This window comes from Neomonachus schauinslandi, chromosome 5 (assembly GCF_002201575.2).
Source record: "Neomonachus schauinslandi chromosome 5, ASM220157v2, whole genome shotgun sequence".
In the NCBI taxonomy this organism is placed as follows: domain Eukaryota; kingdom Metazoa; phylum Chordata; class Mammalia; order Carnivora; family Phocidae; genus Neomonachus; species Neomonachus schauinslandi.
This window is the reverse complement of record NC_058407.1, coordinates 138,465,906-138,531,905: the sequence shown is the minus strand read 5'-3', so window position 1 is coordinate 138,531,905 and position 66,000 is coordinate 138,465,906. Positions and strand designations below refer to the sequence as shown.

Here is a 66,000-nt window from a genome sequence, read left to right as displayed (position 1 = left end):
ATATGATACTCAGGTCTTTGGTCAGTGACTTCGGAGGCCCTCACCCCACTCTGCGGGTGGGAGGTCACTTCTGGATGAGAGAGATGCAAGGGACCCAGAAATACCAGGATGACCTCCGGGTTGAGCCCGTGGCCAAGTGTCCTGTAGAAGGAAGGGGCCCAGTCAGTGCTTGCCTGGACACCTTCCCCTCCTCTGCCCCTGGTGATCACTCTGGGTTCTTTTGCAAATCCAGAAACCAAAAAAGAAAGGAAGAAAGGCCAGGATGACTTGAGCCACCACTACGAGTTCACATACTGTAAAATGAGTCATAAAAATCAGGATACTCCTTAGATCTGAAGGATATCTTGGTCTGCAGTTTTTGTGTTTATGTTGACCGGGGGAGTACTGGTCCTGAGCTCTGAGCAAAGCCTTCATTGGGCACAGTGTTCCTGGCAGGTGGCTCGTCAGAATCAGGATTTGTATATGCGTAGGGGAGAAAAAAACATTTCCCACTACCCTCTTAGGTTCAGCACCGGGGCCCTTGCAGATTAAACTGACAAAAGATAAACAGGAGGAAAGGGTTATTACTTACCTGTTTGTGAGGCTTCATAGAGAAGCAATTGGACCTGGCAGCTTAATACGCTTTTAACAAAGAGCAGTAAATCGTGCAGAAGTGGCAAGATGAAAGAAAAGGGGTTTCTGTTTCCAGGGTGGTAAACTGGGATGGTAAACGAATGAGGGGAAAATAAGGTCAGGTCGGTTGCTTAGTGAGGTCTGTCCCGCGGACACAGTGCTGGCGTCCTGGTGAGGGAGTGCTCCCAGGTATGGGGGAGGGGAGGGCGTGCCTTCACAAAGGAAGCTTACCCTCCCTCCCCCGCCCTGCGTTCAGCACTTTTCAACGGAATAACCCTTTGCTTCAGGCTTGGAGGCGGTGGGCACAGCGCAGAGCTCCCACCCTCCCTCACGCGGCCCAGAGGTCAGAGGTCAGTGAGCAGGTGTGAGAGACAGAGTCAGACCTGACGGAGGGTAGTGACTTGAACACCTTTGCTGTTTTCCGACACTTCCGGACTCCGCATCTTCTCACTCGCTCAAGCGTAGGCGTCTTTGTGTTTGGAGTCTACCGCTGCTTTCTTCTTCTGTTGCAGGCAAAGCGGAGAGAATCCCCTGCTGAGGGCAGCCACCGGCCCAGCGAGCAGGATGGCAAGCAGGTACAGCAGGGGGGCAGCCCGGGCTGCTGGGGCTCACACGCCTTCCCTCTGACCCAGAGCCATCCGGCCGTTGTCTGTTTGGGGCGTCATTATGTTTCCACTTACCTTTTCTTAAACTGGCCTGTTCCACGGTCTTTTGTTTCAATGTTAAAAAAATACTGGTGTTGCACTCTGGAAACAACAAAACCAAAACCCCGCGGGGAGCAAGGGGTGCCCTTCATGGCCTGTCTCCATGTGTCCTGGGGCTGCCCGAACAGAGCCCGCCCACGGGGCTGCTTCAGCCACAGACCCGGACGCCCTCGCGGTCCGGAAGTCGTCCGACTGGCCCCTCTGTCTCGCCTGGTGCTCTCCCCTGCATCTGGGTCTGTCTGCAATTTCCCCTTTTCATGAGGACACGGTCCCCCACCAGCACTGGCCAGTGCTGCTCTCTGCACTCAGAGCACCGGTCACCACCTGTGCCTTGAAGGCCTGGGGGTGCCATGTGACAGCCAACGTGCCCCCTCTGGGCGAGCACGTTGCCTCCTGTCCGCGGGTTTCTGCTATGGTCTTTATTCCTAATTTCTACACGGGCAACGCACCCGGTCCCCCTCTGCCCTGCTTTCCCCGGCGCCCACCTGAGGCCACCCCCAGAGGACTCTCCAGAGTGTCCGAAACAAGTTGTGTAGGTTCTTGTCTCCTCTAAGGAGCTTTGAAATCAGAAAGGGAGTTGAAAGTAAAACTGCAGCTTAGTTATTTTGTGATGTTTCAAAGAGATTAAAATGGTAAGATGTTCATTAAGAACCTGAAGCTTGACATGTTGGCAACAACATAGCAGGTGCACGGGGGACTCATGCACCTGTCAGGCCCAGACACCCCAGGGGCGGCTTTGTCGGTGTGTGGGCCACCCCGGGGACGTCGCTCTGGCCCGCCACCGCCCAGTGCGTCCTCATGTACACCAGCAGCCAGGAGTGATCTGCCTGGCTCATCTTCAGTCCCCTGCCTGCCTGCGCCCAGAGACGTCCTCCGTCCCGTCCCAAAGCCAGCCTGGGGATCCCCAGGTCAGCAGAGTGGCTCCCAGCATTTCCCTGGGACCCCCAGTTTGAAAGGCCACATGGCTGGAGGCCAGCCTGGTGGCCCTCTGGAGACCCCTTCCTTGCTTCTGGGCACCTCTCTACCCGCCGGCTCCAGGCCCTCCCTCCCTGTAGCCTCAGGGAGATGCCAGCGAGGGTGTCCTCAGGTTTCAGGATAAAGTGTCACCTGATGTCTTAGAGGGACACGTCTCCCTGCACTACGGCTTTTTGGGTGGATGAAGCCACAGCAGGTGCCTCAGGCCAGGGGCTCCCAGCCTGGCTCAGCGTGTGGGGCAGACTGTGGGGTGCCTGCACCACCTTCCTGCCGCAGCTGGGGGACCCACGCAGCCTGGAGGAGGGACGGCGTTGGGGGATGGAGCAGGTGGCCTGCGGTGTGGAGGCTCACCTCTGAGCCTGAGCCCAGGGAGCGCCGGGGGACCTTGCTCTCCAGACTTGTGCGGTTCGGGTTCACGTAGAACGGTGGCGGTCTGTCGCAGCGTCCCTGATGCTCGTGGCTGATGTCTGCACCAGGGGCCCCTCTTGAGCACAGCCAGCAGTCCAGGAGGAAACACTGACTCAGAGAAACTATCCTGTGTGAGATGTCTCTCCTCTCATGAAACATGTATTCTTTTATTACCATTGTTACTGTAGAAAATTTCACTTAAGCCGACAAACTAGTAAAGCCCTCCCCTCCTCGGATGGTCTTGTAGCCCCTGCACAAAGCTAACTTCTGTCTCGTTTTGAAGCAAAAACCAAACGCCACACATTTCCCTCCAGTGTGGCTTCTGGTCCCCGACTGCACGGTGACTGGAGCGCGCCTCAGGCACTGCGCGCGGAGCCCCGAGCCCTGGCTTGCAGCCCGTCCTGTGGGTCATTAGTGTGCCGTCCACACTGCCGGCCGCCCTCCAGGAGCGTGCTGGTTCTGATCTGTTAGTTACCAAATAAAGATCATGGGCGTTGCCCCATGCTTTTTACCTTTCTCAGGTAACGAGATCATTTTTCTGTTCTCAGAAGCCGTGTTGATTCTCTGCTGATGCCTTTTGGTGGATTTTTTGTTTACCGCCATGTGTCTGCTCTTGAAAACCATTTCTGCAGAAAAGCTCACTAAATAGGACCCTTTCTAGATGCATTTGTGCCTGTCCCTGGGTGAGCAGCAGCTAGTGACTCTGTCTGTCCTGGTTATCATAACCAACTAGGCATTTATTTATTTATTTATTTATTTTTTAAGATTTTATTTGACAGAGAAAGAGAGAGCACAAGTAAGCAGAGAGGCAGGCAGAGGGAGAGGGAGAAGCAGGCTCCCTGCTGAGCAGGGAGCCCGACGCGGGGCTCGATCCCAGGACCCTGGGATCATGACCTGAGCTGAAGGCAGCTGCTCAACCGACTCAGCCACCCAGGCGCCCCCCAACTAGGCATTTAAAGCTCCTCTGGAATGTTTGGAAGAGTCCAACTTCTTTATATTTTGCTTAGCGGAAAGAAGTTAGCCAACTGTCCCATCCGTGTCCCCCCCCCCAGCCGTGGCCTCCGTCACCGAGCTGTCACGTTGCTGTTCTCCGCGCGCATCTGCTCATCTTGTCTGTGTATCTTTGTGCAGAACCACCTGTCAGTGTCCGCAGTGGCTCACCCACTCGCCCACAGCGTGGGTTCCAGCGTGGCGTCCAGCCTGGCGTCCAGCGCCGGCTCCGGCAGCTCCTCCCCGACCGCCCTGCCCACCCTCCCGGCCCGCGCCCACCCGCTCGAGCCCCCCGGCAGTGCTGCCGAGCCCCCCCCAGGTAGGTCTAAAACTTCCCCCTCGTCTCCCGACTTCTCCTCGCACCTAAGTTGTATCTATTTCAGGACACGGGGCACAATGCTCCTTGTAGGAAAGCCACCTGTGATCTGGGAACCCCACCCCCACCCTCGGCAGCAGCCACCTGGCCCTAAGATGAGAGTGGAGGGGCGTGGGGATGAGGGCAGCCAGAGGCCGTGCCTCACTGAGGGGCCCTTAACTGCTGGGAGTCCTCGAGGGTTTGGGGACTGATGACCCACGTGATTGCAGCCTGGCCGGAGGGGGGGGGGGGTTTTGCTGAAAGCACCGGGGGGGGGGGGGGGGGTGGGGCGGGGGGGGGGGGCCTTGCTGGGCCGTGCAGGCCCCCAGCCCATGTCTGGGTGGTCCCACGTGTGGCCGCAGCTGCGGAGGGCTTGCGTTGCCGGGCTGACCTGAGCCCGAATCTCTGTCCTGGTAGAGGGAGACTTGGCAAGGGCTCTGTTTGTGGCTCTTTCGGTGTTGTCGGTCCCAGGGTGGGCCGGGACGGTGTAGCCATGGGCAGGACAGGGAAGCCGCTCCAATGAGAGGCCCGGCCAGTCAGCTCCAGCGCGGTCCGTCCTTGCGCCCGGGGCCCTGGAGCACACCCCTTCTTTTCTGCCTTCTTTCCTGGCGACTGGTGGGGGGGATCGGGAAGGCCCCTGTGTACCTGTGTCAGGGCGCCGGGTGGCCAGCCCCGAGATGGTTTGTTCCTACCCAGAGATAAACGTCCGTGGCTGATGGCCAAGGAGTGTGTGCACGTTGTTTTCCACCCCCTGCAACTCGTGCACCCCGGTCACACCGCCAGCCTCGGGGCCCGTAGCTGAGACGCAGGTGCAGATGGCGCTGGCCCAGGTCAGGGAGGAGAGGGTGTCTTTCCAGCGGCCCTGTAGATGGCAAGTCCTGGACTTCAAAGGGGCTGAGAGCCACTGTGGTCCCTCCTGCTGACGTGAGGGACGCCTGGCAGGCATGTGCAATCCTGCCCCAGTGTCACGGCCGACTCCTGGGACATTCTCCATGTTCCCACCGCAGCCTGGCCTTCCCAGAGCCCCTGTGCTCATTCTGAAGAGGTTCTTCAAAGGTCACTCTTCTAGAAGCCTGGGGACCTTCTGTGGCCGGGTGTGTCTTCCCGCACAGCCTTGGTGTTCCCGCTTGGTCTCTGCTGTGGAGCTGTTTCCTCTGCCGGAAGAACCCTCTAGAATCGAGCTGGCCCCGCCCCCACGCGCCCCCCCACCCCCCCGGAAGGGACGCTGCAGGGAGAGAGGGCACCCTTGATGCAGCCACCCCCTCCCCCTACTGGTTTTTTCTGAGCCCTTTCTTTCCTTGCCGGGCACAAACTTGTGACCCCTGCTTCCGTGCTCTGGGCTTTTGTGGAAATCCTGTCCACGTGGGCGTGAAGACGGCCTGCCGCTCCCCCGGCTCTGCCTTAGACCAGGGGCGTTTGTTCAAGTCTTACCTCCTTCATGGGTAGATTCTGTGTGTGTGTTCTTTGAAGCACCAACACACACATGAGCATTGGAGCTGGACTTGGAATTGGGGTTGAGCGAGGTGTCCCTCTTGAACCACAGACGTCTCTGGTTGTATGTGGACTCGATGTGGCCAGTGGGCTCGAGAACTCAGCCCTGACTCGCACCCGGAGGCCAGCCGTGCCAGTGTTCACACATCCGGCCAAAAGGCGCCGCGGGAAGGCAGCCCCGAGCCGTCTGGCCACTGAGCAGGTCCCCTCCACACTCGGGGGCTGAGTGGTTGGTAATTCAGGAAGCGCGGTCCATATGGTGTGTCTCTCAGCAGCTGCCCTGGAGAATGTTAGAGTCCAGCGCTTGGCTGCCCTGCTCGTGTGGTTAAAGCACACGGGGCAGGTGTGTTTCCACCTGGACAGGAGCCGGAAAGCCATTGGTATGAACGGCATGTCTGATTTTATTGTTTTGGGTTTTATGCAGAGTTTTTAAAAATTAAGCTTATTTTCCCCAGTTTAAAGATAGTAATAGTAAAATTGGAGCATCCTAGAAAAGTCATTAGGCAAGACACTCCCTGCCCTAATTGGCTGAGGCCATACTCAGCTTTGTTCCCCGAGGAAGGGATAGAGCTGGGTGCACCTGTGCTTTGAAAGCGGCCTCGAGGCAGGTGTGGCAGCTCCAGATCAGATCCGTATATTTTCAGTGTCCCCAGCTGTCATCCTTCCAGTAGGGGGTCCTCAGCCTGTTTGCGTGTGTCACTGAGCATTTTACAGGCCCTTCTTTACCTAAACGTTCTGTGAACCAGTTACCCAGAGTGAAGAGGTTAATGTCTTCTCGGGATCAACCTTGCTTGTTTACAGATAGTACATTTTTGTTGCTGTTAAAATCATGAGCTGCCGCCATCGGTGGGACCCTCCTGTTCTCTCCCGAGATCACGTGTTGTCATACCCCAGTAATACGGGCCCAGTTAGGACTGCCCAGGGCCGCCCTCTGGCCCTAGGAGGGCCCTAGCCAGCCACCTTTCTGCTGCTACTTAGGGGGGTGGGAAAGAGCCCGCCCTACCTCCTGAGGCTGGCCGATGTAGACCGGCTGATTTCTCCTCACATAGGATAGTGTGGCTCGGGTTCTGTCCTTACCAGTGCACTGCTTACAGAGGAGTAAACTCTAAAATAAATAGACTAATTGTGTAGTTAATGGATTTAGTTGAATAATTTCAGGGTCATTTGATAGATTTCGTTTCCTTTGCCTTACACTTCATGTGAGCAGGTTTCAGATTAAAATAGTGACCATCTGAAATAGTCGTCTGCGGAGCTCATTGCCGGGAGTGGCTGGGAGTAAAGGGCGGGAGAGCCTTCATCCCGCCACCAGACGGACTATGGAGGGGCCGGAGGGCCTGGCTGTGGGGCTGCGGGCTCGCAGTGACCTCGAGGGCAGGGGCAGGGCCAGGGCGTGTTCATTCTGACCCCGGCCTGGCCCCGGGCCACAGCGTGCTCCCTGGTGAGCGCGCTCCCTGGTGTGCGCGTTTACACCTGAGCTGGTCCGCCCCGAGCGAAGACCTTTTCCCTGAACCAAAGCGGCCCTGACGAGCGAAGCCCCCGCGTGCACCTGGGCTTTGGGCACGCTGCCTCGAGGCCGGAGGGGCAGGTGCCTGTGTCAGGAGGTGCGCGCCCCGCCCGGGGCCCACACACAGGGCGGCGAGGGATTGGGGGCTCGGAGGACTCGGGCTGCCTGGGCTCCCCCACGCGCACCTGCCCGCGGCCCCGGGACAAGTGCGGCGGGGGCGGGGCCGGGCCGGGCCGGGCCGGGTCGGGTAGAAGGGTTGCGTCAGCGGGGGCGGGGCTGGCGCGGGGCGAGTCGGAGGGTCTAGACGTTCGGGGACGGGGCCGGCACGGCGTGGGTGGTGTCGGTCTCAGGGTTACGTCACTCGGGGCGGGGCTGGCGCGGGGCCGATCGAAAGGTTGCGTCACTCGGGGGCGGGGCTGGCACGGGTGGGCGGGCGGGTCTAATTTACGTCATCGGGGGCGGGGCCGACGCGGGGCGGGCGGGGCGCGGGCTGCGTTTGAATCGGCGGCGGCGCGGTGGACGGTGAGTCAGCATCGTCAGCCCCTCGCCGTCTGGGTGTGGGTCGTCGTTATGCGGAACTGGCTGTGCACCCCGGGCGAGGTGAGAGCCAACCCCCTCTCGACGCGCCTCCCTGCCAGGAGCGCAAACCCCCCTCCCCGGTTGCGCTTCCTCCCCAGGTGCGCCATGCCCCCAGGTGAGGTGCATCTCTCACCTCCCTGCTCCTTCCACCTCCCCGGTGTGCCTCCTCCCCGGGTGCACCACCCCCCTGCACCAACGCCCCCTCCACCAGGTAAAGAGTGTCTCCTCTCCCCCCCGACCTTCCTCCTCCCCAGGTGCACTTCTCATCTCCAGGTGCTGCTCATACCCGTTGTAGTTGCCTGTGTGCCGGGCCAGGTGTGACAGCCAGGGGTCAGTACCAGGTTCCTTGGAGGCTGTGCAGGGATGTGAATGCAAACATACCCTTTTTGGGAACCTGCTCTGCAGAGGCGCGCGCTGGTTCCCTGCGTGGGCGCGATCCGCGGGGCTTCTCCAGGGGGAGAGGTGCATCTTTTGCTCCCCGGCGAGGACGGGGTTCCTGCCTTGTCCTGCCGGGGATCGTCGCCTGCACTGTTGGAAATTCAGGCTGGTGGGTGAGTGGGTTTGCTGGCTGCTTCTCCATCCTGTATTAGGGGAGGACCGTCTGCTGGGCGGGCATCCGGCCCTGGCGGGGGAGCATCCCGGGTATCAGGGCTGCCCTGTGCTGGTCTTTAATTCTGTGCACTGTGCGCATTGTCCCTGTGTGTCCTTTGACCCCAAAGGACTGCGTCGCCTCTTGAATGTGCTGTGTCACGTCAGGATCTGGGGATTGCCAGGGCAATTACTCAGCAGTTCTCCACTAATTTCTCATGAACATCTGGGCGGTTCCTGGTAGTTGGGCAAGACAAGGGTTCTGGGTCAGATGGCACAGCTTTCGTAATTTGGCTCTAGATTTTGAGTGTTCAAGTCTTCTTAAAAGTCCGTTCTTTCTTTGAGAGAATATCCCGGAGCACCTGGGTTTGACTCAGAAAGCAGTGAGGTGGAGGAGGCAAGGCTTTTCCCTTGAGACGAGCAGCCAGTGTGCCCCTGCGCGCTGGCTGTGCTGTCATGGGCGGGCCGGCCCCTCTGTGTCCCCTCTGTGTCCCCTCTGTGCCTGAGGCTGGGGGAGGGGGGCATCTCTGCTGAGTCATGGGGTGAGGGTGGGGGACCGTGAAAAGATAAATCTTTTCCAGGTGAGGAAAGGTTCCTGTTTCAGTTTCTTTTTCTCCATCTGTCAGTTTATTTGTGCTTTTGTTATTCCGAAAGTGTTTCTATGACTGTCGGTTTAAAGCATACCATGCCTGACCTGGTGCTGAAGGTTAAGTCCGCATCGTCAGGCCTGGCTCACCTGCATGTGCAGGACAGAGGCTTGAGACCCTAGGCCAGCACAGGAAGGGTGGGTTTGGGCCTCCATCCTTGTGGCCACAGCGCAGAGCCTGGAGAGGTGGGGGCAGGGCAGATGGTGGGGGGCAGTGCTTGCTTTCAGCAGGTGAGTCTGCACGGGGTCCAGGTGCCCTCAAAGTCTGGGCTGACGTGCAAAACGAGGGTTTGTGAGGCTGAGCAGAAGCTCTCACAGGACAAGGGGCACTGATGGAACGCCTGCCAGGCTGCAGCCTACAGCAGTGTTGTGTGACAGGAAGAGCCGCAGTGGGGGCTGGGTCTGGCCCGAGTGTCCACCAGCACGCCCAGGGGCACGGTCTTTCTGGGAGGAAGGACTGTTGACGTGCCGGGATTGGCATCATAGGCCACTTGAGGGACAGTGCTGGTGGGGCATGAGGGGCAGTCTGCTGAGATAGCTGGAGCTTGGGGCCCTCACTGGTGCAAGTTCAGGGAGGATAGAGGGCCTGAGGTCTCCTGATGGGCTCCTACTGAGTGCGTGGGCCCTGGTGCACCAGCGAGGGAGGCTCTTGTGTCCCCAGAGTTTGAGAAGCTGCTGATGCCGCAGTGGGGCCTCTTCCTGGTGGGAGGCGGCAAAGTGCACTGGGGGACGTTGGCATCTGAGGGTTAGGGCTGTCGAAGCTGGGTGTGTCTGGGCATGGAGCAGGCACTGGAGGGGCTACCAGGCCCTCCAGGCTCCTCAGGGTAGGAGGTCAAGGTTGAGGGGGATGCTGCCTTTTCAGTGGGTACAGAGGCATGGGTACAAGGCTGACAAAGCTGGAGGGCAAGGCTTGGCAGTAGTTTGGAGTGAGGTGGAGACAGGATGTCAAGAAGGGGTGGGGGTTGGTCAGCGAGGGGTGGGCTTGGATGAGAGGCGTCAGGGTCTGCAGTGTCTGCCCCAGGAGCAGGTGCACCCTTCGGGCAGTTCACAGTTCTGTCCGGGGGCGGGGGTCCCAGGAGTTCTGGGCCTTTGGTCTACTCGGGAGATGCCTGTTCCAAGCACCAGAGCCCCGAGAGGGTAGTTGGGCAGGTGTCTGTTCATGGCTCCCATTATTGCTGGTTGAATTATGTGTCCTCAAAAGGTAGGTCTCAGTTCTGATTTTTTTTTTTTTTTTAAGATTTTATTTATTTATTTGACAGAGAGAGAGCGAGAGCAGGAACACAAGCAGGGGGAATGGGAGAGGGAGAAACAGGCTTCTTGCCGAGCAGGGCGCCTGATGTGGGACTCGATCCCAGGACCCTGGGATCATGACCTGAGCCGAAGGCAGACGCTTAACGACTGAGCCACCCAGGCGCCCTCAGTTCTGATTTCTTGTCTGAGAACGTGATTTTATTTGGAAACAGTTTTTGCAGACGCAAATAAGGTAAAATGAGGTCATTCGGATGCGTCCTAACCCAGTGTGATGTGTGTTTTTATAAGAAGAAGGTAGTTTGGCCCACATGCGGAGGGATGGCCGTGTGACAGCCGAGGCAAAGGCTGAGGTGATGTGTCTACCTGCCCAAGATGGCCAGGGGTTGCCAACAACACCAGCAGGCCAGAGCCTCCCCTGGAGCCACTGGGGGGAGCCGGCCCTACGGGCCTTGGTCTGGACTGACTTCTAGGTCCCAACAGCGAGAATGGATTTGTGGGGCGCTGTTGGAAGCCGCCTCCTGTCGTGCTTGGTTTTGGCGGCCCCAGGATGCAAATGCCTCTGTGCTGCTGGGTGTTAGGAAGGAGCTCGCTGGCAAGCAGGTGGAGGGTCCAGAGAAGCCTGGTTTGAGGGAGCCCACAGGAGGCAGGGGCTGCACAGGCCCCAGGCGGGCGGTGTCTCCCTGAGGGATTCATCTGTCCGTTGTCCCGCGACTCTCGGTTGCAGGGGCTGCTGGGGGTTGTGGTGCCGCGGCGGGCTCCCTGGCTGTCTTGGTTTGGGGCCTTTTCCCTGTGCCCCACAGAGGACCGAGGCCCCATGTCCATGCTCAGCTCTCCTTGCCTTCTCTGCTCTTCACGGGGTGGGGCGGGGGGGCTGCTGGCCCGGCTGCCACCTGGCAGGCTCACCTCCTTCCTGGATGGGACCTGTGGGACCCCCTAAAACCTTTGTTGGAAGGGTGTTTCCTTTAGAGCGGGCAGGCCCAAGGCCAGGGCGAAGGGTGGGGCAGCAGGCTGACCTTGGTAGAATTCTCCTGGGGGCTGGGATCCAAAGCGGGGTGGCGGTGGGGGGCTGTGCCTGCATAGTGCCCCCGCTCTGTGCTCCTGGCCACGTCTGTGAGCGGGCGCAGTGGCACTGACGGAGTGCACAGGTCTCGCCAGGCGGTGCAGCCCCCTGGGCTCCCAGCCCCGGCCAGCACGTCTCCTCTTCACCTGCCACGGACGCCAGAGCCGGTGGCCCGAGGACGGCGGATGTGTGCCTGCGCTCTGGGGACTTAGGCAGCATTGGGCCGCCTCCAGGACGCTGCGGTCCCCACTGGGGCCGGACCTCAAGTCTGCTCTGCACGTGTCCCGCAGCCGGTAGTTTGGAAGTCTGTCTCCCCCCGACTCTCCACCCTGTGTTTTCCCAGTAATTACGGTAAATGCTTTTCATTTGAGGAGGTAGTAGCTTTTCTGCAGCCTCCGGCAGGTTCGGCCTTCGCTTCTGGATTCGAATGCAGTCGTTTGCAGTGGTCGCGGTCCTCCTGCTGCTTCCCAGCACATCCCTGGCACAGCAGCGTGTCCGACACGGCCAGGAGTCTGGGCCCAGCCGAGGGCGGGACGTGGTCAGAAAGGACCAGTGGTTCTGACTTGCTGTCATTTGTCAGACACAGTTCAGGGGACTTTGACGCTAGTCCGCTGGGGGTAGGGCAGAGGCAGAAGGCTCCGGAAGCCGGGCTCACGGATCCAGAACGAGCAGGCCCAACTAGGGCCTCCACAGTGCATCCCCTGGGCTTTGGAACGGCGGTCTGTCCTGGGGGCCTGGGGACGGGGGATGCTCTGTGGCCTCCAGAGATGGTACCTGATGCATCTGATCGGGCAGCAGCGGGGGGGAGCAAGGCTCAGCCACACGGGAAAGGCCCACCTGCTCCTGGGAGGGTGCGTGGTGGGGGCAGGGCGGCGTGCAGCTGACCTCCTTGTGCTGCGCCATCAGCGCCGCAGGGTCTTCTGCAGACCCTGGGCCAGGAGACAGCAGCAGCTCAGGCCCCAGCTGGTGTCCTGGGAGTCACACGGAGGGCCGGGTCCTCTGGCTGCTCCTTCCAGAGTTGACCGCTGTGCAGCTGCTGAATTGAGAAGATTTGGGGGCTGGTGGGCCTGAGCTGGGTCCCCAGGGTCTGCTGTCAGGGTGGGGGTGAAGGGAGGGAGGCCCTACTTGCAGGAGAGGGAAAGTTTTGGGAGGTGGGGGGCCCCACGTTATTCGATGCCTCTGATCCTTTAGCAGATGGGCCTAGAGCGTACCAGGGCCCCAGAGACCGTGCTAGCGCCATGGTCTGGGGGAGGAGAAGGCGGGTCTCCCCAGTGGGGGCCAGGCTGCAGTGTGGCCCCGTGCTGAGATGACGTCTGGTTCACCAGGTTCTGCTCTGGAGCTTCATCTCTGTGATGTCGGCCTCACAGCTCTAGACAGAGAGCTGGAAGAGCATGACAGTGGCGACCTGGGCCCGACAGGTAGGAGGGCGCACCACGGGCTCTTCCCAGGGCCAGCCTTTCTCCTCAGAGCCCTGCGGCGGTTCTCGGTTGGGCAGGTTCTCAGCCCCTGGCCCCTCGGGGTACCTCCGTCTCAGCAACATGGTCTCCGCAGAGAGACCCGGGCGCGGCCGCCGTGTCCCTACATGGTGGTCATGCTGCCCCCGCCCCGCCCGCTAACTTGGCCTCCCCCGCTCTCTGCAGGTCCGAGGTCACTGGGGGGCTCAGCACCCGTCAGCATCCCGGGCTGCCTGCCCCGCTCCCCATCCCTGCACTCGTCCTCATCGCTGTCCACCTCCCCGCTCAGCTCGCTCTCCCAGTCCCTGTCGGGGCCACTCGTCTCCTCAGCCATGACGCCCCCCCAGCAGCCGCCGGCCCTCAGATCGGAGCCTGGAGCGCTGGGCTCCTCAGCCGCGTCCTATAGCTCCTTAGGTGAGCGGGTGCTGGTGGGGACATGCCCACCCTGCCTGATGTCTGTGGGGGGAGGGGGGTGGTGGGGTGTGCTGCCCTCCCACATTGCACTGCCCTATCTCAGGGGCGGCCACCGCCTGAGGGGTCCCTTGTCCAGTCCGCTGAGGGTGCCTCAGGGCGCAAACACGGGATGGCCCCAGCTGTCACCCGTGCGTGGTGGTGGGCCTCAGGCCCTGGGACCTGTGATGTCATTAGAGACCCGGCGCCAAGCACACCGACCGGCGCAACAGTAACAGCAAAAGTCCTTGTATTTTTTGTTGGGAGACGTTACCTCGTGTAACTCGTCGTATTTTAAAAGAGTATTTTAAGTATCACGTTACTCTCTCGTGCACACCCCTACCGTAGGCGACCCCCGCAGCTGCAGGGCCTGCAGACCGAGGCAAGGCGGGGCTCGGGGGCCAGGGATGGCGCAGGGACAGCCCTGACTTCATGTCCTCTTCTGCTTCCAGACACCTGAGCAGCTGGAAAGGGTGCCAGGGGCAGGGGTCACTGTCAGGGGGGCCCAGAGGTGGGGTATTAGCGCCACGGCTGTGACCTCTCCTGTCCCCTCTGCGTTCAGGCTTGAACGGCGTCCCCGGGAGCATCTGGGACTTTGTTTCCGGCAGCTTTTCTCCCAGCCCGTCCCCCATCCTGAACACCGGCCCTGCCCCGTCCTCAAGTGCGAGTCCGAACAGCACGGAGCTGGCCCGCGTCAGGCGGCAGCTGGACGAGGCCAAGAGGAAGATCAGGCAGTGGGAGGAGTCCTGGCAGCAGGTGCAGCAGGTGAGCACGGGTGGGGGCGGGGCAGGCGCGCCCGCGAGGGGGGCACCCCGTGCCGCTGCTGCAGCCCGCCACTGCCCCCGGTTTCAGGCCTGTGACGCGTGGCGGCGGGAGGCGAAGGAGGCGAAGGAGCGGGCCCTGGCCGCAGACAGTGCGCGGGACCTGGCGCTGCAGAAGAAGGAGGAGGTGGAGGCCCAGTTCCGGCGGCTCCGGGAAGAGCTGGAGGGCCGGGGGCTGCAGCGCTGTGCTGACCTGGGTGCCGTCCCTCTCCCCAAGCTGCACTCCCTGCAAAGTCAGCTGCGCCTGGACTTGGAAGCCGTGGATGGGGTGAGTCCTGGTTCCAGCTCTGGACGGCCCCCCGGTCTTCCTCACCAGACCCCATCCGTCCCCACTGCCAGCTCTGCCCTCCGAAGACAGGGTGTGCGCCCCTCCCGCCCTGCGGGGTCGGAGCCGGAGCTGCACCTCACAGAGGTCGCCCCCCGGGGTCCCTGGGTAGATGTCTGCCTGCCTCCACCCTTCACCTTTGCTGCCCTCGGCTGTAAATCCCTTCCACACCAGGGCCTGTTTGAGACCTTGGAGCATCTGGAAGGTTCCACGGCCCTCACACGCTCTTCTCCTCCAGTGGCCGCTGAGGCATAGTCCCCCAGGCTTTGGCTGCTCTTGTGGCTGGAGGCCCGAGTCCCGAGTCAGGGTCCCCACCAGCCCAGACCCTCAAGCCTGCTGGCCACAGCGTGTCGGTTGGGGGCCTCTATGAGGGCCTAGCCCTTTGAGGTGGCCACCTGCTTGGCCGCCCCTTCCCACGCCGGTGTGGCAGCTCGGCTCCTGGCGTCTCGTGAGGGCTCTCCTGCCCCCACCTTCATTCTGGGGGCGTCCCTCGGCCCTGACTCTGCAGCCGGGGCCACATTCCCCGATGACCCATGACGGCCCCATCCGTGGCTTTCCCGGGGCCTCGGTTCTGCTGGAGGCCGCCCGACCCCACCACCACCCGTGTCTCGCCCTGCAGGTGATCTTCCAGCTGCGAGCGAAGCAGTGCGCTGTGTGCCGGGAGCGGGCCCGCGGCGCCGTCCTCCAGCCTTGCCAGCACCGTGTGCTCTGTGAGCCGTGCGCCGCGGGCGCGCCCCCTTGCCCCTACTGCGAGGGCCAGCCCCTCCCATGGTGACTGCTCCGGTGCCCCCACCCCGGGCTCCGGCCTGCTTCTCTCGAACCTCACGGGCGCACCTCCAGAGCCCACCCGGCCGGCCCCACGGGCTCGGGAATGACGCACTGTGACCCCGCCAAGCACTTTGTAAACCGGGGGCGTTAGACATTCTGAGTTGGTATAAGCTGCTTTCTAGGTTCGTGTTTTTTTAATATGCGATAATGCGAAGCTTTGTATGTGAACTGTGAACTTCCACCATTTCCTATCAGTTTATTAATTCATGGTATGGTAAAAGTCTTAGATTTCTTATCCTGAAATTAGTACTTATGAAATGAGCGTTTATCTAGTAGTGAGAAATGCCTAGGATTTTTTATAGTTTTCAAATTAAGTGCAAATAGTATTTATAGCAGTGATACCGAAAGACACATTTAGAGGTTTTCAATTTTGTGAAAGGGACTCCTAATTGCGTACACACGCACATTAATTGGAGTTTTATATTCCAGGACCATGCAGTGGCGCTGAGCCCGATCGTGCTCTGTGACCTGCGGCCGCTTTTCTAAGTGCCTGAGCCTCGCACGAGGGGCGGAGGGCGCCCTTCCCTTGAGTTTGTATGTTCCTCTGAGGGGAAGTGCGGCCCAGGGCCCCGATGGCGGAGGCTCTCACATTAACTTCACAAAGCCGTGCCTGAGCCTCTGTAGCCTCGCGAGCTTGCTGGGAGGGTGTCCTGAGGCCAGAGGCTTGCCCACGGCCGCTCCCTGCAGCTGGATGGACGCCAGCTTGCAGGGGTGAGGCTTCCAGGCTGCAGGGTAGCCTGGCGATTACCAGAGCCACCCTGGTGACCCCGGGCTTGCAGAGAGCGCCTGGCCGTGGCAGAAACGCTCCTGAGAACAGGTGTGGTTTTGGTGAGGACTTGAATCTTCTCTGGCCTGCATTGGGTCATTTTTCCTAGAAATCTGGGGAGAAGCAAAGGATGTCTGTAGTTGACCCAGACTTTGTTCTCCGTGCGGCAGCCGTAGCTGGCCCTCTGGCCTGGAAGTCTCGGCCCACCCGTGGCTTTGCCAAAGACGTTTAATAGCATTTTGTAAAGTGCAAAGTGGCTCGGTAAAAATTTTTATCAGTAACCAAATATTTACTATAGTAAGAGGTTGAAAACCTTTTTTAACGTAAGACACACCGATAGCTGTTTAAAGGTGGATCCATGACGTTCTGCAGCTAGTCCATTACTAAAGGTGACTATTGAGTTGGTTTTAGTGAATCTACTTTGTTTTTAATGATAGTGATGATTAGCTCTTAGAAATGACATATTTTGTGCTACTGTTACCACCGTTTAAAATTATTTTTATTAATATTTATGCACTTGTTTCCCATTTCAGGCCTATGGTCTTCTTTGGGAAACAGGACAATGTTTATTACCAATAAGTAGCCTAGGCGTTTTCAAATTATAAACAATTAAGGACAGTTAAGCTTGAGGTCTATGTATAAGCTACTCTGGTCGGTTCTTGTTGTGCAGTGAGAGACTGGAGCTGTGGCGCCATGGGGACGACCTCCCCTCCCCCCGCACCGGTACGTGCGCTGAGGCCAAGTGTGCTGCGAGGACCCCCAAGAATCTCGCAAGTGGAACTCTTAGGGCCCCCAGGGGACTGCTCGTTGGGTCCTCCCCACCTGTGTCTTGGTGGCCTAGGCCCTCCGAGGGAGCCTTCCCTGCCCCGCAGGCATCCCGGGGCCTCGCCGTCCTCGGTTCGGCTGTCGTTCTGCCTCTTGGCTCTCGTGGTCTCGGTCCAGCCTCCGCTGTTTGTGTAACTGGGGTCGCAGGAGACCTCGGCTCAGTGTGGATGCTTCATGTGGATTAATTTATGGAAGCCTCGATCTAGGTTTGTTCTGAGTATTTAGATGAGAATGTTACTGGAATGGAACTTTCTTAACCCAGAAGGTAGTATTTATAATGCGTAATCATTTACTTGTAATGAATTGTTTCAAGTTAACACTTGTTTAAATTTTTTTACACTACAGCATTTATGCAATGGTTTACAGAATTCATGGAATTATTTTTATCAGTACAGGAATTAAAACTTTGCATCTTTATTTTGTCACCTCTTTGAGTTGAACCTGAGAGCCCATGGGGCCCTGAGGCAGAGGAAGTGGCCCCCACCTGCCTCCCCTTCCTGCCAGTCTCGGGTCACAAGGCGTTCCCACGCAGTCCTGGGTCGCCTCGGAGTGGCTCCGATGTCCCGTCTGGGGGTGTCTTGGGGCCCACGTGCTCGGAGCTGGAAGTCTCTGCCAGAACAGTGAGCCGCCAGGGTCAGCACAGGGCCTGGCCTGCAGGCAGCAGGTCCCCAGGTGGGCTGGGGCCCCGCACGGGGCACGACTCACCCGCAGGCCTGGTGTAGGGGATGCCGTGCTGGGTCAGCATGCTCTTCAGTCTCCTGAGCTCCTTCGCCAGCTCTTTATGTGCCTGCAACACAAGAGTTCCGAGGGCAGGGCGTGCGGCCCCGCTTGGGGCCAGGCACCCTTCCCTGTCCCTACCTCACGGCAGCTCTCTATGGTCTGGAAGGCCGGGTCCTTGGCACCTCCTTCCAGCACCGATTCACTTTGTTCTGGGGTCTTCAGGTAGCCGGCATCCTCAAAAAGCGCCCTGAGCCACTTGTCATAGCCCTGGCAACGGAGGAAGAGGGAAGAGCCAGCTCGTGGCTGCGCCACGCCCGGGCAACGGGGTGCCCGCCCTGTACCTCACCGCCTACCTCACCTGGGCGGTGATGAGCTCATCAGCCAGGTCCTGCTCCAGCTGGTCCCACCGCTGCTGCAGGGCAGGGGGCAGGGCCGGGTACACTACAATCCAACAGACGCCCACTTAGCCGAGCTCTCCTGCCCCCCACCTGCACCCCGGGCTGGCCCCAGGGTCCTACCCAACAAGGAGTGTGGGTGGCAGACAAGAGGCGTCTCGAACGTCAGCGCATAGACACAGGTGCTCGGCTCAGACACGTGCGCCAGACGGCTGCTTTTCCCACAGGTAAGCTCCACCTGTGGGGAAAGCCTTGGTGGGCAGGTTGGGGGAAGCTGGGTCCCCGCATCCTCGGGCCCTTCCCGCACGGTCCCACCTTGCTCTGCCGGCTCCGGGAGCGGCAGGAGTCGCCGTCCCTCATCCACATGCCCCTGAAGGTGTTGTTGGAGATTTCCCACTCGTTCCAGATGCTGAGGGAGAACAGCACGTGAGGCGGGATGGGGGGGCACCAGCCCAGGGGCCCGGGACCACCCGCCTGCACACCCCTGGCTCACCCCAGGATCCCACTATAGGCGTTCCAGCGGAAGGTCTGCTCATGCTGCGTCACGTTGCGAAACGGGCAGAACTCGTACTTGTACCTGGGGGCACAGATGCGTCGGGGGGGTCCTGGCCCCCACCCCCCACCAACACCTTCCCTCACTCACGTGGACTCCACCAGGCTGAAGCACTTGCCAGAAAGCCTGAAGAGGTGCGCAGGCCCTGGAAAAGAGCACAAGAGGCCAAGTCGAGCGTGGAGTGCAGGTGCGCGAACAGCCCACAGGACTAGACCTTCCAGGGAAAGGCAGGTCGGTTTAAACTTGAGATGGGAGCACAGGAGCCTGCCTGATGTAAGGAAAACAGAAGAACCAGAAACCGGCTGAACCAACCTTACAGGAGTTCTGGAGCACAGAGGGTGACCACAACCAAATAAGTACCAAGCCACCTTCAAGCTGGTGGGACCAGTCCTGGGGTGTCTGTACTTGCCACCACCCCCCACGTGGTCATGAGGAGCAGGCCAGCTTGTCTGCAACTTCCCAACAGGCTGGGGCTGACCAAGGACTGGTCTCCGCTTTACCTAACTTGGATCTCAAGCAGGAAAGGTGGGCATGGCTCACGAAAGCTGCAGGGGGCACAGAGCCGTGCAGGAGTTTGGGGCAGGAGCTGATGGGGGGACACCGATGACAGAACAGTGGGGGGAGATGGGAAAGGCAGGCCTTCAAGAGCAGCCACATAAACGGCTGACGAGGGGCCCCAGCACAGAGCCCTGTTTTCGACAAATTCTCACAAGGCAGCAGGAAAACATGGCCTTAACCAAGGGAAAGGTGACAAAACCATCCCAGGAGCAGCCCAGAGGCCGGACTTAGGAAAGATTTTGAAACAGTCTTAAATATGTTCCAAGAACTAAAGGAATACAGACAAAAACATATTACAGGAAGAAACCAGAAGAGAAATGCTGGAGCTGAAAAATACAAGCCAAGTAAAGAAGTTGCAGGAAGGGTCAACAGCATCTGAGCAGATGGAAGAACCAGTAAACAGCCACGGAGCTGTGGGCACCACATGGGAGCCCCGGCAGAAACTTCCCAACTAGACAGAAGACGTGAATTTACAAATCCAGGACGCTCACTGAACTGCAAGCAGGCGAGGCTCTGACCCTCACCGAGACACACGAGAAGATCGTGAGAAATCCGAAGACCGTCACACGTAGGCAACGTCCCTGAGCTCATCGGCGGGGCCCCGCGCAGATGGCGTGCGGGCCAGAGGGCAGCTCAATTGTTCTGCATCCAAAACAACCCTCCCCACGGAGGCGGAGCTGAGGGGTTCCTGATGGCTGTGGGGTGCCCGTCCAGACGGAGCAAGTTTGTATGCTTCTCCAGTAAACATGAATCCACGGCCAACCTGCACAGCCGGGAGGGTCAATCTATAGACTCCAGAAGACAGATGCACGACACAGCATCACAAGCCTTTGCTGATGGCACCCAGTCCAAGGGGGTTGCCAGTGGGATCGGTGACCGGGCTGGGGGAGGGGCAGAGCTGACAGGAGCGTTTGTATGGGATATGACAGTTGAAAAAATTCATAATAGAATTTAGTCATTTCCAATGTTACTAACCCCCGTGGTTTCCACAGAGAAAATAGATGTGGGATATACACAAGCGGAAATGAGACTGAAATCAAGCGTGTCGCCTGGAAGAAAACGTCAACGGGGTAACGCAGGAGAGGAGGGACAGAGAAGTCACAAAGCTGAGCCACTTTGGTTCCACAGGGTCTGTCCTTTCAAGTACATTCTGAGGGTATGCACCGGCCTGGACCCCACCGCAAACAGACCAGACCCTAAGCCGGAAGTCGTAGGAGACCAAGGATGCTCCATCCGAGTTCCTACTAACCTGAGATGGGTTATACCCACGTGCTTTCCTTCCCGATCACAGCAGGAGCATGTGTGGGGGATGCACAAATGTGGGAGTTAGCATCTTAACCACTGTGTCAAACAGGAAATCACAAGGGAAATGAGAAAACACTCTGGGACGGACCAGTGACCACAGGGTTCCAGAGCTCACAGGCACGGTGCCAGCAATGCTGAGGGGCTCGGACACGGGCGACAAACCAGACCCTGAGTCTTTACACCTTCCAGAACTAGACAGAGCACGCTGAACCCAGGGCTAGCTCAAGGGAAAAATCATAAAAGGTTGGAGCAGAGGCAAAAGAAAAATCAGTAAACCCAATAGCGGTCCTTTACAAAGATCAACAAAATCGATGAGTCTTTAGCTAGACGGACAGAGAACCCCACACACTGAAATTCCTAAAATCAGGTATGAAAGGGGGGACACTGCCAACTCTGCAGGAACAAGACAGGAGAATAAGATGAGAAACATACTCCAACAAATTGACAATCTTTGTGAAATGGACGCATTCCTAGAAACCCAACTGATCAGTCGTCCTCACATGTTCCCAGAGCCTCCGTGGCCAGCACCACCCTGGGACCAGAGTCACGAAGATCCATCATGAACACGAACGCAGAAAATCCTCAACGAAAACACCAGCAGATGCACTTCAACAGCACATTAAAGGGATCCTACACCATCACCAAGTGGGGTTCATTCCCGGAATACGAGGACGGTTCAACATCCAACAATACAATCCGTTAACAAAAGGAAGAGGGGAACCCCACGGCCACCTGGCTGTTGCAGAAAGCAGCACCTGACAGAATTCAACCCCCCTTCATGACAAACACTCCACAAACGAAGAAAAGCAGGAAAGCAGCAGCACAACGGAGGCCACCGAGGCCGACCCCACAGCGCGCCCTGTGGGCAGTGCAGGGCGGCGCGAGACCTGACCTACTCCTCCTCAGATCCAGAAGGAGATGAGGACGCGCTCCGCACTGCGCTCCCTGTTCCAGCACCGCACTGCAAGTTCTAGCTGGAGCAATTAGGCACAAGAGAGAGAAAGGCATCCAAATTGGAAAGGAAGAAACACAACTCTGTTGCCAGGATCGCGTGTGGAGAAAGCAACGCAGAGTCCACAAAAGTCTGTTCCCAATGTTGCAGGTCACGACACTGACAAACACCAGGTGTGTTTCCCTACACTAACAATCCAGAAAGGAAATTCAACAATTCCATACACAAGAGTATTGAAAAGAAAAACAGTGGGAGTAAGCCAAAAACGCAAAATACTTGTACAAACTACAGAATGCAGCTGACTAAAAGATATGAATAAATGAAGTAAATAGAAGCCCTGTGTTCACAGATAGGAAAACTTAATCTTAAAATGTGAATACTACCCTAAATGACCTAATTCAGTCTGTATCAAAATCCCAGTAACATTTGTTTGCAGAAATAGGAAAACCCATCCTAAAATTAAAATGGAATCTCAACCCCAAACAGCCAAAACTATCTTTAAAAGAACAAAGTTAGTTGAGGGGCGCCTGGGTGGCTCAGTCGTTAAGCGTCTGTCTTCGGCTCAGGTCGTGGTCCCAGGGTCCTGGGATCGAGCCCCGCATCCAGCTCCCTGCTCAGCGGGAAGCCTGCTTCTCCCTCTCCCACTCCCCCTGCTTGTGTTCCCTCTCTCGGTGTCTTTCTCAAATAAATAAAATCTTAAGGAAAAAAAAAAAAAGGAACAGTTGAAAAACTCAATCCCTGATTTCAAAACATGCTTCAAAGCCACAGACTGAAACAGTGTGGTGCTGGCGTGCACACAGGTGGGGTGACGGAGCCCAGAGCCCACAGACGGTCCTGAACATCCGTTCTTATGATCTGATATCAAGACCATTCAGTGGGGGAAAGGGCCATTTTCTCAATAAATGGTGCCGGGAAACAATAACCAGACGTAGAGGAAGGAACCGGAACCTTACTTTACACCATATACAAAAATAACTCAAAATGAATTTGAGGCTAAGCCTAAAAAGCTTAGTAGAAAAACAGGAGAAAATCCTTAGGACACAGGCTTTGGCAATGACTTCTTGGCTATGACCGCAAAGGCAAAGCAAGTGAACCAAACTGTATAGAGTGAGGAACATGACCTTGCAGGAAAAATCCCTCTTACGGATTTAAGAGCATGAACTTTCATGAGTTAGTGGTAACAGCCCTTGAGAGTTCTGACATCCTCATCTGTGTAGAGAGAAGCAAAGGACAATGTGAACCGTATCAGAGGGCACCGTGGCTGACAACAGGCCGACCCTCCTGCAGGGCGCTTCGGAGCCCACCCCAGTGTCATGGACCAGAGCGACAGGCCTGATGGGGGATGACCCAGCAGCTGCGAAGTCGGGGCAACACAAGAAGGCAGTGGGCCCTGAGGATGAGCCCTCAGGGGTTTCCTTCTCAGGGCCACCCCCAGGAAGGACAGCAGCCCCAAAGCTCAGAACAGACGAAGAGTAACTGCTGAAAAGCATTTACAGTCAGTGTTTTTGGATCAGCCCTTCAATTCTTTAAACTCGAAGAAAAAACATGTACTTGACACAATTCAGCAGGTGCCACGCTGCCAGGCCCCTGGACACGGGTGCAACCCTACAGTGCCCTCCTCATGGGGGTGGATACACTTCCTTGGTTCACTGTTTTTTGCTGCCATTACTGAGCACAAAACTGACAAGGGAAGTCATGGAAATGTTTGCAATTAGGTAACTATAGAAAAGAAAACCCTCATTTTCAAACTCCAAAACTGCAGGTGGTGTCTGAGAACCAGTCGAGCACACACGTGGCTTTTGAAAAAAAACAGCACTGGTTTACAAGTCAAGTTGGGGGGCTCCTGGCCACCTCAGTGGGAGGAGCTTGCAACTCTTGATCTCGGGGTCCTGAGTTCGAGCCCCATGCTGGGTGTGTAGCAGTTATTTTAAAAACTAAATAAAAATTAATATTTTTACTTTCGGAAACTACAAGTTAGATGAGGCGTTTGGTTGTATCTGGGAGAAGGCAGCTGGCTTACTGTTGTGTGTGTGGTCTTGCTTAGAAGACATTTAATGTCTCCAATATTTTCTCATGGTTTCCTGCTAGAAAAGACCGAGACAGCCTCCTCCACCCCCTTGGGGCTCTCCCTGCCCCACATCGGGGTGGTTCTCCCTGCTTTGCTAGGACATCAGAGCCCTGGGCAAACAACTGATCATTCTCAGTCTTCCATTCTCAGTCTTAAAGACACAAAACCAAGATCAAAGCTCACGTTCTGGAAAACATGGGAAATCTGCACATGAACTCTGGGTTCTGAGTCCCATGGAATCCCGTGTGACCTGCCGCCCGCTGGCATCAGTCCTGAGCTCGCCGGTGCCGAGGGTCCGAAGGTCCGAGCACTCTCTTCTGCTGACCTGTGTTGCTTTCAGCTCTTCTAAGTCCACGATTAACTTACATTCCCTTTTAAATTTATTTGACACAGAGAGAGAGACAGCGAAAAGAGGGAACACAAGCGGGGGGAGTAGGAGAGGGAGAAGCAGGCTTCCCGCCGAGCAGGGAGCCCGACGTGGGGCTCGATCCCAGGACCCCGAGATCATGACCTGAGCCGAAGCAGATGCTTAACCAACTGAGCCACCCAGGTGCCCCTACATTCCCTTTTAGAATTATGACTTAATTGCTGAAAAAGATTACTTTTGTCATAATGATGGGAAATTTTTTCACAGAACTTTTTTTTTTTTTAAGAATTTATTTGACAGAGAGAGACACAGCGAGAGAGGGAACACAAGCAGGGGGAGGGGGAGAGGGAGAAGCAGGCTTCCCGCGGAGCAGGGAGCCCAACGTGGGGCTCGATCCTAGGACCCCGGGATCATGACCTGAGCCCAAGGCAGACGCTTAACGTCTGAGCCACCCAGGCGCCCCTTCACAGAACTTTTTTCAGCTGTATTTGTTGTGTGCTTCACGTGCTCAAAATAGTGGTTTTTTAAAAAATTCAGTAAGACACTGGAAACTGCAGTGTAACTGTTGTGATCTTTGTGCTCATTTTCACTTTAAATTTTAAATGCCAGACTTTACAAAATAGCTCATCTTCAATAGAACCATTGGGTCTCTCCCAGATATTTGATTTTAATCATTAGCTTACAGAAAATCCTTGCACTACATTATTTTCATAAAACTCAAGATTTTCACATTAAAGGTTTTGTTTTGGAAGAAATACTAGTGGCTTTTAAAAAGCAAAGCTTAATTAATAGAATGGGCTTTTCCTGAGACCGCTTTCTCTGTGTCTCTCACCGCACGGCTCTGGATGAGAGTTAAAGTCACCTGGTAAATAGTGAGCCCTTCGCTTACCTTTCCTAAGGCAACCTCTGGACACCTGTTTTGGAAGCCAGCTTGAGTCACAGTAAAGGACACACACATTTAGGTGGGGAGGAGTGGTAAAACTGGAGAGTTGTGTCTTAATTACATGAAAATAGCTCTAGAATATTTCGTAGGAAACTATTTGAGCTGCATAATCCAAACACATCAAGCGTCCAGTGGGATTATTTTTATAAATGTACACGTCTTCATGGGTCAGAACCCTTCAGTCTGTAACAAATCACTCCAGATGAAAGCCATCTCTCAGAAAAGCCTCGCTCTGTTGAGAATACATGCTTTAAAGCTTCAGACTGAAGTAGAGCAGTGCGGACGGGAGCGGGCCTTCCCCTGGCTGAGGGCCATACTGAAGAAAACTGCTCACACCCTTTCTTCTGCCCAGTAGAGAGTTTTGTTGTTTGCCCACTCAGCATTTTTAGAGATTGTACATTTGTTCAATCACGTTAGTTGGTTTGGGAATAAACATTTTCTAAAAAGGGATAGTCCTGAAAAATCAGTGTCTCAAGAGTTTCTAGTCACTAGAATGGACCCAGCCCAGGGCCAGCAGCCCCATGGAGGGCCCACGCCCCCAGCACCAGCTCCCCGCTGCACGTGCAGTGCCCAAAGCACCGCCGGCTTTGACAGCAGTATTCTAGCACCTTCTTTTCACATCTTTGGAAACAACTACATTAAAAACCTTATTAATCAGGAGGCCTGCAAAGATTAGGTTTGCTTCCTGAAGGAATAGTCCAGAGGTGGCTGGAGAGGCTATTTCTGCCTAACTTATGTATGCCCTATACTTCCTGGGCACACTTTGTAGAAAAATAGTTTGAGCTTTGGTACATTTTGAGCAAATGGGGCCCGTTTAAAAATCTTAGAATAATTTAACATTCACCCTTTATACCTGTTTTGAAAGCCTTTACATTTTTGTTGGGCAATTTTTAAAAAAAATTTTGTTTGAGAGAAAATGCGCATGTGGGGTGGGGCAGAGGGAGATGGAGAAACAGACTCCCCGCTGAGCAGGGAGCAGTCAGGTAATTTTTTCCAAGCCATGAATATAATCTATTAAACCATGTTTATGCTACCCATTCTGTTTTTCAGTTGGAAAAAAAGATGTTTGTTAAAAATATTTATGAAGAAGAGTTTAAATATTTTTAATCTTAGGAGCACCTGGGTGGCTCAGTCGGTTAAGTGTCCAACTCCTGGTTTCAGTTCGGGTCATGATCTCAGGGTTGTGAGACTGAGCCCCGTGTCGGGCTCTGTGATGAGCATGGAGTCTGTTTAAGTCTCTCTCTCTCTGCCTCTGCTCTGCCCCTGCCCCCTGGCTTGCTCACTCTCACTAAAATAAATAAATCTTTACATATATTTTTTAATCTTAAAAAAAAACAAAAAGGGGGCGCCTGGGTGGCTCAGTCGTTAGGCGTCTGCCTTCGGCTCAGGTCATGATTCCGGGGTCCTGGGATCGAGCTCCGCATCGGGCTCCCTGCTCGGCGGGAAGCCTGCTTCTCCCTCTCCCACTCCCCCTGCTTGTGTTCCCTCTCTCGCTGTCTCTGTCAAATAAAAAAAAAAAAAAATGCACCACAAGGCAGCCCAACACTGCCTACGAGCTCTGCGGGGCTCCCTGGCCCAGCCCTGCACACACACATGGGGGGAGGCCTGCAAAGCCAGAGACCCAGCAGGGCCCAAGTGTGGGCTCAGATCTGTCTGAATAGATCATGCTCTTCAAAGGAGCACAGCCGAGCCCGCGTCAAGAACTTACTCCAAAAATATGAGACATGTGAGCACGCAGGCAGTGCGACCCACACTGGAGAGAAAAGGAAAACCACTGCGGCTCAAGCCCCACACGGCACAGATGCTGGAAGCAGGAGAGAATTTTAAAGCCGTTATTACAACATGTTGAAGGGAGTAAAACAAAACAGGAATAAACAAAGTCTCAGCAGTTATGTAGAAAATAGAAAAAAGAACTGAAATTCTAGAAATAAAAAGGTCAGAAATAATTAGCAATTTAAATCCAATATATAAAACGTGTACTCATCTTGACCGAGTGGGGTTCATTCCAAGGATACAAGATTGGCTCAACATTCAGAAATTCCCGCTAACCACTGTATAAACAGCCCGAAAAAGCGAACTCTCTGAGCATCTCAGTAGGTACAGAAAAGCATTTGACACAATCCTATTCATTCGCATGGTGAAAACTCAGCAAGCAGGCAGAAGAGGGAACCTCCTCTCCCGACCAAGGGGGGACGCCGGAGCCGACAGAGGGATGCTGAGCCAGGAGCAGGGAAGGGAGAGCGGCTCTTCAGCAGCACAGGAGGCCTGGCCGGTGCAAGACACAAGAAAAACAAACGAAAGGCACCAGATTGGAAAGGAAAAAAAAAAACCAAGTCTTTATTCCAGCGAACATGAAGAAGAAATGTTAAGCACCACAGGAATGCAATGAACAAAATTCAGAATGTGGTAAACAAATGACCCAGTTTCTTCAATAAAGAAATTGTGAGCAAACAGGGAGGGGAGCTATAGATCCAAAGTCCATGAGGCCACAGCACACGGAGCAGAAACGCTGACTTGGACAAACCAGCTCTTAACGATGTGAGACCATTAGAAGCCTAAGGCACTGACAGGATTTTTATCGAAGGAATTAGTGTTTTTGTTTTCTTTTTTTAAAGCGTGAAGAAGATAATGTGGTTATGCCCTTAGGACGAAGACGCCAAAATATTTACAAATGAGCTGAATGGTGAGAACAGAGCTGCAGGGTGAGGGCTGAGGCTGAGTGCCGGGACTTGGGGCCTCATCGTCCTTCCCTCCCACTTTCCCACATGCTCCAAATCGGCCCTATCACAAAACTGTTTAAACTCAAGTAAAAATCGGGGCACCTGGAGGCTCTGTCGGTTGAGCGTCCGATTCTTGATTTCAGCTCAGGTCATGATCTCAGGGTCATGAGATGGAGCTCCAGGTGGGGCTCTGGGCTCAGTGAGGAGTTTGCTTGGGATTCTCTCCCTCTGCCGCTCTCCCCGCCCACCCCGCTCTTGAGCGCTTTCTCTAAAATAGATGATTCTTGGGGGCACCTGGGTGGCGCAGTCGTTTGGCGTCTGCCTTCGGCTCAGGTCATGATCCCAGGGTCCTGGGATCGAGCCCCGCATCGGGCTCCCCGCTCGGCGGGAGGCCTGTTTCTCCCTCTCCCGCTCCCCCTGCTTGTGTTCCCTCTCTCGCTGTGTCTCTCTCTGTCAAATAAATAAAATCTTAAAAAAAATAAAATAGATGATTCTTAAAAAACAAAACTTAAAAAAAAGGTTTTAAAGTTAGTGAAAATCGAAGGTGAAAAAGATGCATGGCAGGCCCTACCACTGAGCACAGGCAGAAACATCTGACCCAAAGTGCTTGTCGAAGTGATTAGCAGACACAGACGTGCTCAGCCTCGCACCACACAGCTCTGACGTCTGTCTCTGGTTGGACACATCCTAAAATGAACTGCATAAAAACTCAAGCCTCACCCACTCATTTCATGTTACTAGTAGTATTGTTATTATAATCCCAAAGCTATTTTCTGTAATTATGGGAGTTAGCCAGTAAATATACTTATGTGATTAAGGAACCCAGCTTTTCAGTGTTAGAAAAAGAAAACTCCAGCCCTGTAATACTACATTTCAGTTGGAAACTTAAAGTCACATGGATCTCCCAATATAAACACATATGTATGTGTGTATATGCTTTTTGAAATAATGAGACTTACAAGAAGTTGCAAAACTCCTACTCCACGGTCCACGTACCATCACGCAGCCTCTCCCAATGCTTACCTAGCTCTGGCTCATCACCTCAACTAGGACACTGACCTAGGCATGACAGAATCAATTACGGGCATACTCAATTTCAGTTTTTACATGTACTCACCAATAAGAACAGTGATACACACAACACCACGGATGAGTCCCAGAAACACGAGGCTGGAAAGAAACCAGACACGGGAACATATGCTCTGGGACTCCATGTAGCTGGAGGCCAAGCACAGAGAAGACTCATCTACAGTGACAGACACCAGAAAGTGATGAGGAGGAGGATGTGGAAAGGAACACAGTCATTTTATGGTTGATGAAATTGTTCTACACCTTGTTTTGGGCAACGAGGACATGGATGTGATCAACTGCCACATTTCATCAAACTGAATGTATCAACTATAGCTCAATAAAAAGTTTCAAAGGAGTCGATGATGATCTTCAAAAAGAAAAAAGAGGGGAGAGGAAGGGTATTCTTTGTCAGAGGCCATCTGCTAGGAGATGCAGCTGCATGAGAGAGGCAGAAAGTAGGCACGCACTCTCCTCCTCCCTCGGGGTAGAACGCAAGACTCCTGAGCACAGCGGTCACTTAGAGCCCAGGGACGGCTCGCAGCCCGCATGCCAAGAGCAGAGGCAGAAGCCCGTGTGGACAGCGGAGGGACCCTGGCCACAAAGCACTGCCCTCCCACATGAGGCCACACATGGTCCACTGCCTTGCTAGGAAAGATCTGTGTCCAGACCTCTGACCCTGACCACCTGACAGTAATACAGCTTCCCAGCCCATCTCCCCACTCACGGAGCACACACCAAAGAAAGGAGAACCAGGCAAATGACCTAAACCAGAGCAATCCAGGAGGTCATTCTGTAAGACGACTGGCCCGGACTCCTCCAAAGTCAAGGTCATGAAAGCTTTTTTTAAAGGGGGTACAGTGTAAAGGGACCTGTTCCAGATTTAAGATTACAGACACCTGAGTAACCAAATACATGTGTGACCCTTGACTAATCCTGGGGCGGGGGGGTTGGGACAGCTGTAGAGGGCACTGGGACGACTGGGGGATGTGGGCTGTTTACACACTACTAATTTTGGGGGGGTGGGGGATCCATACTGGAACTATTGACGGATAAAGTGTCATAGTGTCTGTAATCTAGTTTCTTTTTTTTTTTTTTAAAGATTTTATTTATTTGAGAGAGAGAGAATGAGAGAGAGCACATGAGGGGGGGAGGGTCAGAGGGAGAAGCAGACTGCCCGCCGAGCAGGGAGCCCGATGCGGGACTCGATCCAGGGACTCCAGGATCATGACCCGAGCCGAAGGCAGTTGCCCAACCAACTGAGCCACCCAGGCGCCCTGTAATCTAGTTTCAAATGGTTCAGCAAAATGGAAATTCACATTTTTCAAAATGATGAAAGAGAGGAGGACCAGGCAAATGTGAACTGTTCACGGAGGTGCAGAGCACACGTGTCCACTGTCCCATTTCTCCATTTTTCTTTTCAATCCTTTTTGTAATAAAAAGCAGGGATAGTTTAGAGTGAAATCTCACATCTGTTCCCTCTCGGAGTTCATCCTACCCACCCCCAATCCCTCTGGCTTGGGCGTCCTTGCTGGAGGCCTTTACCTGCCCTCCTCCCTTTGCTGGACTCCTCTTCCCAGATATCCCCATCCCTCTCTCATGTCCTTTCCTCCTTCAGCTTCTGGCCAAAATGTCATTTCTCAGCTTTTTCCTGACTCCCCTATTTAAGCGGCTCTGTCCCTAGAGCATATGACTCTTGATCTTGGGGTCCTGAGTTTAAGCCCCACACTGGGTGTACAGTTCACTTAATAATAATAATTAAAAATAAAAAGGGCACCTGGGTGGCTCAGTCATTAAGTGTCTGCCTTCGGCTCCAGTCATGATCCCAGGGTCCTGGGATCGAGCCCCACATCAGGCTCCCTGCTCAGCGGGAAGCCTGCTTCTCCCTCTCCCACTCACCCTGCTTGTGTTCCCTCTCTCGCTGTCTCTTTGTCAAATAAATAAATAAAATCTTAAAAATAAATAAATAAAATGGCAATTCCCAAAACAACACTCACCTCTTCACAAACACTTTCGTCTCTGCTTTCCAGACCTACAGAGTGTTTCTCATCAAGCATTCTACATTTCACCTACTTCTTTACTGGCACACACACGCACACTCCCCCATTAGACTGTCACGAAGAGGGAACAAGCTCTCTACGTTTTGCTCATTTCTGCATTCCCATCACAGACCCTAACACGCAGTAGTGCTCAATAAACATGACTGGGTTTTTTGCTTCCCGTGTTTCTCATTTGACGACCCAGCGATTCCACTTCTGGGATCCTGCCTTAGGAAACCACGCACACAGCCTAGAAAGAGACAATCCGCACGAAGGATGTTCTCCACAGCATTGCTTCTAACGACCAACAAATTTAAACGTAACATCTGACGATAAAAGGACACAGGGCCATCCTATGAAAGACTAAGTATCAAGAGAGAAGAGTGAAGGCCAGTGGTTCACCACCCCGAAGACACACCGCGAGCAACAATAGCAAATGCGCAAACCTGCGTAGTTCGTGCTGTTCAAAAAAAGGCAAAAAATACGTTTTAAAAAATAGCGGCAGAAAGCACCAAACCACATTAATGCACATTTTTCCTTGTACACTTACGCACGTAAAAGCACAAAAGACGTCTGTGGCCAACTATTAACTGAGATCACCTTCACAAAAGGAATTAAAGAAGACTAAATTCGGAGGTAACTATTTAACTCGTACTAGAACGTTCTAGAATACTAACGTTGGTGCGCTCAAACTCTGAAAGGCTGACAAACGAATGCACGAGACTCCGGGCCCTTTCAGGGCCCTCATCCCAGGCTGCCCCGGCCACCCGAGCCGGAAATCCGCGCCGGCTCCCTGCTTCCCTCCCTGGCCGCCCCCATGTCCGCGGCCAGGGTCCCGCACTCACCAGACACGGGTGAAGGATCCCTCTTGGGTTGGAGGCGACTAGTCTGGGGCAGGAACGGGTTGTTGAGCCTGCGAGAAGCGGCAGGGTCAGGGGGAGCCGGGCTCCGGGCTGTCCCTCCGCGCCCCGCCGCGCCCGGCGCGGCCGCTCACCCGAACGCGTTGGGCTCCTCCACCACCTTCATCTTGGCGCCAGCGGCGGGCGCGGGCCCTGCGGGGAACGGGGCGGTCAGGAGGCGGGCGGGAGGCGGCGCACGCGAGGGGCCCCGGAGCGCGGGGACACTAACCCGGCGCCGCGAACCCCAGCAGCAGCAGCAGGAAGCCCGCCAGCCTCGCCGCCATCGCTCCCGCGCGCGCGGTCACGTGGGCGGCGCCGGGCCGGAAGTGGCGCTCGGCGCCTGCGCAGACACGCGCGGCCCGGCCGCAGCCGAGCCGTGAGGCGGGCGGTGTCCGGGACCCAGCTGCCCGCCATGGGCCGGAGGAGGGCGGCGCGGGGGATGGGGGCTGAAGGAGGCCGCGCTCGCCACCCCGCGGGCCGCTCCCTGGAGGCCTTCGCGGAGGAGGTGGGCGCCGCGTTGCGCGGTGAGTGGGGCGCGATCGCGGGCCCGGGAGTTGGGGGCCGGGAGTGGCCCCCGAGCTGCGCCTGAGGCTCGGTATCCTTCCGTCTCCGGTGCAGCGTCCGTGGAGCCAGAGGCGGCCGAAGACGAGGGCACCTCGGGCCCGGCGCGGCTACCCTGCACGCTGGCCATGTGGGAGTTGGGCCACTGCGACCCCCGGCGTTGCACTGGCCGCAAGCTGGCCCGCCTAGGCATGGTGCGCTGCCTGCGTCTGGGCCACAGGTTCGGCGGCGTTGTGCTCAGCCCCGTGGGCTCCCAGTACGTGTCCCCTGCGGACAGGTAGGAGCGGGGAGGCGCGGGTGGGGGGAGCGGGCGGGGTCCCTGCCTGGGCTCTGTGCTCTCCCTGAGCCCGGGACCCTGGCGCATCCTTCTTGCCGGGTTCACCTAGGTGTACTGGTCTAGTTTTCCCCCGTTGCCTAGCGCAGGATATAGTCGGTCTCAGTAAACGAGTGAATAAAGGAGTCTGCTGCAGAAACACACACTGTTGGGGGTGCTTGGGGGCCGAGAAATGATGTTCTTGTATCCCTGTGAGGTCAGTCTCCAGGGACGTGGTCTCCAGAACCTAGCCCTGCTCTGCTCCTAACAGACAGCTGGTCGCACAGAGTGGGGTCGCTGTCATCGACTGTTCCTGGGCCCGACTGGATGAGACCCCGTTTGGGAAGATGCGCGGGAGCCACTTGCGGCTACTGCCCCACCTGGTCGCTGCCAATCCCGTCAACTACGGCCGGCCCTGCAAGCTGTCCTGTGTGGAGGCTTTTGCCGCCACCTTCTGCATCCTGGGTGAGCGCCGGCCTGCTGCCAAGTCTGGCTACACTGGTAGCGATGGGTTTTCTGCTGGCACCTCCCAGAGCCATGTGAGGGTGTGTGGGGCGGTCGAGGTGGACAGGCCAGGATTTCAGCCCCACCTCTGTCACCCCTCAACTTGTCCTCAGAGAATGTATGGTCCCCGTGGAGGCTCAGGCGGCCCCATGAGACATGGGGAGAGGGCCTTCATGGATGGCAGAGGAGGGCAAGCAGGCTGTCTGGACCATAGGATGGTGTCTGATGGGGAGTTTCAGGTGTGGGGACAGCGTTGAGGGTGCTTGGAACACACTTGGGATGGGAGAGGTATTGTCGACATCCTTGGGTTTCCGGTGTCCTCGCCGTCAGGCTTTTCGGACCTTGCTGTCATTTTGCTGCGGAAGTTCAAGTGGGGCAAGGGCTTCCTAGACCTGAATCGCCAGCTCCTGGACACGTACGCGGCCTGCAGCAGTGCGGAGGAGGTGCTGCGGGCCCAGCAGGAGTTCCTGGCCCACGCCAAGGAGTGCCCCGAGGAGGAGGAAATCGGTGAGGCCTGGCATGGACACAAGCCCCCTGGTTGGGAGCCAGGACCCTCCAGGCATGCCACCTCCTGTTGAGAAGCCGGGTGGGGGGGGCCTTCCTACGCCAGCATTTGGGGGGCTTGGTTGTGCTCTGAGCTCATCTATAGGTCCCTTTCTTGCTTGCTTCCTCTGTTCAGATCCTTTTGACGTGGATTCTGGGCGGGAGTTTGCAAACCCCAACAGGCCAGTGGCTGGCACCCGGTAGGTCCTTGGGCTTCCCAGGGCTCTCCTCTGCCTCTGGCCTCAGCCCCTCCTATGGATGGCGGGGGTGGGGAGGAGGGGTGGATCCCTCAGCAGCACGAGGGTTTTGTGACTGTGTAAGAGGGAATGTGGAGGTCCCACTGGAGAGGTGTTGGTTTTAAGAACCTGGGGAATAGGAGAATCTGCCCTCAGCTGGGGGCTTCTGTGAGTGAGTGAGCCCATAGTGAACACTCCTCTCCCTTCCAGGCTGCTTGCAGACAGTGGCGACAGCGACAGTGAGGACGAGTCTGAGGAGCGAGGGCCTGGTGCTGAGGATGGAGGAGACAGCAGTAGTAGCTGCCCTGAGGAGGAGGGTCCTCTGGAACAGGGGGCAGAGGCCAGGGCCCCCGCAGAGGTTTGGAAAGGAATTAAGAAACGGCAGAGAGACTAAAGGTGGCAGACACGTTTACTTTTCATGGCGGAGCAGTAAGGAACTGGAGACATAGCAGGACTTGTGGGGACACAGACAGGCCTGGCAGCCTCAGCCCCCGCAGCACTGAGCAGCATGGACTCTGTCCCCATGCTTCTGACACAGCCGTGCTCTGGGGCCTTCCAGCCCTCCCAATGAAGCTGCAGGCCAAGGAGACCCCAGTGTGAGCCTCTTTCTTTGCACTTGACCTGGGGATGGGGGGGATGGCGTGGGGATGACTCTCAGTCTCCAGTGAGGCAGAGCCTGCCTGGGAAGCGTCTGGACTGTGGTGATGTCAGGGCGTGAGGCAGGTCTGGCACGGGCAGGTGTGTGTGGACACAGAGAATACACTGGACAGCTGCGTGGCCTGCACGGAGCTCCGTACACTGACCTATCAACTCTGCGTGATGTCCCCAGCTTCACAGTGACACCCGGGGACCCTCTCCCAGGCCTCAGAGCCAGGTGGGGAGTGAGACCTATGCAGTTCTTAGCAAACCTGTCCATATACCCTCTGGGTGAAGGGTTCCGGGTGCCCACCTTCCCCTCCGCCAGGGCCCCAGGGAGCTGTTTCCTGCCGGCTTGCGTGGTCTGAACTCAAACCTGAGCCTTCCTGCCTCTTGGCCAGCAAGGCTCTGCCACACTCCCTGCCCCAGAAGGAGAAGACAGAGCTTCCTCTAAGATGGGCTCTTTGTCGTGGCACTGGTAACATCTGGGAGTGGGCCATCTTTGCTGGGGAGAGCATCCCTGGTCTCACCACTAGTGCCAGTAAGATCTCCCTCAGCCTGTAGTTGTGACCACCAAAAATGCCTCCAGACACGGCCTAACGTCTCCCCGGAAGCAGAGCCACCCCACTGAGAACCCTGCTCTCAGACCGGTGCCCGCCTGCTGGGGGCCATGGAAGCCGAGGGAGCAGATGGGGAAGCTCACCTGGCGGCCGGGCCTGCTCTGCTCCACATCCAGGGGGACAGCTGCTGGCCAGGCCCCACCGAGGTAGTCCCCCAGACCCAGGTTGGGGGGGTTGCTGGATGCAAGGGGTTCACGGTACACAGCGCATGGGGCCAGGGCAGGCAGGAGGGGCTGGAGGGCCAGCCGCAGCATGCACACCACACGGCGGGGTGGGGGGAGCGAGCCCTGGCTGCACAAAGCTGACCGCAGGGCAGGGTGAGGATGGTGCAGGGACTCGGGGACGGCCTGGGGCAGGAGGGGCTCAGGGGTCCGCCTCCATGCACTTCTCCAGCTCCTTGAGTCTCTTGACAAACTCCTGCGCCTCCTTGTTGGTGCGGCCTTCCAGCATCCTCAGCGCTGACTTCACTGCAGGCAGGCAGGCAGGCAGGAGGGCAGGGGCCAGCGTGAGACTCGACCGCCATCAGACCCTCCACCCCTGCACCCTCACTCACCCTGGGCTCTGGGCCGGCGCAGGTGCAGGGTCACGGGCTGCCTGGCCCTCGCGCTCCCTCCCACCTGGGGCCGCGCTATGCCACCGATGCTGCCCAGGCCGAGGGCCGCCTCCCCCGCGAAGTCGTTGGTGGACAGCCAGTCGTGGTCCATGACCGTGAAGAGCACGCAGGCGCTGCGGCGGCGGCACGCCTCTGCCGACACGGAGCTGCAAGCGAGGGGCGGTCACCGGGAGCCGGTGCCCCGCTCGGGCGCGGGCGGGCTGGGGGGGGCAGGGGCAGGACACTCACAAGTAGAAGAGCTCGTCGTACACGGGGTGCAGCGTCCGGCTCTTGACCTGCGTCCTCTGGCTGCGGACCAGCGGGAAGAGGTGTGGCGGACCCAGCTCCACGATCACGAAGGGGTCGCTCAGGCCTGAGGGGCACAGCCAGAAGGCGCCATGAGTGCCACCGCCCACCCGCCCCCCACGCCCCGCCCACCGGCGGCCCCTCACCGTTGGCGTCCAGTGGGGGCAGGTCCGCAGCATGCAGCACCTCCACGGCCAACCTCTGCTGAGCGGCCTCATAGTGGCAGCGGACGCTCAGGCGACCGAACCGGTTCTGCTCCAGGCACCTCTGTGCAAGGGCTCAGGCTGGTGACCAGGGCTCGGGGGCCCCGCGGCGGGGGGAGGCCGAGCACGCACCCTGGGCCCCGCTACCTGCTTGAGCTTGTCCAGGTAGTACTGCTCGATGCACTCGCGGGTGGAGCACTGGTGCAGACGCAGCTCCTCCTCCAGTCTCTGCGGGGCGCAGGGGTGCTGAGTGCGGGCCCTGTGCACGCTCCCCTCCCTCCTGCCAGAGGCCCCCAGGCCAGGCCTCACCTTGTAGCTTCCGTCCCTCAGGCTCTCCAGGGGCAGACCCTGACCCTCCGCGTGGAAAAAGTTGACCAGGGCCTGGGGCAAGGCAAGAAGGCAGAACCAGCCGAGGCCAGCAGGCTGAGACGGGTGGAACCAGAGCCACTTCTCACACCCAGCGCCGCCGCTCAGAAGCCAGCCCCCCCCACCTCCCCCCGGCCAGCCGGCGGGGAGGGAGGGGAATGCCAACGCCTGGGGCAGCCAGGTGCTGCTGACACGGGTGGGCTGGCAGGCAGGAGCCATTTGGGCTGGGAAGGCCAGGCCGCCCAGCAGAGGGGCAAAGGGGTGCTCAGCAGCCTCGGGGCCCGGGGACGGCCGGGAAAGGCCCAGGCGCCCCGGCAGGGACGGCTCCTCCACGCGGCCCTACCTCCAGCGTGAAGTGGAAGCGGCCGTAGAAATCCGCGGAGACATCGAGGTTTGCACTGAGGGCCTGCAGGATGGCCTGCAGGAGCAGCTCCCAGAGGGCCTCCAGCACCCTGCAGGGACACTCCGCGTCGGTGGCCGCACTGCAGGCCCCACGCTACTCACCCACCCCGAGCCCTACCTGCTCAGGTTCTCCTTAACCAGCGATGCATTCAGCAGGGCCAGCTTCTCATCCAGGTACTTCATGAGCGGGGCCACGGCCTGCGGGCAGCACCCTCAGCGCCAGACAGCCCCGGGGCCCCACCCCATACACCCTCAGCCGGCCGCGCACTCACTTCGTCGTTCTGGATGGAGTCTGGCGACAGGCTGATGTGCTGTACGTACTTCCTGATGTCGGCCACCATCTGCGGGACGGCAGCACTCAGCACCAAGCGGTAGTGCACGGAGCAGCTGGCTCCCCAGCCTGCCCGCCTGCCCACCTTGGAGGTCAGGTGCGCCGTCACGGTGTGGACCTCCTGCTGCAGGTCTTCGTCCAGGGCCTGCGCACAGCTGAGCAGAGGCCGCGGGAGTGCCCCCTCCAGCGCTGAGGTCGCCTCCGGCCACGCCAGACCCCGCAGCGCCTGCCCAGCAGCCTTGCGGAGGAGCTCCACGTTGTTGAGGACCACACAGAGCTGGGGAGGCGTGCCAGACGTGGGTGGTGCGTGGGCAGCCCCGTGCTGGCCCCACCAGCCCTCCGCCCCCCCGCCTGCCCACCAGCCTGCTCACTGGCTCGCTCACTGCCTCGCCTGTAGCCCCGGGCTGAGCGTCCACCTTCTTTCGCAACAGCTCAGTGTAGAAGAGGGTGGCCTCGCACAGGTCCTAGGGTGGGACACAAGGGCTCAGAGCTGTGGCCTGTGGCCCTGGTCCTGCTCCCCTCCCAGACCACACTCTGCAACCCACAGCCACACACCTGGCTGAGCTGGGTGCCCAGCGCCTGGGCCTGGGCAGGGTCTGGCCACGCCAGGCGGGCCCACAGCTCCTGGATGAGACTGAAGCAGAGACTAGCAGTGGCCGCGGAGCTGCTGTGCTTGCAGGAGGCATCCATGGGCTCCAGCTAAGAGGGCGGGAGGAGGCCTGGGTTGCAGGGAGGCCCTGGCTGAGCCCAGCAGCTTCAGGCCTGGGTGCTTACTCACTGTGTCCACATCCACGGCTCCCTGAAGTCTCCACCTGGCCTGGTCCCGCAGCACCTGCAGCCAGAGCTTCACGGCGGGCAGGAAGGGGGCATGGATGCCGGCCAGAGCAAGGGAGCGGCTCTCACTGCAACAGGAGGCCCGTCAGAGCCCGCCCTGACTCAAACACCTTCAGCCTGCACATCCCAGCTTCCCTCCTTCAAAGGGCCCTCGGGATCCTGTCCCAGAGGCCTCCTACAGGAGGCTGGAGGACAGTTGGGCAGGGGGACAGGGAGGAGTGGGTACAGGTCTGGGAGACCCATAGTGGACGGAGACAGATGGGAGCGTGGAGGAAAGGGGACAGGCTAGGGCACGGCACCCACCGTCCGGGGATGCTGCTCCAGAAGCTCTGGATGTCGGCCAGGGTCAGGTACAGCTCGAAGAGCCCCGAGGCCACCTCAAGGGTCATCTTGGGGCTCAGCTCCTCCGTCAGCACCCATGCCTCCTCGGCCACCTGCTCAGGATGGCGGAGTCAGACCACCAGCAACAAGGAAACCGAGGCACCTTCCCAGCCGGCGGGGGGCTTCTCCCCACTCCCCCTCCTCACCAGACGTTCCAGCTGCCGGAAAGTGAGGGTGAAGAAGTCGATCTCGACGATGCTGTAAGAACAAATTCCACACACCTGCTTGCCCCATGCCTGGCCTGGAGGCGTCACGAGGGGCTGGGGGCAGAGGCCCCACCTGTGGAAGAGGCTAGCGTAGATGCCATAGCAGGACTGCAGGTCCTCGTAGACGGCGTCAGCCAGCTCCACCAGCCCGGCGAGGCGCAGCGGCCCCGGCTGCGAGGAAGCCCGGTTCACGATGACCTTCTGGCCCGCACCTCCTGGCCGACCCCTCCCCTCCCCTTCCCTGCGGCCAGGCCCTCCCCCAGCGGCACCTGCTCTCGAGGACTCCTGGTGTTCAGGAGCCTGTCGTACCACTCACGGTTGCCTCTCTGCAAGACAAGTCACCGAGACAGTGTGGTGAATGGGGGAGGCTAAAAGGGCAGCAGAGAGTGGCTGAGCAGGCCGAGCCTGGGGCCGGGGTGGGGCGGGCAGCTGGGGCCGGACACACCTTCAGAGCCGCTGCGATGTCCATGTTCAGCTCTGTCTCGAAGGGGCAGATCTCGAAGGACGGCTGGAAGAGCTGCATCTTGCTGAGACACCTGGACAGGGGCCGCCCGTTGAATGTGGGCTGCCCCGCCCCAGCCCTAGCCCACCCCAAGCACCGGCGGCTGCACCCACTTCAGCAGCAGCTCCAGGCGGTGGACGGCTGTGCTGCTGGTGGCTGGGAAGTAGTCTCGGAGCTGCCGTAGCAGCTGCAGCCCAAACTCCAAGAAGGCACAGAAGCTGTCAGCCAGGCTCTCCTCCTGGGGGCACAGGGCCCGTCAGAGCTGGCCCTCACTGCCCGCCCCACGGGGTGGGGGCAGGGGCAGCAGCATCCCCAGCCAGTGGGTGCCCTGCCCTAGCCAGTCTGCAAGGGCCTCCAGCAGCTACCCACCGGCCTGGCCCTGCTACTTTCTCCCGCAGCCTCAGGGCCTTTGCACCATCAGTCCCCCCTGCCCAGCAGCCAGCGCCCACTCCCTCTGTCCCCAGCCAAGGGAAGGGCACGACCTCCCTCTCCTGGGTCCAACCCATCCCCTATCTCAGCACTGCCCAGTCTTGCTCTGCCCTGGATCATGAGGTTTGTTTTCAAGCCCAGGACACCCTGCAGGCCGTGCGCCCCATGAGGGTGGGCCTCCGCCCTGTCTGCCCAGCGCGCCAGCAGCCCACGGCACACCCTCCAGGAACAGCACTTTGAGCCGACAAGGGCACGCTCACCTGCTCTTGGGGCAGGGAGGATGCCTCCTCCCAGTGGGCCTGCATGTCCTCCAGCAGCCCCAGCAGGTAGCCATAGTCCAGAGTGCAGGTCTGATGGTGGCGGCTGCTGACCTGCCAGTGCCTGGGGGGCCAGCCCCGCCATGGTCAGGGAGGAGTCAGAGCTGCGACCCCCCAGGAGACCCCTTGTGCCCCTCCTCCTTGCCCCTTCCCGTCCCACAATCCCCTCACGGCACCGCCCCGTTCCATCCCTTCCCACTCAAAGCACTCCTTCCCGCGCCTGTCCCGCCCACCTGTGGCCACGCCCACCACAGGCCACGCCCCCTCCCCACCCCATGACACTCCCCTCGCAGCACCACCTCTCCAGCTCCGCCCCTCTCAGCTGCTGCCACTCACAGCGCCCCTTCCCAAGCCCCTCCTCACCCCAGCGACCCCGCCTCTTCCATGACCACGCCCACTTCCCGTCCCATCTCCATAGCCCTGCCCCTTCCCGGGGCCCGCCCCTCTTAGCCGCCCGTTCCCTCCCATAGCCCCGCCCCCTCGTTCGCCCCGCCCCTAGAGGCCCCGCCCCTCGCCTTCCCGCGACCCGCCCCTCCAGCGGACCCGCCCACTCACAGCACCGCCAGCTGCAGCGCAGACAGGTTGCTCTGCGCGCCGTGCAGGCAGAGCACGGTAGCCGCGGGCCCGCTGAGCTCTCCGCGCCAGCCGCTCGAGTTGGGCTGGAGGGGGTGGGCAGGCGTGAGTGAAGGGAGGAGACGCCAGCCCCTCCTGCCCCCGGTGCCCAGCCTCCCCTGCTGTCCCTCCTCGGCCCCGAGGGCGCGACTACCTCCTGCGATCGGTGCTCGAACTGCAGCAAACGGCTGAGCAGCAGCATGTAGGACAGGAAGCCCGACCGCCCGCGCTGGCTCATGCCCGTGTCCCTCTGGAATGCAAGGCCCGCCCATCACCAGCCCTGCCCCAGCCCGCGGGCAGGGGTGTAGGGCCGGCATGGAGGGCAAGGACCCCACAGCCCCCCACCTGTGTGGTGATTAGCTTGAGGACCAGCTGGCAGTCTCCCTGCACGCGGGAGGCACTGGAACGCGGTTCCAGCTTGAACCAGCGGTCTTCACCGGCCACGGGCACCTCCTAAGGGAAGGGGGTTCAGACTGGCAATATCTCCTCCTGCTCCCTCCCACAGACCTCTGTTTCCCACTGAACACAGGCCATCCGCACAGGGTGAGCACTCCGGGGTGCCTGGACACCAGAGGCCCCAGGAGGCTGTTCCCTCCCCCTCCCCTGCAGCACAGTGCCCCCCCCCCCAGGCCAAGAAGGTTGGGAGCGGCTTGGGGGAATCACAGGACATAGCCACCAGCAGTGTCCCCGGAGGGTGAGACACCACAAACGTGCTCTGGGAACGAGGCCCTGGCCCCCACTCACCCGGATGGGTATGTTGAGGCACCCCAGGAAGTCATCTGTGTGGTCCTCCGTGGGCCCTGCTGTCCCATTCGCACGGGCCGACTTGACAATCTGTTTGAAATACCTGGGCAAAGCAGGGTGGGCTCCCACCTGGGCTCCCTCCACCTGCTGGCCCATGTCTGGGGGGCACCAAGTTCCCACCTGTCATACCTGCTCATGCCCTTCAGGCCGATGACTTCATTCAGCTTCCTACACGCTTCCACCAGAGACACATCATCATCATGGTCCCTAGGAGTGGGGCAAGAGGGCAAACCTCGTCTGGCTGGGGCCTGGCTGGGCCCTGAATGTCCCCTCTCACCGCCACACCGCCCCCCCAGACCAGGTGCACCCACACCCCCTGCCCTGCAGGGCCCAGGGGCCTATACCAGATGTCTAGGTGCAGCTGGTCCGTGCTGACATCCTCAATCTCACTATAAGGAAAACAGAGAGATGGCCAGAGGGTGCAGGACGATCCTCTGCCCAGGGCTAGGGGAGGGACCATTTCAAGAGCTGCCGGAAGGGGTCCATGAGCTCCAGCTTGTAAGACAGGCTGTCTGGATTTGAATCCTGACTGTGTGGCACCTCACTCTGAGGTGATGATGTCCTCTGGAAGGCGGTCCTATGACCAGCCCTGCTCCGTTCTGAGATGGCACGCGTCCTGGCGTAGCAGGCAGCCCCTCTCCCCCACCACCCTGCCACCCGGCTGGAAGAGGGGCCTTACAAGAGGAAGTTCTCCTTCCAGACAGGGTTCAGGGTGCTGCTCTTGACCTCGGTGACCTGGATGCACTTGGCCGGCAGTGGGCCTCCACGCTTGCTGCCTTTGCGGAAGCTGAAACGCTGCTCCTTGTGCGGGCCCGGCTCCTGCAGGGCGCCCGAGGCCGGCAGGATGCCCAGCATGCAGTATGGGTCACTGAAGCCTGAGACACCGCGGGCGCCTCAGTCCTCGGTCGCAGGCCCCCCAACCCCGTCCCTCCACGGTCCCTCCACGGCCACCAGGCCTGGGCGCAGCCAAACTCCTGGCTGGTCCCCACTCACCATTGGGGTCTTTGGCCAGCAGGTTCTTGGCACGCATGACAGAGACTTTCAGGGCATACGTGGGGGCCTGTGGGCCAAAGGTGCCGAGGGGCCTCCTGAAGGAGGCTCCGTGTGGCCAGGACAGGGCCCTGGTCTGTGTCCTCTCCACCCCCGAGCCCTAGGACTGTGGCTGGTCAGCGTCTGCCCAGACCAAGTGGCAGCCTCACCTTGGCCTTCTTCACACGCTCAATGGCCTCGGCGTGCTCCTCGGGGCTGGTACCAAACACCTGTAGAGGGTGGGCAGGTGTGAGGGCCCAGGGACCCCCAAAGCAGGGCTGGCCAGTGTCCCGGGGGACTCACAGAGCAGAGGAAACACACCCAGGGGAGGAGGAAAGATGTATTTGTCTATCCATCCATCCCGTGCGTCTGTCCCTCTGTTAGTTTATCCTTTCTACCCTTCTCTGTGTGTCTGTGTGTTTTTCCATCGCTCCGTCCTTCCGGGCATGCCTATCAGCCTGTATGTATGTCTGCCTGTGCACACACGTGTGTGTGGGGGGTGTGTTCTGTATGTGAGGCAAGTCTGTATTATTTGGGTGATGGTGACATCACCAGGCAGACAACAGGGTTGGGAGAGACAGTGGTCTCCATTTTCCCCAGAGCAGGGTGGGGCCGGGCCAGCAGGGGGCACGGAGCCAGTGGGACTCACCTGCTGCAGGTAGCCCAGTAGGGTCTCCTGGTCATCCACCTGGTCAGGGCCCATGGTCCCTGCACGGTAAAGGACTGTGTACAGGGCTTCCTCATAGAGCATCTCCACCTGCGGGCGGGGAGCGGGGTGCACCCTGAGTCCCAGCCACCCCACCCCTGTCCGCCTCAGCCCCGGGCCCTGAGCCCTGGCCACTGGGGGTCCAGGCACCTTGGTTCCCCGCCCCTCCCACCCCGCATCCCAGCCCCCAGGAGCTCCACCCACTGGCAGAGTCTGGTCCCAGCATTGGTACCTTTGCACCAGCTGGGCCCTCCATTGGTCTGACCCCCAACTTCTGCTCCTTACTGGCTTCCATGGGAAGTCCTGGCCCTCACCCCTGCCACCTTTGCTGTCCGCCTGTCCCTAGAACCTGGGCCTGGCATACAGGAAGTGCTCCCAGACTCTCCCTGGGGCCAGAACCCCATCCCCCTTACCTCCTCCTGGGTTAGGGCTCTCAGGCCACGGTTGGGGTCCACAGGCTCAGCAGGGGCTGGTGAACCACTGCACAAGAGGACCTGTGAGGGGCACTAGGGTGAGGGCCTCCTGTGGGGACACTCCAGGGAGGGAGGGAGTTGAGCTGAGGGGTGGGGGCTTGGTGTAGAGGGGGCTGGGGGGAAGGCCCAGCATGGTGCCCTGACACTGGGCAGCAGCTCCGAGCTGTCCTCACCTCGGGGCACGGCAGGCTCTGTCTGCCTTCCCCCTTCTTCAGAATAAGGCGCATCTGCGCGAAGAACTCCACACCATCCCCAGGTTTCCTGCAGAGAAAGGCCAGGCTGAGGGTTAGCGAACGCTCCCTGAAGCTCAGGGCTCACAGCACGCACCTGTCCCCTGCCCAAGGCCAGCCACCAGGCCCTACAACTTGAGGGGACTGCCTGGGTCTCCACACGGCCGAGGGCCCAGTCTTATGTCCACAGTGTGGCCCCCCCCACCCTCTGGCCTTGGTATCACTCCCCCAGGCTTCCCCCGGAGGTCGGGGGAAGCGGGAGAGTGGGGTCCAGCAAGAGGAGGGCGGCCAGGTGTACGTGACTGTACGGGATCAGGCGTGGGGCACCCACCAAGCCCCCGCGGTGGGCTCCTGTGGGTCAGTGCTGGTGCTCCCAGGCTCTCCCTCGGTCCTCCGGCGGAAGGACGGGCGCACCTGCACTTGCCTGAGCACACTGCTCTTGATCTCCAGCAAGGTCGTCATGGTGGGTGATCTGTGGGAGAGAGCCTCTGGATGTCCACCAGCTGGCAGCTCTGCTGTGCTAGCCCCAGTAATCACATCAGGTGCACATCCAGCAATGATTGAATGAGCCAGAAACCGACAGGAGCTGCGTTTCTGGCGGCCGGCGCAGGTTCCCGGTGGGGCAGGAGGGGGCACCTGAGCCTCCCTGGAGCTCAGCCCCCCTGCTGGACTGCACTGGGCACCCAGGGGGCCAGTCCCTTGGTCTCTCTAAGTCTTCATGGCCCATCTGCAAAATGGGGCATGCCTGCTGGGTGGATCTGGGGATGGGATGGGGTCGTGAGAGGTGATGGTGGTGCCTGGCACAGTCCGCGCTCCGTTGCTGGGAACTGCTGGAGTCCACCACATAGGGGGGCCTGTTCTGCCACACCCCACCTGCCACCCATCCAGGGCTACATCCCCTTGCTGTGTCCCTGGGGTCCAAGGACAGCTCAGCAGCAAGGGCCTGTGTCTCCTGGGGGCTCTGCTAAGGGGACAGAGTTGTGGGGGAGGGGTGCCCAGGTCAGCCAGCCTGGAAGGTCCAGTCTGGGGCCAGGGCCGACAAAGCTCCTGCAGGAGGCCAAACCTTCCTCGGGAAACCCAGCATCCTTGTCCTGCTGAGGAGCTTGGGCCAGAAAGGGCCAGTGGGGCTGACTCCGAGGGGCCAGCATGCACAGGAGGGGCCACTGGGGGGTCCTGGCCCACCAAGCAGGGCCAGGGCAATGCCCCATCCTCACTCCCTGGACCGCCCTGCAGACAAGAGCCTGCTACCTGTAATCAGTAGAAATGAAACTATGGAGCACGTCCTGCCCCTCCTCAGAAGTTTGGGGTGTGGGGCCACCACTCCCTGTCCCTCTCCCATCTGGGAACCAGCCCCATGTTGTCTGGGTGGCAGCAGCCCAGATGTCGCGGCTGGGACAGGGATGGGTCCTGTGGCACAGACTAGAGCCTGGGCCAAGGCGCCCCTTGTCGGTGCACCTCCTGAAGCCAGCTCAGGCCTGGTCACTCTGCTCTGTGCAGACAGAGCCTGGGGTGGGGGGTGGGGGACAGGCTTGGACAGCAAGCCTGCAGCCCTGCAAGGGGCTGAGCTGGGGCCCTCAGAAATGAGCATCTCCGAGTCGTGGGGGACACCTTGCTGGTCCCTGCCAGCCACCGTCACACCGGTTCGCATTCTCCAGGGGATCCAGGGTCCCCTGCAGTCCTGGGGGGAGGGGGGGGGGACTACGAAGTGCCGCAGGCCCCCACCTCTCCCCTGGGCCAGGCAACAACCTGTGCCTCCCCCAAAACCCCAGGGTAGTCTCCTGCGCCCCTGTTGAAAACCACCAAAGTGCCGACCCCCTGGCCAGGCTGAATCCTCCACTCAGTGCCCACCCCTTGGGCTCCTGCCCCAGGCTTGCCAGCCTCTCGTGTAGAGCACGCATCACACTCTCCTCAGTGCACCACAGGGCCTTTGGACTCGCTGCCCTGGTCCCCTTTCTTCGCAGAGCTCACTTGTCCACTCATTGAGGGGGACGCCTAGGACCCGTGCAGAGGAACACTATGATTTCACTGACAAAATAGGAACAGGGAACTCAGCTGGGTATAACTATTCTTGACCCAGATTCCATGGGCGCTTAGTGGTGGGAGAGCCCGGAGAGCCCCACCCCTGCCCTGTGTGCCCAGGCCAGCAGCGTCCCAGGGATCATGCCCGCATCCCTGCGAGTCTCTAGTGAACATCTGCTACCTCCTTCTCAGCATCTTATGCCCCGCTGGGAGAGCTGGAGCCAGGGCATGCCGGGCACCTCCCGAGTCCTAAATAGATTCTGTCGGACAAACCAATCCCTGCCCCCCCGCTGGGTCTGTCTCTCCGTGGCTCCAGGGCTGCCATCCCTGCTCTGTACCCGCCGACCGGCTCAGGCCACCCCTGCAGACAGCACCCTAGCCTGCTCCCTGATGGAGCCCCGGGGAGTGCTGGGCTCAGAGGGTCTCATCTGACCAGCTTGAGAGCTGGGGACAGAAAGGGCAGCTGGCTCACGCCCTGAAATGAGGTCCCGCCTTCCTCACATTGACCACTGCCTGCCCCTGGGAGCCCCCTGCAAAGATGGGGGGATATGAGGAGGGGGGGCGCGGCAGCGTGAGCATGCAGTCCTACAAGCTGTCGCCCCTGTCGTCAGCAGTGAGGTCCCGAGGCGGCCGGGCACCAGGACCCCCCTTCCCCTCTCTAGCTGTGGGGAAGAGGCTGCTACCCCCGCAGCCCCCCAAAGCCAGGGGAGCAGCCACTGCTTTGGCTGTTGCCAGGGCAACCGCCAATTGCGTCTGCCGAGTGACAGGGGCTACAGGGGCTCACGGTCCCAGAGACAAACATGACGCAGGAGCCAAGTGGCTGCAGGGACAGGGTGCCTCTGTGAGAATAAAACACTCAAGACAGAGGGGGAGCCACCTTGCCCCATAATCTCAGCCCCGGAAAGGGGGTACTGCTCTGCTCCTCTCATCTACCTGGAGAAACTGAGGCCCCGGGCTTAGGAGCTTACTCAAGGCCACAGAGCCAGCAAGTGGCCAGGGATGGAGCCCACCTCTGACTCTGGTGTCCAAGCTCTAAGCTCCTGGCACGTCCTGAGTTCTGGGGTCCAGGTATGCTGGCCTCCCCCTCTGCGGCACTCCCTCCCTCAGCCCCTTGACTGGACTGGGGCAAAAGCGACATCTGGGCACAGGTATCTGGGAAAGATGGCTCCTCCTTGCGTGCCCAGACACTCCTCCGATTTCCTTGGAAACCCCCCACTGCTTGGGTACTGATATTGCTGCTCCCCATGGCCTGGGGGTCCCGGGAGCCAGCCAGCACCTCGCCCAGAGCCGCACCCGCAGTGGGTGCGCAGCTGACCCCCAGGAAGCGTTTGCGGGCCACAGGGGCCCTCCGTCTGTCTACCAGGCCCCCAACAGAACTCCTCCCTGAGCTCTCTCTGTGTCTGTCCCCCCTGGGCCTGGGCAGCAGCACAGAACAAGATGTGCCCGCATCCTTGCTCACGCCGGGCCGCCAGGGCCAGGATCCCAGCTCCCGTTTGTCCACGGGGCGAGGTGAGGCTGGCCGAGGAGTTGAACGCCACATCGGCACTGGGACCAAGCCAACATTAACAGGCCTACCTTGTCCGCTGGCTGTCCCCAAGGCCCAGGTTAAATGGGAAGAGGCAATCCTGCAAAGTGGGTATCACTGTCCCACTTCACATCCCGGGGCTGGGGTGACCTGTCTGGAGCCAGGACTCAAACTGAGGGCTCTAAGCCACACTGTCTCCTGCTAGCCCACCTGGGGGCTTAGGTGGCACCAAAGCAGGTGGATCTGGGGGCAGCTGAGCTGTGCCAGAGAGCCAGATCTGTCTCCCTCACCAGTGTCCCCTGTGGCCAGCTGGTCACCCGCAGAGTGAATGCACACCTTTATGATAAACAGCTCAGAACACTAGGTCCCTTCTTACCAAGAGTTGGTCCCTTGAGACTTGGGGGCAGGGGTCCCCTGCGGCTACCCTGGGTGTGTAGGGGGAGTGACAGGATCTCTGGTCCCACATGCTGGTCTCCTTGTCACCGTCGTGGTCTTGTCTTCCCAGTCCCCCTCCCACCCCCCTCCCTTCACTTTTCCTATTGGATTTCCGGCTGTCATGTCCGGGGGCTCCCCAGCCAGTGCTCCCAGTACGCAGCAGAGCAGTAGCCCCAGGGCCCATTACAAATGCGGCTCCCTGAGAGCCCGGGAAGGGCCTGGGAACGTGCATTGTAAGCTGCTCTAGAGCCGGACCTAAAGCCCTATGACGCGTGGGATCAACTGTAAAGGGCTACCCAGATACTTCTAGAATGAACGCACGAAAAATGAAACCCCTCCGTCCGATCTTCCTCCGAGGCTCCCTCCCCCGGGCCTGTACTCACCTGTCTCCACCGCGGTGTTCCGCCCACTTCGCTCACCAACATCCCTTCTCGCCTCTCCCTCCCCTCCCCGCTCCTCCCTCTCGATGCTCCCCTCAGAAGCCTCGGACCCCCCCCCAAGTTCCGTCGAGGTCTTTCCCTCCCCGATGAGCGGGGGGTCCTCGGGCGGCTTAGAAGCCTGGTGAGTGCGCATTGTTTTATACCGTTCCGGCCCCTGGAGGGATTTCGTGGAGACGATTTCGTGGGTTCTCTGACGACTGGCGGCAGGGAGGGAGGGACGGGGCGCCGGCGACATCTGCGTGTTGCCCGGGAGCCCCCGCGGAGCGTCTCTGAGGTCCTCGGAGGCCGCAGGTGGGTGGGGGCACCGGGGTCGGAGGGGCGTCCTGCTGCACCCCCCATCCCCGCCAGCTCCGGCGCTCCCGGGGACGCGGGCCGAGAGAAGTGCCCGAGACCCGTCGCTCCGAGCACGCGCCGGCCTCAGTTTCCCCGGAGCCGGGGGCGCGCCTTCCCCACCTCCCGCCGCCCTTCTCCTCGGGGGCCTCCCCGCGCGCCCTCGGGGTCCTCAAACGCAGGAGCAGGACCGGGCGCTCGGCGGCGGCGGCGGCCGGAGGAGACGGCGCCCGAAGCCCGTCCGGAGTCCGCGCACTCACCGTGGGCCGGGGGCTCGGGAGACGCCGCGCTCCGCACCGGCTCCCAGGGACGCCAGGCACAGCGCGCTCGCCGCCGCGCGGACAACTGAGCACTGCGGAAGGCGGGGCCTGACCGATAGCCCCGCCCCCGCCGCTCCCGGCCCGCCCCTCCTGCGACCCCCTCCCCGCGACCCCGGCACCGCGCACGCCCGCCGCCGGGGGAGTCCGGCCAGGGAGCCACGGGTGGGTGCAGAGCGGGGAGCAGGTTCTACTGTGTCAGGACCCCCTCCCCCGGGGACCCTCGGGAACCAAAGTCGCCGAAACCGAGGAGGACCGGCCCCGGCCGCAGCGCAGACTTTTCTGGAAGGGCCTCCCAGCCCAAGCTCTGACCTCGGCATCAACTCCGCCGCCAGTCTGCCCCCGGGGCGAGGGGTGCTGCAGGCATCATCCCAGGACGATCCGCAACACCCCGTCACCTGTTGGGTCAGCGTCCGCACGGCGCAGGGGAGGCCCCCGACGCCCCGGCCTCACAGCCAGCTGGAACCTCCAGGCCTGCGCTCTTCGTCGCCCACCCTGGACGGCCCTCTGAAGCTTGCGCGAGCACCGCACCGTGCCTGCCTGGAGAGCTTGTGGAAACAGACTGCCGCTGCTGATTCCCAGAGTCTGGGCTGGGGCGGAACAGCTGCATTTCTGACAAGCTCCCGGGGGTGCTGGGGGGCCGGAAGACACCCAGGGGCTGCTCAGAAGTTCTGGAGGTCTGAGGTGCACTGGGTCTCCCGATCCCTACCTTGCCTTTGGCCGATCCTGCTGGATCATCAGAGGACCTTGTACTTAGGGGATCCACCGATTTGGGAATGTTTTTAACCCCAAGGACCTCATCTCTAATGGTGGGGCCCCAGGCAGTGTGGGAAATAGGCCCATGGGGCGCCTGAGGGGCTCAGTCGTTAAGCGTCTGCCTTTGGCTCAGGTCATGATCCCAGGGTCCTGGGATCGAGCCCCGCGTCGGGCTCCCTGCTTGACCGGAAGCCTGCTTCTCCCTTTCCCACTCCCCCTGCTTGTGTTCCCTCTCTCGCTGTGTCTGTCAAATAAATAAATAAAATCATTTAAAAAAAGAATGAAAGAAGAAAGAAAAGAAAAGAAAAGAAAAGAAAGAGAAAGAAAGAAAGGCCCAGAACACAGAGGCAAGAACGGTTTGCTGGGGGGAGGCCAGGGGTCGGCTGAGCTGCGGGCCAAAGGTGGAGGCCCAGGGTACCAGAACAGCAGCTCACTGGGCCGCAGCTTGGCCCCTAGGCTGTGAACATCCCGCCTTGCAGGCCCATCCCGCCCATTCCTCGGAGTTGGGGGAGGGAGTGTGGGGAAAGCAGGGCCATGGCTCCCCAGCCCAGGGGGGACCTGGCACCTCTCCCATGACCCCCAGATGGGGCAGACACTGCTCTGATGGGGACACCACCTGTCTCAGCTCCTCGGTGCAGACCCACACATTTCCATGCCGCCCTGGAGGAGACATGGACCCACCAGGGTGGATTCTCCTGGAAGCTCTCTGCTTGCAGGCGCTGCTTCCATCCAGGCCCAGCACAGCTAGGCACAGGGGGACAGAGGTGCTCAGGAACACGCATCAACTGCTTGGGATGGAGATGAGTGGGGGCTGCCTTCTGCACGGGACAGGAATCGGGGAGGAGCAGCTGATGTTCTCCCCTGGGGACTGGCAGGTCCTGAGCCAGGATCTCAGAGCTGACGCCCCCCGCCCCTGCAGCCCCCTCAGCCCTGCAGTCCTTCGTCGGGCCCTGCCAACCTGTTGGAACAAACACAGGCCTGGTTGCCATGGTGATCATAATGGTTTGGGGTGAAGAGATGAGATCCTGCAGCTGCTATAAACAGGAAGTTAGGAGGGGCCCCTGCTGGCCCCCACATCCAGTGTCCTTTGGGGAGCATGGGCTGGGGGCCAGCAGCACAGAGGCACCAGCCCCAGCCCTGTGGCCGTTGGGGTGGAGGCCTGTTGGGAGACCTCACCACCCTCTTTGACAGATAAAAAAACTATGGCGAGGGGAAGGGCTCTTCCAGGGCCACACAGCAACTGGGTGGGTGCTGAGCCCAGCCCTGGGCCTCAGTTTCCCCAGGAAAAGATCCCCAGACCCTCCATGCACAGACACTTCCTGGGGAGGGAGAGATGGGCCCATTCTTGCTCAGTCCCATCCTCCTCCCCACCTAGGTCAGACCCCTGCCCTGTCACACCCCTCTGCTGCCCTGGACCTCAGTTTCCCTTTTGTTTGTAAATGGACATAGCAGCAGCATGCACCCCTCAGCGAGGGGGGTGGTCTCAGTGAGGAGCCAGTACTGGGTAGTGTCAGCTGCACGCCCTCTGGGTCCACATGGTGTGGGGACCGTGGCCATGGCTGGCCCTCGGGGGACTCAGTTTCCACCTCCGTAGGTGGGGGTGATGACCCCACAGCAAGGGGAGAGGGTGGGGGAGGGGGCAACGTGGAGCAAGAATATGTCACAGCAGGAGTTGGGGCACAAAACACCTCACCCAGAGGGGTCAGGCTCGGCAGGGCTGGTGGGGAGGTGGGGTTCACACCCTCTGGGCTTTGGGCAGGCAGAGGCACGCAGCTTTCCCTCCTCAGGGCCAGGAGAAAACCCCCAGGCTCTGCTGGGGTGATGCTCTGGATGGCCGCTGGAGAGCAGGGAGGTGAGGGCGCATCTCTAAAGCCACACCACCCCTCATGGTTTAAAGACGCTTGGGGTACCTGGACGGCTCGCCAGTGGAGAGTGCAATTCTTGATCTCGGGGGTGTAGGTTCGAGCCCCACGTTGATGTAGAGATTACTAAGAAAGAGAAAAGAAGGGAGGGAGGGAGGGAGGGAGGGATGGAAAGAAAAGAAAAGGAAAGAAAAGAAAGACAAGACGGACAAGAAAGACAGAAAAGAAAGGAAGAAAGAAAGAAGAAAGAGAGAAAGAAAGAAGAAAGAAAGAAAGAAAAAAAAGAAAGAAAAAAGAAAGAAAAAAAAAGAAAAAGACGCTTGCCCTCATGCCCTTATGCCCTCTGGTGGCAGCCCCTGGAATTGCAGGCAGAACTCCTAGCCGGCGGGCTGCACCTGGGCACCAGTCAGAGGTGTGAAGAGGGGGGCAGGCATGGAGAATGGCTGGGGCATGGCCCAGGGACTTGGGCCAGGACACTCGGGACTGCAGGAATCTGTCCCATTGCCTGTGCCATCTGGGTGGGTCTGCCAGAAGAGGGGGCCCCAGGTGGGAGGGGGTCTGGCCCCTCACCTGAAATGCTTGCTTCTGGGGCCAGGACACCGGAAGCCAACACGTGCACAGGTGAAGGCTGTGCCGGGCCAGGGTGGTCTTGGGCCTCAGGCTCGGGAGCAACTGTGCGGCTGAGGTTTCTGTGGGGCTGGGGGAGGGGTGGGAGCGAAGCAGCGGAACCACACAGGGCTCCGCAGGTCTCCGTGAGGGCCGGCCACCTGGCCGCCGAGTGCTGTCCACTGTCCACTGAGCCTGCCCATCAGCATCTGGCCCAGAGGCAAGTGCGCAGGACCACCTCCCAGTAAGGCCCCTCCTACACTCAGCCCTCTGTGAGGGGCCCTGGAGGGGACAAAGGTCGTATCCATCAGGAGGCTGAGCTGGGGGAGCTGAGTACCCAGCATCATTCTCTGCACAGCGGGGGGGGGGGGGGGGGGGGGGGGGCCAGGTTCTGCGGCTCCGGGGGGGGGAGGGGCAGCATGGGCACCAAGGGCCCCTCTCTTCAAGAAGGGGGTGGGTAGGTGCCCTGGAAGGAAAGAGGTCAGGGAGGGAGAACCCAGGCCCTGGGCCTGCAACTTCCTGACAGGTGCAGAACTCCTAGGGTCTGGGGACAGCAGGGTGGATAGGACTGGTGCTCCAGCCCCATCCCGCCCCATGGTCCTAAGCCAGCCCCCTCGGGCAGGGCCAGGGCCTCTGCAGATGGGGTCCCAGCGTCTGGAGGACTCCAGATGAGCCTCGTGGGCCCCGGCAACAGGATACCCCCCAGTCTCAGCACCGGGTCTGCTGGGGATCGATCCTGGACCAGCCATTTCTCAGGCCCCTCCCTGCTGAAGCAGGCTCAGACCGGTTCGAGCTGGCCCAAGTCAGTGTTCAGCGCTGGCCCTCCAACCTGGCAACGTGTTGTCATGGCAACCTCAAAATGGAGGCTGCCCATCTGCAGAGCCTGATACGTGCAGAGGGTTTTGGGCGGCCCAGTCAGGGAAGGAGGCGGCTTTGCACAGTGGACAGGTGTAAGGGTGCGGCTCTGGCCTGGGCAGGACTGTCCAGGGAGGCCAGGGGGACTCTCGGGGACCCATAGCCCGTCCGCCCGTGGGCAGGTTCTCCGAGGAGCCCCAAGGCCAGGCCCGAGCCCCAGCCAGTCCTGGACACACTGTTGGGGTCTGAGGATTCACATGCAGCTGGGCGCCCCCTGAAGAGGCCCACCCCAGGCATGAAGGACAGCTCGGGGTCCCAGGAGGGACGCCCTGCTCCAGGAGGCTGGGAGATGCAGCCACAGGGCCAAGGCCAGCACAGGATGTGTGCCTGGTCTCAGAGGGGATCACAGGGGGTGTCCCACCCTGGCTCCAGGGTCACCAGCCCCTGCCCCCCGCGGAACCCTGAGGGTCTGGAGCCAGAGACCAGGGGGAAGAGGTAGCAGGGGTGGCCGGGGTGGGGGGGGGGGGGGGGGGGGCGGGGGCAGGAAAAGGACACAGCCTGCAGGCAGCAGTTTGTGGAAATGTTTTTAATCAGAGGATTCTTAGATACAGTGGTTAATGTATTGCCCACAATTCCTTACTAATTATTAGGCGCCTCATGCTGGGAACACACGCTCTTCCCTCACATCAGAAACAGGATGGACACATTCCATACTTCTCCTGTCACAAGAGTCACATCTTTGTTAAGCCAAGGACTGTGGCACAAAAGGACATTTCATTAGTTGAAATCATGACAATTTGCTAGAAACATCGATTACTTTAGAATGCTCCAACTAGAAAATATATTGAATTTCCATATATATTAACCATATACATGTGCAGCTATTACTAAGTGTAGCTCAGTCATTACAAAATAAGACATTCTGGGAGAGGCTACAAACACACAACCCAGCTGAGCCTCTGGAAGGCCCTCTGCATTAGAAATAAATCACCAACATCAAGCGTTTAGCTCCGCTAAATGTCCAGCTAAGCGAGTGAGCAAGGCACTGGGACCCGGAGCCACACACGTACTGTGGCTGAGGGGCCGTAGGAGGCCACCTCCACCTTCCGCTGCCGTCCTGCTGCTGGGCCGCATCGCGATTCCCTTCCTGACCGAGGGTCCTGGCGACTAGCCCTCCCGCCCTGGCTCGGTCAGTGTGCTGGAGCCACAGGTGACCCGCTTGGGAAAGCGAGGGTCCCCAGGGTGGGAAGGCGAGGCCAGCTGGTGCAGGGCACTGTGCTCACCGGGCCCGGCCCCTGCCGCTCCTCCCTGTCTCTGTCTAGGGCGCCTCGCGGCTGAGCCGGGACCCAGACCCGTTTCCCAACTGAGCAGGCAGCCGACTTCGGGAAGCTGTGCAGTGGGCTCAGGTTTCAGGGAACAGCCCCGCAGGCGGACCGGGCTGAGAGTCTTTCAGGAAAAAAGAAGCGCCTGTGCACGGTGGCCTCAGACCGGACTCCAGGGCGTCTGTCCTGACGCCAGGCGGCCCGCACCCGGGGTGGGGGCCGGCGCGGCGCAGCAGGCGCAGGAAGCTCCCGGGGCAGCCGGCAGGGCTGGGCGGGCAGCCGGAGACTGCAGGCCCCCCGAGGCGGGCTCCAGCAGGTGCCAGGACGAGGGGGAGCTGCCAGCGCACAGTCTTCCCTGGGGCTGGGTCCGGCCCACGCCAGCTTTAGATGGCTCCTGACGCCTGTTCCAACCTGACCACATCTGCTCTGTGTGCAGCCCGAAGACCTGGGACGGGGGGGCCAGGCCCTGGACACACGCCGTCCTTGCACACAGCACTATTTACAGAGGCCCAGGCCGAGTGCACGCGGGTCCAGGCGCGGCCGAGCACAGCAGCGAGCCATGCTTCTCGGGCCTGCAGCCGCGTGGGGGGCCGGGCACCGCGAGGCCCTCCTCACGCTCTTAATGACGATAATGCAACAAAAACCTTTATATAAACAGTTTATTTACTCTAAACAGCAACACAGACAAAACGCCATATAAACACAGAGGAAGTGATGCGGAAACGAGACGCCGGCTGCCTTTGGATCTGAGGCTCATAAGCAACACAACCCGGGTTCTGCGGGGAGCGAGGCGGGAGGGGGGCCGGCGGGAGGCTATGTGTACTGCTACACGGTGGGAAGCATGCCTGCATCCGCGAGCAAAGGAAACTAGCTCCTCGGGGCTCATCGAAGTATAAAAGTTTATAATTTTACAGCAGTTGAAATACTGACATCAATATTAAAATAAAAGCAAGTTTTACATAACAATCAAAAATACAAAAGACTGAAGGAAGAGACCCTGTATGAAAAACCGGGCAGCTCAGCGAGTCGAGGACTGCGTGCCAGTGGCGGAAATGGAAAATGGCGCCCGCCCACCCTCCCAGGTGACTAGTAACTGTACAGAGCAACGTTAGATTTGCAAAAATGTTGTAAACAAGTTCTTGCCAAACCAATCCCTTCCTTCTTACACTGCCGCGCGGTCGCCACTTATGAAGGTGCGAACTTCTTGGCCTGTGCTCGAACCCTCTTCTCGTACTCCACTCTGTTTTGGCTGAGGAGGAGGTCAAGAGAGAGACAGGTCAGCAGGTGCAGCCCCCTCGAGGGCCCAGGGCGTCACCGGATGCAAAGCGGGCTCAGAGGGTGGCCTCTGATCAGGAAGGCCCGGGGGGCAACCGGACACTTACGGGTCCCTAAGCTGGAAGCAGCTACCATCATTCTGGAAAGAAAATCCAGGCTGCTGGACTCTTGTCTCTGCTACAGACAGACCGGACTCGTGCTGGTTTCCCCGGGGGGCCCCAGGGGGTCAACAGGGCCTCCATGGAGCCCAGGACCAGTGTGTGCATGTGGGGACACCCACCTGGGGGTGTGGACTGCTCCCCGTAAGGAAGCTAGGGGTCCCGCCAAGCTGTACTCTTTCCATACACACCTCTCAGGGTGCTGCTCTGGGTCACCTGTGGCCCAGGCCCCGGGGTGTGCAGGGGCTCCCAAGGTGGAGGGACAAAGGGCCCCCGAGAGGACGTCCCTCAGCTGGCAACAGGCTCCAGCGTGTGCACCACGGAGGCAGCCACGTGCCCAGGCCACCGAGAGCTGAGTCGCAGCCACAGGACACCTGTCTGAGGCCCAGCCCGGCCCCGAGGCCCCAGGGCAGCGGCAGCCACGTCAGCCGTGCCGTCTGGCAGGGGAGGCGCTGCAGCCTGCGGCAGCCCCAACACCATGCTGACGTGCTCCAGTTGCTCTCAGAGGGGAGCGAGGGCGTGACAGGACTGGTGGCGAGGCGCCCGGGGGCGGGGAGCATGCTAGCAGCCCCGGCGAGGTGGCCGCATACCCCGCCGCGCCGCCCGGTGCACCACAGCGAGCCCCCGGTCCCGCTGCCCCGGTGCTGGCAGCGCAGACACGGGAAGCGCTGCTCACGGGGTGGCCACCGCCAGCCCCCGCACACGTCACCCGTGACGAGGCGCATGCCAGGGCCAGCAAGCCCTCTGAAGGCCACGGGGAGCTCAGCTTTGCAGGCCACCTGGTCACGAGAACGTGGTGTGTCCTGAGAGGCCTTGTATACCACGAGGCTTGGGCCACGGCGCCACTGTGGACGGAGCTCACGGTGATATCACACAGCACCCAGGTCGGGGAGAAGGGCAGGGGGACAGGTCTCCGAAGTCGCTGGTGCATAGCCGCCAACGGGACACGTGGCCTCCCGCTGAGCCCCACTGCGGACGCGGGCCCGCCCTGGCTGGAGCGTCCTGCTGCCCCTGGCCAACACTGGCCTGGGCCTAGGGCCCTCAAGCCATTTTGGGGGGGGGAGAAATGCATCTCCTGCAACCTGGCACTTCTCTCAGCTGGTCCCCGGACATGTCATCTGCCACTGCCCAGAGCGGCCACAGGACAGTCCCAACCTCGGCTCTGACCCTCAGCACGGCTGATTCCAGAAACATCCCCTGGAAGGAACACATCCCTGCCCGGCCTCTCCCTTGTACGCTAGCCCCGCCGGTCCCAGGTTTCCGAATGTAGAGCAGTGGGGGGTCAGAGCCCCCAACCTGGCATAAGGCCCCCCACCCAGACCAGCCCAGGAGGCCGGCTGGCACAGCCAGGGGACCCAGGACCCACAACTGTGAGGCCTCTGCTCAGGGGCAAGGGCTCTCCCTGCTGCTGACCAGGCCAGGCCCATGGGTTTAAACCTGTCGCTCCCCATGAGCCACCCCAGGCCTCCCTCCCTCAGCACAGGCGGGCACCACGGTGCTACGCAGGAAGGGCTGGGGCGAGGAGTGAACGCCCGGCATCTGGTGGGCACATCATGGCAGCTGGGTGACCAGGAACAAGCCAGGCGTGCTGCTCCCCTATAGCCCACACCCAGGCCTGGAAGGGTCAGCAGGAGGGCCACGGTGGGAGGTGTGGGGCCCCCGCGGAGCCATGCTACAGGACATGCCTCCTTCGGCACCCACATCTGGGGGCCTTGCCCTCTGAGCTGGACTGGGGTTCACCGAGGCACCTGGTTTGCCTGGCCACAGCTTATCAGGCAAAGGAGCCAATGGGAGCCCTGTCTCCTGACCTCCACCTCCTGACCGCCCCCCTACCACAGCACTGTGGTCACACTAGCCCTGGGGTCAGCCGTTCTCGCCCACCACAGGCTCTTCGCACACGGAGCTGCTGCTGCCCACAGGGCCTGCCTGCTTGCTTGCTGGCCTCAGATGCTTCCCTGACCACCTCACTCGGTCCCCCGCTCACGGCTCGAGGCTCAGGGCCATCCAAGCAGACCGCCAGGAGCGGCAGCCTGGACAGGATTTCCAGGCAAGTGCGTGCAAGCCAACGTGCGGCCACAGCGAGTGGGGCCAGACCAGTACTAACCAGTAAATCGTGTAGGCCTCTGCTTGAGCTGGGTCCTGGATATTTGGTTCATTTAGAAGTTCCTGTATTCCTAACAAGATCTGTGTAAGAGACAAAAGAACACGGAGCTCAGTGGTTAGGAAGGCAAGCTTTCCTAGGACTTCGGCCCCAGCTTTGGAGCCAGACCACTGTCCTCTGGCCCCACAGGAAGGCTGAGGCCAGCTCCCCACACCCCATACCTGCTTAATCGTGATAGCTGGCCTCCAGTCCTTGTCCTCCTCGAGGATGGACAGGCACACTGTTCCCGAAGGGTACACGTTCGGGTGAAACAGTGGTGGCTCAAATTTACCTGGAGCACAGGGAGGAAAAAAACACAATTCTGTGGCACCCTGCTGTCCCCTCCCCGCACCGGGTCCTCCCCTGTCCTGGGTGTTTTGCTGGCCAGCAGGCATGCCGCTAAGAACCATGGCCTCGAGGTGGCAGTGGGGGGCAGGGTGGGGAGCACACACTGTTCCCAGACTCAGGGGCGAAGCCATGTGCTTGCCCAGGTCCCCGCCCCCAGTCACCCCCAAGCCAGCCCAGATTCGGGAAGGTGGGGAGGGGACACAGCCCGTGAGGACAGTCCTGGGGGCACAGCTGAAGGCAGGAACTCTGAGGCCCTTCCAAACAAGTGGCTATTTTCAGACAGATCATTTTGCTTCAAAAAGGCCTGTAGGACCCCACACTGTCCCCCTCCACATTCTTTTAAAACACAGAAGTTAATTTTTTTTTTAAAAAACGAACACGTGTAGGAAATTGTAAAACATAAAAGAGCAAGAAAATTGCCTCGAGCCCACCCTGGGGCTGTTCCCCACAGCTAATGTTTGAGGGGGTTTCTGGGCACCTTCCCCCTTTCTCTTTATTATAAGACATCGTTGAATCATAAAAAGTACAAGGAATCTAAGAGCAGCTTGACGAATTCCAAAACACACACAGCTACAAAAACCCCGAGCCGCTCTTCCCCCCTTCCCCCCAGCACCCGAGCAGCACCCGGGTGAGGGCTTCTCAGACACACGCCCCGCGGCACATGGTGCTCCCGGAGCGACCGCACCATGCACCCGTCCACCCGGCCTCCACTGAAAAAGCCATGAATGTTCCCCAGAGGTCCTTTTGGTGCACGTGTGTAGGTCCTGAGGCGGAGGCATTGCCTATTTCCAGTTTCCGCGTGCCCAGCAGGGTTGGTCACGGAGCTCAGCCGTCCTGCTGCAGACCTGAGCTGCCCTGGTGACTCCAGGGGCCAGCACCTTCATTCACTGTGACGCATGGTCTGCTTCTTGAAATTCCTGCCAAGTCTCTTGTTCATTTTTTTTAAAATATTTTATTTATTTATTTGAGAAAGAGAGAGAACACAGCAGAGGAAGCAGCAGAGGGAGAGGGAGAAGCAGACTCCCCGCTGAGCAGGGAGCCCGATGCGGGGCTCGATCCCAGGACCCCGGGATTATGGACTGAGCCGAAGGCAGATGCTTCACTGACTGAGCCACCCAGGTGTCCCTCTTGTCCGTTTTTCAACTGGGCTATTTCCTGACTTGCCAGAGCGCCGGGTACATTCTGGCTACAAGCCCCATCAGGTGAACGTCTTGAGGGAAACTTCTCCCACTCCATGTATGCCTTTTTGCTCTTCTGATCATACTTCCTCATGAGCACAAATCCTTAATTTTCATTTAATCCGAGGGGCCGATCTCGTTTCTCATCTAGGACAGTGCACCAGTGGGGGGCAGCAGCTTCCCCGAAGCCTTGACCCCGACTCTGGTCACCGCTGGTTTCCTCTGTCCAGAGAAGTCCCCTCCCTGACCGTCACAGGGCCTGCTGCTGACTTCCACGAGGAATCCGGCTCTGACCACTCATCATCATGTCGGGGGGCTTCGCCGTGTTGTGAGCACCTGTGGGTCCTGCCCTCTGGTGGCTGTGGACCATCCCCGTTGGCTCACCCACGGGTTTGTTCACAGACACTTGGGCTGCCTCTGGCTTCTGGTGAGCATGCGTGCATTTCTGCTGAATATTCACTTGAGTAGAGCAGCTGGGGCCTGGGCAGGCCCAAGTTCAGCTTCTGTACACATGGCAGATGGCTTCCCCAGGCAAACAGTCAAAATTCACACTATGTTCAGAGAGGCCTGGGGGCTTCTGCGGCTCTGCCCTCTCCCACCCTGGCTGTGTGTCCGGTGATGAAGTCGGGCACCTTCTCCTCTGCTGGCTGGCCGGGAGGAGAGCCTCACTTGGGAAGGGCCTGCTGATCCGATGGTTGTCTGCCTTTTCCTTACCGATTCGTAGACGCCCTTCACGTATTCAGGATAAGTGCTGATGAACACACAGAACCTTCTCTCCTACTCACTCCCACCTGTGCCTTCTGGTGAAGACCTGGTCCTGAGCGTCATGCAACCCCATCTACTGCCCATCTGCCTCCGGGGGCAGGGGGGCGCCCTGTCTATGCTTCACTGGTTAAACCACCCCAAGTGATGAAAATGCCACCCCCCCCCCCCAAATCTTCCTCTAAGAGCTCTACAGCTCCACCTTTGTGTTGAGCATTGAGATCCATCTGGAAGACTAGGGTGGAAGGGGGATTCCTTTCTTCTGCTGGGATACCCTGTGGACCGAGTCTGTTCACTGGACCACCCTACCCCCCACATCTCTTGTTCCTTTTGTCAAGAACTGAACCACGCTACACACGGCCTGTCTGAACTCTGCTCCCACAGGCCTGCGTCTCAATCACTGGATCCCTGCGGCCGGTCCGTCTAGCTCACATCTTGCCCATCCTGTTAACGGGGCCAGGTGCCCTCGACTGATGAGCCTCTGTGCAGGTCCTCACAACCATACCCGGCACGCCAAGGTCCATGGCCGTTCTCGGCCCTCTGCACTCCTGCATGTCAGGGTCCCCATGGCCACTTCCACAAAAATGTGCTTGGATTCTGACGTATCACACGGACGCCGCAGGTGGGCTTGGAGAGAACGGACATCTTTATAACACTGGGTCTTCCGGCCCATCCAGGGGACCCAGGTCGCCTGTCTCAGAGGCTGTCCTTGCCTTCTCTCAGCCATGCTCTGGAGCCTCTAGTCTAGAAGTCTTGAACCTCTTTCGTTGGATTTATTCCACAGTATTTGATGCTACTGTAAACAGTCTGGTTTAAACACTTTCATTTGCAGCAATTTTAGGAAAATAGGTTTTTGCATGTTAATCTTTTATCCCACAACCTTCATAAATGGACGTCATGAAGAACATCTGCAGCCCGCCTCCCTTTCCTCTCTTCTGTGGGAATTTTTTCTTCCTTGTTGCATTTGCTTAGAATTCCAGCATCATGTTGAAGAGAAGTGAAAAGAGCAACTGTAACTTGTCTCATTTTTTAATTAAAGCGATTAAAGTAACTCCTGCACGTGGCAAAAACTACTCGCACACCAGAGAACCACCCCAAATAAAGTCTCCATCCCAGCGGTTACCCCGCTAATCATTAATTTTTAAAAATCTTCTGGTAGATGCCCTTATAATGGAAAATGCACTCTTAGCTTCTGAATTAGTAATTGCAGCGTAAACATTTACACACGGCCTGGCCTTGCCACAGGCTGTGCCGGACGCCTGTGCGCACACGGAGGCACGTGGTCACTCACTCAACCAACCAACCGCGGACAGGGTCGGTGGCTCTCCAGCTTCAGAACAGGAGGGACTCAGTGCCTCTTTCCACCCGAGTTTTCCGACACTGCACTCTGGTGCTCTAACCAGCACCGTGTTACACACCGCCTCTCCTCTGGAGGCTTCGGCGCGCTGTCTGTCCGGGCTGCACACACGGCCACAAGCTACACATGAAGCTGTAACCAGCAGGTGGAGCGACACCAGGTGAGGGAAACAAAGCTGTCGGAGTGGGGAGGCTCTGGACCATGGTCCTTTGTGTGCCCATCCCTGCCGGGGCCGTAGGTATGGCACCCTGTCCCCGAGAGGCACAAAGGGCCCCGGGGCCTCCCAGGGGATTACAGCCAGGATCTGCGACTGAGCCCATCACGTGCACCTTCCAGCCCGGGGGCTCAAATGGGCTCAGATCCACAGCTAGGCTCAGGGATGGGAGCCCCTGAAGTTGCCCCCCAGGGAACACGGCACTGCAGATCTCCGCTGGAATATGCTGGAGCAGACGGACTCTGGAGGACTTCACTCTACTTACATTTTGGGGGTGAGGATGGATAATCGTCTTTGAAAAGCATCCGTAGCTTAAACAAGCCTCCTTCCCAGGGAGTCTGTTGGGAAGTGAAGCTGCAGTTAGGAGGACTGTAGCTTCTGCGGCGCGTCCCCAAGCACCGTCCCAACAGGAGGTGGACTCCTAAACTGGCCCAAAGACCAGGTGCCCCCATGACAGGACTGTCGGTGCCTCCATGGGCCCCAAGGGGGCCTGGAAAGAGCCCTCCCCAGAGAGGAGAAGGGCTGGAGCTGGACTTCTGGGAAGACAGGCAGGGGCCTGGTGGGCTGCCCCCCTAAGGCCCCAGGACGGGGGGTCAGAATCTTCATCTAAGCAGCTGCAGCGAGGCCCCTCCCTCCAGCTCCATGATCCAACAGCTCTCCCCAGCCTCCTCTGGGAGGGACATGGCCACGCCTGCCTCAGCCTTGGATGAGGGACGGAGAATGGTCTTAGCAAAGGCAGAGGCACAGGCTGGGCGCTCAACAGATGAACCCAAACCACATCACCTTGCAGACAAAGCCATGTCCTAATCCCACCGGCTTAACAGGAGGAGGAGACTATTGGGGAGCACCAAGGCTGAGCTCCCGTGACAGTCACCATGAACCACAGGGGAAGAAAACAGAGGTGACGAGGCCTCGGGAACAATGGGGACACCTCGGGGACCTCTTCTTTCCTTTGGGATCACCCAGGAAGACCCTCACTCCCAAATGCTTCGAACATGCTGGTCTTAACCGGCCCCGGCAAACTCAGGCCACACACGGCTTTCCCAGGTGGCCCAATGTGGGGTGTCGGCATCTGAGGGTCAGCAGCCGCCCCGGGCTCAAAGACTGCCAGGACCAGCGTCACAAGGTCGGGGCTGCTTCGGCCACCGCGCGTCCTGAAGGACAAACACAAAGGCCCTCAAGGCTCCTCCTGCCCCAGAGATGTGGCTGGGTCTGGCCCCCAGGCTTGGTGGGGGTGCTGTATCCACCCCCTTCTGCAGCCCAGCTCCCCTTTCTGAATTAAAACTGCCCCAGGGTAGGGGTGGGGGGGAGTCACATGTCACCCTACCCTTGTTCCCCCCCATCTCACAGCCCCCTGCCAGGGGGATGGGACCAGGGCCCGTGGGGCCGACACAGGGGATGGGCAGGCCAGCGGAGCCTTACCCCTTTCTTCCCTGGAATGGCACACTCCCAGTTCATGAGGTTCATCGTGCCGTCAGGATTCTTTGTCGGGACAGCCACAAAGCCCTGAGAGAAAACACAAGCACATCAGCGCGGCGCATCTCGTCTCACCCGCTCGCAGAACCATCCTGTGACGCCCATGGACCCTCTGCCCAGAAAATGTGACAGGCCCAGGCTGGACGGGGACTTCATGGTTTCCACCGGGGGAAACGGATCCACTCTGCTGCGTGCAGAAATAAAGCTTTCCTTACAAACGGGTGGTCCTTTCTCCAGGCTTTCCTCTCCTGGGCGAGTCTGCTGAGGGCAATCCCCGACATGTTCAAAGTCCCTGAAAGAGACCAGGCAGAGCGCGCGGTTAGCAGAGGCAAAACTCAGGCTCCTCCTGCCCCTTCGCTCTCACACCTCACTCCACAGAGACCTGCTCTCAGCGAGCCGCCCAGCCTGGAGGCCGTGCGGGCACCAGCACCCCACAGCGGTGACCCTAGCCTCCCCCTGCCCCCAGGGCCCCATGGCACAGCCTGTGGCCATACAGCTGTCAGGTGCTGCGCAGGCAGGGCTCGCCAAGCACTCCCGGCAGATGCCTGCACCCCCGTCCTGCCCTCTTCGGTCCCATGGCGGTGGGCTAGAGTGACAGGGATGCCAATCCCACTGTCAGCCTCTAGGAAAGGCAAGGACAAGGTGGGGCTGTCCTGAGGATGGGGAGGGAGCGGGTCACAGCCTTGACAGGCTGCTCCCCTTTGCCCGTGCAGAGAGGGGGGCGGGGCGCCATCAGGCCCCAGCTTAGAATTTAGATTCAGGTCTGGCCAGGAGAATAACCCTTATTCTTGAAAGCAAATGAGTAGAAAGGTGCTCCAGGGTGGACAGCAGGTCATCATGGACAAGTCCCTGGACCACGCCTAGCCCGCAGCACCCAAGAGACCTACCTCTCACTAGGGCCCCGAGCGCTGTCGTCTGTCCCCTCTACGTTCGCACCCCACAGCCCCCGGCACCCCGATCCCCCGGCACTTCATCACAATACATGGATCAAGGCCTGTCTCCCATTTACTCTGGGAGAGTCAGCAGAAGGTGGGGCTGCAGCAGGCAGCACCGGCAAGCCCGGAGAGACAGCAGCCTGCCCGCTGTGTCCACCTGTCCTGTGAGCGTGCTGGGGGAGAGGGTTGCTCAAAGCCCTGCTGATCCTCCCAGCACCTCCAGACCACAGCCCCCAAGGCCTGGAGCCTTCAGCCGTTCACAGCAGCGGCCTGGAGCCCACTGTGCACAGCCTTACGCTGCCTGCAAGTGGAGCAGACTCTCCAGGTTGCTGCTTACCCAGCGGAGCTCAAGAGGCCAGTGCCCCCAGCTGCCCTCAGAATTTGACCCTAAGTCTGTTTGTTGGTCTTCAAAATCCACGGAAACGTTGAAGATACCCAGAATCCAGCATTTACCATAAAACAAGGCTTTAACAAGACAAGGCGTGTGTCTCCTGGAAGGGGATGACCAGCAGCCTGCCCCAACCCTTCAGGCTTCCATGCAGAGCTGGCAACAAGTCTCCTCGCTGCTCTTGTGGGGGAAGAGGTCCAACACCCCACATTCCTGAGTACAACACGGGGTTCTCCACAACCACAAGGGTTCTCAGCCGGGTTCAGAAGAACCACCTCCTAGCCATGTTTCCTGGCTCAGGCTCACCTAACTCCGTCCCCAGCCAGGCTCAACACAGACCTGGGAACAACCAGAAGGGAGACCCAGAGGGTATCATGCTGGCTAAGTGTGGAGCCTCAACTCAAACCCAGCTCATGCCCACCTCCTACCCCCTCCTGTTAACTACTCCTATGCAACACCCCCCAACCCGACTCAGGCTGACCCTCAACTGCCCCTCAGCAATCCAATCCAAACCACACTCTTTGCCCCAGCACCCCCCCCCCCCCCCACAAACCGTCCCCGAGCAACACAGACCCTGCCCAGAGCCCACATGGTCGTGCAGCAGGGGTGAGGCCAACAGCTCAGCAGAGACTGGGCCTGGACTCTCCAAGTGTGGCCCTGGGGGCGTGTCATAAATGCACGTCCCCCAGGGCCCCCATGGCCGTAAGTGAGGAACTCTGGGTGGGAGCCAGTGCTCAGGGTTTGGGAGGCTCTTGGACAATTATTTTCCCAACAAGTTAGCCAAGTGGGAGGAGGGATCAGGGAATCCCAGAGAGCCACTGCAGCCCCTGGTGTCATGCAAGAGCCCAGGTCTCAGGAAGCTGGCTGTTAGGACAAAGCGCTGGACCAGCCAGGTGGGGTCCCATTTTAAAAAACACGTGTACTGAGGTTATCCTAAGAAAAAGTCAAAAGTCAAAGCCCTCCACTCAGGAAGCATGGCCATCAGGAAGAAGTGACAGATCGGACCCCAGAACACACTCTGTAATAGGCTCCAACTTTGCTTGACCTCAAAATTATTTCCAAACTAGACTACACCATGCTGGGACCAAAGCAGAATTCCAATTCACCACCACACGATCCCAGCCTTCTGGTCTGCCCCCTTCGTCTCCATCCCTGCACAGTCCTGACTGCCAGCAACACGATGCCATGGGGTGTTTGGGACCGCCGAGGCACACACCTGCCCAGAATCTCCCTCACAGGACAGCACACCTGTCTGGAATATTTGTTTGGGCAGAGGTGGGGCCCAGGGAGCGCAACAAGGGTGAGTGTGATCCAGAGGATGAGGACCTAGGCTTGCAGGAGGCGGGTGGAGAGCCTGGGGCACATGTTCTCTGGTCAGAAGCAGGCAGTGACCCTGATGCCTGAAAATCTGTCATCTCCACACGTTTCTCAAACCCCTGACCAACCCCAGGGTCAGTGGAGATGACCTTCCCTTCAGGAGACTTGAGGGCACAGCACACTCCAGCTTCTGAAGCACTCCTGCCTCCTAGTGCTCCCCGCCCCCCCCCCCAAGCAGACAGCGCAAGTTGGCAGCAAGTTGGCAGGACGCTTCTGCTGAAGTAATCAGCATAGAGGTTCAGTGACCAAATGCAAGCAGCCTGGTGAGCAGTTCTTTAAGTGACGATGGGGCTGCAAGGTCCCCAGTGAGTCCGAGCTCAGCCAGGCATCAAAACAGGTTCCTGAAGCCCCAGGCCAGAACTCCACACGGTGAGGAGCCATGGATACCAGCACTCAAGGTGCTCTGCGGGGGCTGGGAGCAGGCCCGGCCAGGGCTCCGGAAAGGCAGGCAGGGCGATCCTGAGTGCTGTCTGCTTGCTGACCACGTGTCACAACCCTGCCACAGGCCACCTCTTCTGCCCCGAAGACTGGAAAGTGCCGCCTACAAAGGCCCTGACCCAGTGCCTAGCT

At 59.2% G+C, this 66,000-nt stretch overlaps 5 protein-coding genes across 10 annotated transcripts; 2 read left to right on the top strand and 3 right to left on the bottom strand.

Annotated features, from left to right (window-relative positions):
* Positions 1–7,551: 7,551 nt before the first annotated feature.
* Positions 7,552–17,043, top strand: UNKL (unk like zinc finger). The gene is made up of 6 exons (XM_021697990.2): positions 7,552–7,639; positions 12,489–12,581; positions 12,804–13,031; positions 13,630–13,832; positions 13,920–14,156; positions 14,833–17,043. Exons 3-6 carry the CDS (start codon positions 12,950–12,952, stop codon positions 14,986–14,988), a joined length of 678 nt encoding a protein of 225 aa, XP_021553665.2. The 5' UTR covers positions 7,552–7,639; positions 12,489–12,581; positions 12,804–12,949; the 3' UTR covers positions 14,989–17,043.
* GNPTG (N-acetylglucosamine-1-phosphate transferase subunit gamma) lies at positions 16,295–31,528 on the bottom strand. 2 transcript variants are annotated; one of them, XM_021698377.2, is made up of 12 exons: positions 31,449–31,528; positions 31,315–31,372; positions 31,166–31,233; positions 18,391–18,445; positions 18,241–18,324; positions 18,063–18,156; positions 17,871–17,985; positions 17,711–17,793; positions 17,491–17,619; positions 17,338–17,419; positions 17,117–17,241; positions 16,295–16,845 (listed from the first exon to the last, which is right to left on the bottom strand). In XM_021698377.2, exons 1-11 carry the CDS (start codon positions 31,501–31,503, stop codon positions 17,144–17,146), a joined length of 921 nt encoding a protein of 306 aa, XP_021554052.1. In that variant the 5' UTR covers positions 31,504–31,528; the 3' UTR covers positions 16,295–16,845; positions 17,117–17,143. The 2 variants fall into 2 exon arrangements, with proteins under 2 accessions (XP_021554052.1, XP_021554051.1); XM_021698376.2 differs by lacking the exon at positions 16,295–16,845 and having other exon boundaries at positions 16,869–17,241.
* Positions 31,529–31,582: 54 nt separating this feature from the next.
* On the top strand, positions 31,583–33,965 carry TSR3 (TSR3 ribosome maturation factor). 2 transcript variants are annotated; one of them, XM_021698373.1, is made up of 6 exons: positions 31,583–31,743; positions 31,838–32,057; positions 32,365–32,558; positions 32,928–33,104; positions 33,277–33,340; positions 33,587–33,965. In XM_021698373.1, the coding sequence occupies exons 1-6, from the start codon at positions 31,632–31,634 to the stop codon at positions 33,768–33,770; spliced, it is 951 nt and encodes a 316-aa protein (XP_021554048.1). In that variant the 5' UTR covers positions 31,583–31,631; the 3' UTR covers positions 33,771–33,965. The 2 variants fall into 2 exon arrangements, with proteins under 2 accessions (XP_021554048.1, XP_021554049.1); XM_021698374.2 differs by having other exon boundaries at positions 31,838–32,036; positions 33,587–33,959.
* Positions 33,966–34,995: 1,030 nt separating this feature from the next.
* On the bottom strand, positions 34,996–44,232 carry BAIAP3 (BAI1 associated protein 3). 4 transcript variants are annotated; one of them, XM_021698119.1, is made up of 34 exons: positions 44,210–44,232; positions 43,687–43,827; positions 43,299–43,386; positions 43,066–43,146; positions 42,596–42,703; positions 42,117–42,176; positions 41,911–41,977; positions 41,597–41,792; positions 41,262–41,306; positions 41,047–41,124; positions 40,858–40,960; positions 40,459–40,566; positions 40,268–40,363; positions 40,057–40,160; positions 39,445–39,565; positions 38,869–38,993; positions 38,699–38,789; positions 38,523–38,579; positions 38,327–38,424; positions 38,194–38,245; positions 37,970–38,100; positions 37,611–37,734; positions 37,388–37,531; positions 37,204–37,296; positions 36,918–37,109; positions 36,774–36,842; positions 36,620–36,699; positions 36,443–36,551; positions 36,043–36,114; positions 35,881–35,961; positions 35,677–35,797; positions 35,474–35,597; positions 35,186–35,391; positions 34,996–35,099 (listed from the first exon to the last, which is right to left on the bottom strand). In XM_021698119.1, the coding sequence occupies exons 2-34, from the start codon at positions 43,815–43,817 to the stop codon at positions 34,996–34,998; spliced, it is 3,459 nt and encodes a 1,152-aa protein (XP_021553794.1). In that variant the 5' UTR covers positions 43,818–43,827; positions 44,210–44,232. The 4 variants fall into 4 exon arrangements, with proteins under 4 accessions (XP_021553794.1, XP_021553791.1, XP_021553792.1 ...); XM_021698116.1 differs by lacking the exon at positions 44,210–44,232 and having other exon boundaries at positions 42,596–42,634; positions 43,687–43,817; XM_021698117.1 differs by lacking the exon at positions 44,210–44,232 and having other exon boundaries at positions 42,596–42,619; positions 43,687–43,817.
* A 10,235-nt stretch (positions 44,233–54,467) lies between these two features.
* UBE2I (ubiquitin conjugating enzyme E2 I) lies at positions 54,468–64,134 on the bottom strand. Its single transcript, XM_021698139.2, has 7 exons — positions 64,119–64,134; positions 62,946–63,022; positions 62,677–62,760; positions 61,520–61,592; positions 57,578–57,687; positions 57,360–57,439; positions 54,468–55,071 (listed from the first exon to the last, which is right to left on the bottom strand). Exons 2-7 carry the CDS (start codon positions 63,009–63,011, stop codon positions 55,008–55,010), a joined length of 477 nt encoding a protein of 158 aa, XP_021553814.1. The 5' UTR covers positions 63,012–63,022; positions 64,119–64,134; the 3' UTR covers positions 54,468–55,007.
* Between the last annotated feature and the right edge of the window lie 1,866 nt (positions 64,135–66,000).

Bases quoted from the DNA above. Each gene is read 5' to 3' on its own strand.
- UBE2I (XM_021698139.2), bottom strand. From the start codon at position 63,011: ATGTCGGGGATTGCCCTCAGCAGACTCGCCCAGGAGAGGAAAGCCTGG. The intron at 57,688-61,519 runs GTAAGTAGAGTG...CCTGTGCTCCAG, and splicing joins TCCATCCTCACCCCCAAAAT to GTAAATTTGAGCCACCACTG. The intron at 57,440-57,577 runs GTATGGGGTGTG...TCTCTTACACAG, and splicing joins CAGCTATCACGATTAAGCAG to ATCTTGTTAGGAATACAGGA.
- TSR3 (XM_021698373.1), top strand. From the start codon at position 31,632: ATGGGCCGGAGGAGGGCGGCGCGGGGGATGGGGGCTGAAGGAGGCCGC. The intron at 32,559-32,927 runs GTGAGCGCCGGC...CCTCGCCGTCAG, and splicing joins CGCCACCTTCTGCATCCTGG to GCTTTTCGGACCTTGCTGTC. The intron at 33,341-33,586 runs GTAGGTCCTTGG...TCTCCCTTCCAG, and splicing joins AGGCCAGTGGCTGGCACCCG to GCTGCTTGCAGACAGTGGCG.
- UNKL (XM_021697990.2), top strand. From the start codon at position 12,950: ATGACGCCCCCCCAGCAGCCGCCGGCCCTCAGATCGGAGCCTGGAGCG. The intron at 13,032-13,629 runs GTGAGCGGGTGC...CTCTGCGTTCAG, and splicing joins CGCGTCCTATAGCTCCTTAG to GCTTGAACGGCGTCCCCGGG. The intron at 13,833-13,919 runs GTGAGCACGGGT...CCCCGGTTTCAG, and splicing joins CCTGGCAGCAGGTGCAGCAG to GCCTGTGACGCGTGGCGGCG.
- BAIAP3 (XM_021698119.1), bottom strand. From the start codon at position 43,817: ATGACGACCTTGCTGGAGATCAAGAGCAGTGTGCTCAGGCAAGTGCAG. The intron at 42,704-43,065 runs GTAAGGGGGATG...CCCCGCCCGCAG, and splicing joins GAGCCCTAACCCAGGAGGAG to GTGGAGATGCTCTATGAGGA. The intron at 38,790-38,868 runs GTGGGTGCAGCC...GCCCCTGTCCAG, and splicing joins CGCCTGGAGCTGCTGCTGAA to GTGTCTCAGCAAGATGCAGC.
- GNPTG (XM_021698377.2), bottom strand. From the start codon at position 31,503: ATGGCGGCGAGGCTGGCGGGCTTCCTGCTGCTGCTGCTGGGGTTCGCG. The intron at 31,373-31,448 runs GTTAGTGTCCCC...CGTTCCCCGCAG, and splicing joins GCTGGGGTTCGCGGCGCCGG to GGCCCGCGCCCGCCGCTGGC. The intron at 17,986-18,062 runs GTGGGACCGTGC...CTTTCCCCACAG, and splicing joins CCCGGAGCCGGCAGAGCAAG to GTGGAGCTTACCTGTGGGAA.